Source organism: Copadichromis virginalis, linkage group LG18, assembly GCF_057382275.1.
Source record: "Copadichromis virginalis isolate Kocher_CV1m ecotype Utaka linkage group LG18, C_Virginalis_male_GT1.1, whole genome shotgun sequence".
Classification (NCBI taxonomy): domain Eukaryota; kingdom Metazoa; phylum Chordata; class Actinopteri; order Cichliformes; family Cichlidae; genus Copadichromis; species Copadichromis virginalis.
In genome coordinates this window covers 2195524-2267612 of record NC_140635.1, presented here as the reverse complement: position 1 = coordinate 2267612, position 72089 = coordinate 2195524, and the positions used below count along the sequence as shown (strand labels likewise).

The window sequence follows — 72089 nt, the reverse complement described above, 5'->3', positions numbered from 1 at the left end:
GAGCTGCTGAATTTGAATCCACCAATCAGAGAGGCTGTTTACGTTTTCCCGCCAAAACAGGTGCATCTTTTTACACACGCAGCACAGAGACATAGACCTGCTTCTTTCAGTTTATTTCACATAGTGAGGATTCCCCTCAAACAAATGACCATAATTTCCTAACCATAGGGGCTAGAGCGGTCATTCTTACACCGTTTTGTTCAGAAGAGATGGGGGAATCTTCAAGTGTTGACAATTTATCATTAAAATATGAATTTTTAGAGATATATGACATGGATGACTTGTTGACTTAGAAGCCACGAATTCCCCAATATGCAAATTTGAATACCTGGAGCCCACATACATGATTGGCTGGCTGGGAAGCTGTGCAGGCCCTGATTTGTGGATTTGAATTCCTCAGCCCTCAGATATGATTGGCTGGCTTAGAAGCCATGAAGGCCCCAATATGCAAATTTGAATGCCTCAGGACACATATATGATTGGCTGGGAAGCCGTGCAGGCCCTGATTTGAAAATTTGAATTTCTCAGTCCTCACAGAGGATTGGCTGCCTGGGGACCTGGCAGATATATATATAGAAATAGTATGATTAAGCATAAATACTACATTTAGTAGAAATACTATGTTTTAGCACAAATACTATAAAAAGCAGAAATACTATAATTTAGCAGAAATACTATATTAAGCACAAATCCTATAAAAAGCAGAAATAGGATGATTAAGCATAAACACTACATGTAGTAGAAATACTATGTTTGAGCAAAAATCCTATAAAAAGCAGAAATACTATATTAGGCACAAATCCCATAAAAAGCAGAAATAGTATGATTAAGCATAAATACTACATTTAGTAGAAATACTATGTTTTAGCACAAATAGTATAAAAAGCAGAAATATTGTAATTTAGCAGAAATACTATATTAGGCACAAATCTTATAAAATAGCAGAAACAGTATTATTTAGCACAATAGTAATAAGTTAAACAGAAAAATTGGAAAAGCAAAATGGACAGCTGAAAAAATGCTGAACATGCTGAGGGTCCCTCAAATATACTTGTTAAATGAAAAAATCAGCAAAAAAATGCACAGGGAGAGAGAAGTAAGTTTCTAGGTCAGCCTGGGAGCTGCTGAATTTGAATCCACCAATCAGAGAGCCTGTGTACTTTTTCCCGCCAAAACATGTGCCTCTTTTTACACACGCAGCACAGAGAGGCACAGGATTATTGCAGCCTATTTCTCATAGTGAGGACTCCCCTCAAACAAATGACCATAATTTCCAAACCGTAGGGGCTAGAGCGGTCATTCTTACACCGTTTTGTTCAGAAGAGATGGGGGAATCTTCCAGTGTTTACAATTTATCATTAAAATATGAATTATTAAAGATATTTGACTTCTAATGCACCATAACTGAGTAGAGCGAAGCAAAAACTGCCTTGACTTGCCCTCAAACAACGCTTTGTGACTTGAAATCTATTTGGAGTATCGATATCATTCTTTCACCGTAAGAGACAGCAGGCTTTGGTGAACAATCATGGAAATTTTCAGGTCTCTGTGGAAATCCAACAAAAAGTTATGACGAGAGAAAAAAGTGGTTCATTTCCACAGTTTGAAATCTGAAGAAATCTGAGCGAAGGACGAATTTCCTACCCTCAAACAAGTCCAACTCATTTCAGAACGGTAATAGGTGAGAAAGAAATTCTTGAATTGTGAGCGTCAGGGGTGTCTGAAGATATTCGGGGACAAGCCTCATGTCTTAACTTTGCTTCGTTAAGGAGATATGACGATTCGAATATGCCTCTCATTACAGAAATCCAGCGGTGATTTTGAACAAGCTCTCCATTCACTTTATATGGAGAGTTTTCTGACATTGTGTTGGTCTGAGGAGATTTGCGAAAATTCTATAAATCCCACAACAATGATAGTGACATTTCCTGAAAGCCAGCAAAAATACCTACGTTTTGATGTATAATTTGTGGAAGTTGAGTGAAAATTGAGCAAGTAGCAAACAGTTGTTCGGACATGAAGAGAAGACTGCAAAAGCTTCAGTGTCACACTGGAAGCCAAGAGCATAGCAACCATAACAACGCATGTATTTTGTGAAAAATCACAATTTTGCAACTCAAAACTTTAAGAGGCATAAAAGTAAAACAGTAAAAGATTTGAAAAAGCTGAATCATACCTGAATAGCCCAATAATTTGTGAACATTTTAAAGTTTGAATGGTTGTTCTAGGTGAAAATATGAGGAAGTAGTTAAGTTTCAAAAACAAGCAAATTTTAGCAGAATTGCTGAAGTTTCCCATTCATTTCAATGGGACAAATTAAAGGAAAAAAGTGGAATATTTTAAAAAGTATAATAGTTAAAAATAGCAAAAGTCATAGCCGGCATTAGCAAAAATAGCTGAATAGTTTAAAGTTTGAACGGTGAAAATAGCACAAAAATTGTGGAAGTAGTTCCACGGCGAAAAGTGTACGGAAGTCCTAAGAATAATAAAGAATAAAGAGAAACAGGAACTCAATAGTGTGGATGCTTAAAGCATCCACACAACTAGAAAAATTTGCATTTCCTGCGAAAATGCAGTGTGGATGCTTAAAGCTGAAGCTGTATGCAAAAAGTAGCTGAAAAAGCTGAAAAGTTGCAGAAATTGTAAAAACTTTGCAGAAGCAAAAGAAGTTTGCTAAAATGGAATAACTTAGCAGAACTGCAATATCTTAGAGGAAACATAATACTTGGCAGAAATACAATAGCATAGCAGAATTTAGCAGAAATATTGTAACTTACCAGAAACATGATAACTTCTCAAAAATACAAGAATTTAGGAGAAATAGTATAAGATAACAGAAAGAATATATTTAGCCAAAAATACTTAAACATTACAGAAACACTATGATTTAGAAAAATAGTACAACAGAGCAGAAATATTGTGATTTACCAGAGACACTGTGATGAACTATGAATATTGTAATTTTAAATTGAGACTATGTTTTAGCACAAATATTATAATTTGGCAGAAATACTATAATTTAGCAGAAATACTATATTAAGCACAAATCCTATAAAAAGCAGAAATGGTATGATTAAGCACAAATACTACATTTAGTAGAAATACTTTGTTTTAGCACAAATCCCATAAAAAGCAGAAATACTGTACTATGATTTAGTAGAAAAACTATAATTAATCAGAAATACTAAATTTAGCAGAAATACTATATTAAGCACAAATACTATGAAAAGCAGAAATAGTATGATTAAGCATAAATACTACATTTAGCAGAAATACTATATTAAGCACAAATCCTATAAAAGCAGAAATAGTATATTAAGCACAAATCTTATAAAATAGCAGAAATAGTATGATTTAGCACAATAGTAATAAGTTAAACAGAAAAATTGGAAAAGCAAAATGGACAGCTGAAAAAATGCTGAACATGCTGAGGGTCCCTCAAATATACTTGTTAAATGACAAAAATCTGCAAAAAAATTTATTACAGCCACACAATCACAAATATGTACACATGAGGAAACACACATGCACAGAGAGACCCACACACAAGATCCAATTCAGTCAACCAGTCTAAATATATTGAATTTAAATCTTAGAATGAGATCATCCCATTAAAAGCCTTTCTCTCTCTCTCTCTCTCTCTCTCTCTCTCTCTGTCACACACACACACACACACACACACACAGGGAGAGAGAAGTAAGTTTCTAGGTCAGCCTGGGAGCTGGTGAATTTGAATCCACCAATCAGAGAGGCTGTGCACTTTTCCCCACCAAAACAGGTGCATCTTTTTACACACGCAGCAGAGAGAGGCACAGGATTATTGCAGCCTATTTCTCATAGTTAGGACTCCCCTCAAACAAATGACCGTAATTTCCTAACCGTAGGGGCTAGAAGGGTCATTCTTACACCGTTTTGTTCAGAAGAGATGGGGGAATCTTCAAGTGTTGACAATTTAATATTAAAATATGAATTTTTAGAGATATATGACATGGATGACTTGTTGACTTAGAAGCCACGAATTCCCCAATATGCAAATTTGAATGCCTGAGACCACATATGTGATTGGCTGGCTGGGAAGCCGTGCAGGCCCTGATTTGTGGATTTGAATTCCTCAGCCCTCAGATATGATTGGCTGGCTTAGAAGCCACGAAGGCCCCAATATGCAAATTTGAATGCCTCAGGACACTTATTTGATTGGCTGGGAAACTGTGCAGGCCCTGATTTGAAAATTTGAATGTCTCAGTCCTCACAGAGGATTGGCTGCCTGGGGACCTGGCAGAAATATATAGAAATACTATTATTAAGCATAAATACTACATTTAGTAGAAATACTATGTTTTAGCACAAATATTATAAAAAGAAGAAAAACTATAATTTAGCAGAAATACTATATTAAGCACAAATCCTATAAAAAGCAGAAATACTATAATTTAGAACAAATAGTATAAAAAGCAGAAATACTATAATTTAGCAGAAATACTATGTTAGGCACAAATCCTATAAAAAGCAGAAATACTATAATTTAGCAGAAATACTATGTTAGGCACAAATCCTATAAAAAGCAGAAATACTATAATTTAGCAGAAATACTATATTAGGCATAAATCCTATGAAAAGCAGAAATAGTATGATTTAGCAGAATAGTAATAACTTATTGAAACACAAATGCACAGAGGGACACACAAACACAGGCTCTAATCCAGTCAACCAGTCTAACTATGTTCAATTTAAATCCTACAATGACATGCTGCCAAATAAGGGCAGGGTCCTCTCTCTCCCACTAAACACACACACACACACACACACACACACACACACAGGGAGAGAGGACTAAGTTTCTAGGTCAGCCTGGGAGCTGCTGAATTTGAATCCACCAATCAGAGAGGCTGTTTACGTTTTCCCGCCAAAACAGGTGCATCTTTTTACACACGCAGCACAGAGACATAGACCTGCTTCTTTCAGTTTATTTCACATAGTGAGGATTCCCCTCAAACAAATGACCATAATTTCCTAACCATAGGGGCTAGAGCGGTCATTCTTACACCGTTTTGTTCAGAAGAGATGGGGGAATCTTCAAGTGTTGACAATTTATCATTAAAATATGAATTTTTAGAGATATATGACATGGATGACTTGTTGACTTAGAAGCCACGAATTCCCCAATATGCAAATTTGAATACCTGGAGCCCACATACATGATTGGCTGGCTGGGAAGCTGTGCAGGCCCTGATTTGTGGATTTGAATTCCTCAGCCCTCAGATATGATTGGCTGGCTTAGAAGCCATGAAGGCCCCAATATGCAAATTTGAATGCCTCAGGACACATATATGATTGGCTGGGAAGCTGTGCAGGCCCTGATTTGAAAATTTTAATTTCTCAGTCCTCACAGAGGATTGGCTGCCTGGGGACCTGGCAGAAATATATAGAAATACTATGATTAAGCATAAATACTACATTTAGTAGAAATACTATGTTTTAGCACAAATACTATAAAAAGCAGAAATACTATAATTTAGCAGAAATACTATATTAAGCACAAATCCTATAAAAAGCAGAAATACTATATTAGGTACAAATCCTATAAAAAGCAGAAATACTATATTAGGCACAAATCCTATAAAAAGCAGAAATACTATATTAGGCACAAATCCTATAAAAAGCAGAAATACTATAATTTAGCAGAAATACTATATTAGGCACAAATCTTATGAAAAGCAGAAATAGTATGATTTAGCAGAAATACTGTATTTAGCACAAGTACCGAAAAGTACCAGAAATACTATGATTTAGCAGAATAGTAATAACTTACAAAATTACAAATATGGAGGCATATTGAAACACAAATGCACAGAGGGACACACAAACACAGGCTCTAATCCAGTCAACCAGTCTAACTATATTCAATTTAAATCCTACAATGACATGCTGCCAAATAAGGGCAGGGTCCTCTCTCTCCCACTAAACACACACACACACACACACACACACACACACACACACACACACACACACAGAGGGAGAGAGCTGCCGAATTTAAATCCACCAATCAGAGTGGCTGTTTACGTTTTCCCGCCAAAACAGGTGCATCTTTTTACACACGCAGCAGCACAGAGAGGCACAGGATTATTGCAGCCTATTTCTCATAGTGAGGACTCCCCTCAAACAAATGACCATAATTTCCTAACCGTAGGGGCTAGAGCGGTCATTCTTACACTGTTTTGTTCAGAAGAGATGGGGGAATCTTCCAGTGTTAACAATTTATCATTAAAATGTGAATTTTTAGAGATATATGACATGGATGACTTGTTGACTTAGAAGCCACGAATTCCCCAATATGCAAATATGAATGCCTGAGACCACATATATGATTGGCTGGCTGGGAAGCCGTGCAGGCCCTGATTTGTGGATTTGAATTCCTCAGCCCTCAGATATGATTGGCTGGCTTAGAAGCCATGAAGGCCCCAATATGCAAATTTGAATGCCTCAGGACACATATATGATTGGCTGGGAAGCCGTGCAGGCCCTGATTTGAAAATTTGAATTTCTCAGTCCTCACAGAGGATTGGCTGCCTGGGGACCTGGCAGAAATATATAGAAATACTATGATTAAGCATAAATACTACATTTAGTAGAAATACTATGTTTTAGCACAAATACTATAAAAAGCAGAAATACTATAATTTAGCAGAAATACTATATTAAGCACAAATCCTATAAAAAGCAGAAATAGGATGATTAAGCATAAACACTACATTTAGTAGAAATACTATGTTTGAGCAAAAATCCTATAAAAAGCAGAAATACTATATTAGGCACAAATCCCATAAAAAGCAGAAATAGTATGATTAAGCATAAATACTACATTTAGTAGAAATACTATGTTTTAGCACAAATAGTATAAAAAGCAGAAATATTGTAATTTAGCAGAAATACTATATTAGGCACAAATCTTATAAAATAGCAGAAATAGTATTATTTAGCACAATAGTAATAAGTTAAACAGAAAAATTGGAAAAGCAAAATGGACAGCTGAAAAAATGCTGAACATGCTGAGGGTCCCTCAAATATACTTGTTAAATGATAAAATCAGCAAAAAAATGCACAGGGAGAGAGAAGTAAGTTTCTAGGTCAGCCTGGGAGCTGCTGAATTTGAATCCACCAATCAGAGAGCCTGTGTACTTTTTCCCGCCAAAACATGTGCCTCTTTTTACACACGCAGCACAGAGAGGCACAGGATTATTGCAGCCTATTTCTCATAGTGAGGACTCCCCTCAAACAAATGACCATAATTTCCAAACCGTAGGGGCTAGAGCGGTCATTCTTACACCGTTTTGTTCAGAAGACATGGGGGAATCTTCCAGTGTTTACAATTTATCATTAAAATATGAATTATTAAAGATATTTGACTTGTAATGCACCATAACTGAGTAGAGTGAAGCAAAAACTGCCTTGACTTGCCCTCAAACAACGCTTTCTAACTCGAAATCTATTTGGAGTATCGATATCATTCTTTCACCGTAAGAGACAGCAGGCTTTGGTGAACAATCATGGAAATTTTCAGGTCTCTGCGGAAATCCAACAAAAAGTTATGACGAGAGAAAAAAGTGGTTCATTTCCACAGTTTGAAATCTGAAGAAATCTGAGCGAAGGACGAATTTCCTACCCTCAAACAAGTCCAACTCATTTCAGAACGGTAATAGGTGAGAAAGAAATTCTTGAATTGTGAGCGTCAGGGGTGTCTGAAGATATTCGGGGACAAGCCTCATGTCTTAACTTTGCTTCGTTAAGGAGATATGACGATTCGAATATGCCTCTCATTACAGAAATCAAGCGGTGATTTTGAACAAACTCTCCATTGACTTTCTATGGAGAGTTTTCTGACATTGTGTTGGTCTGAGGAGATTTGCGAAAGTTCTATGAATACCACAACAATGATAGTGACATTTTCTGAAAGCCAGCAAAAATACCTACGTTTTGATGTATAATTTGTGGAAGTTGAGTGAAAATTGAGCAAGTAGCAAACAGTTGTTCGGACATGAAGAGAAGACTGCAAAAGCTTCAGTGTCACACTGGAAGCCAAGAGCATAGCAACCATAACAACGCATGTATTTTGTGAAAAATCACAATTTTGCAACTCAAAACTTTAAGAGGCATAAAAGTAAAACAGTAAAAGATTTGAAAAAGCTGAATCATACCTGAATAGCCCAATAATTTGTGAACATTTTAAAGTTTGAATGGTTGTTCTAGGTGAAAATATGAGGAAGTAGTTAAGTTTCAAAAACAAGCAAATTTTAGCAGAATTGCAGAAGTTTCCCATTCATTTCAATGGGACAAATTAAAGGAAAAAAGTGGAATATTTTAAAAAGTATAATAGTTAAAAATAGCAAAAGTCATAGCCGGCATTAGCAAAAATAGCTGAATAGTTTAAAGTTTGAACGGTGAAAATAGCACAAAAATTGTGGAAGTAGTTCCACGGCGAAAAGTGTACGGAAGTCCTAAGAATAATAAAGAATAAAGAGAAACAGGAACTCAATAGTGTGGATGCTTAAGCATCCACACAACTAGAAAAATTTGCATTTCCTGCGAAAATGCAGTGTGGATGCTTTAAAGCTGAAGCTGTATGCAAAAAGTAGCTGAAAAAGCTGAAAAGTTGCAGAAATTGTAAAAACTTTGCAGAAGCAAAAGAAGTTTGCTAAAATGGAATAACTTAGCAGAACTGCAATATCTTAGAGGAAACATAATACTTGGCAGAGATACAATAGCATAGCAGAATTTAGCAGAAATATTGCAACTTACCAGAAACATGATAACTTCTCAAAAATACAAGAATTTAGGAGAAATAGTATAAGATAACAGAAAGAATATATTTAGCCAAAAATACTTAAACATTACAGAAACACTATGATTTAGAAAAATAGTACAACAGAGCAGAAATATTGTGATTTACCAGAGACACTGTGATGAACTATGAATATTGTAATTTTAAATTAAGACTATGTTTTAGCACAAATATTATAATTTGGCAGAAATACTATAATTTAGCAGAAATACTATATTAAGCACAAATCCTATAAAAAGCAGAAATGGTATGATTAAGCATAAATACTACATTTAGTAGAAATACTTTGTTTTAGCACAAATCCCATAAAAAGCAGAAATACTGTACTATGATTTAGTAGAAAAACTATAATTAATCAGAAATACTAAATTTAGCAGAAATACTATATTAAGCACAAATCCTATGAAAAGCAGAAATAATATGATTAAGCATAAATACTACATTTAGCAGAAATACTATATTAAGCACAAATCTTATAAAAAGCAGAAATACTATATTAAGCACAAATCCTATAAAAGCAGAAATAGTATATTAAGCACAAATCTTATAAAATAGCAGAAATAGTATGATTTAGCACAATAGTAATAAGTTAAACATAAAAATTGGAAAAGCAAAATGGACAGCTGAAAAAATGCTGAACATGCTGAGGGTCCCTCAAATATACTTGTTAAATGACAAAAATCTGAAAAAAAATTTATGACAGCCACACAATTACAAATATGTACACATGAGGAAACACACATGCACAGAGAGACACACACACAAGATCCAATTCAGTCAACCAGTCTAACTATATTCAATTTAAATCCTACAATGACATGCTGCCAAATAAGGGCAGGGTCCTCTCTCTCCCACTAAACACACACACACACACACACACACACACACACACACACAGAGGGAGAGAGCTGCCGAATTTAAATCCACCAATCAGAGTGGCTGTTTACGTTTTCCCGCCAAAACAGGTGCATCTTTTTACACACGCAGCACAGAGAGGCACAGGATTATTGCAGTCTATTTCTCATAGTGAGGACTCCCCTCAAACAAATGACCATAATTTCCTAACTGTAGGGGCTAGAGCGGTCATTCTTACACCGTTTTGTTCAGAAGAGGTGGGGGAATCTTCAAGTGTTGACAATTTATCATTAAATAATGAATTATTAGAGATATATGACATGGATGACTTGTTGTCTTAGAAGCCACGAATTCCCCAATATGCAAATTTGAATACCTGGAGCCCACATACATGATTGGCTGGCTGGGAAGCTGTGCAGGCCCTGATTTGTGGATTTGAATTCCTCAGCCCTCAGATATGATTGGCTGGCCTTAGAAGCCATGAAGGCCCCAATATGCAAATTTGAATGCCTCAGGACACATATATGATTGGCTGGGAAACCGTGCAGGCCCTGATTTGAAAATTTGAATGTCTCAGTCCTCACAGAGGATTGGCTGCCTGTGGACCTGGCAGAAATATATAGAAATACTATGATTAAGCATAAATACTACATTTAGTAGAAATACTATGTTTAACACAAATCCTATAAAAAGCAGAAATACTATAATTTAGCAGAAATACTATATTAGGCACAAATCCTATAAAAAGCAGAAATACTATATTAGGCACAAATATTATAAAAAGCAGAAATACTATATTAGGCACAAATCCTGTAAAAAGCAGAAATACTATATTAGGCACAAATACTATAAAAAGCAGAAATACTATAATTTAGCAGAAATACTATATTAAGCACAAATCCTATAAAAAGCAGAAATACTATATTAGGCACAAATCCTATAAAAAGCAGAAATACTATATTAGGCACAAATCCTATAAAAATAATAAATACTATATTAGGCACAAATCCTATAAAAATAATAAATACTATAATTTAGCAGAAATACTGTATTTAGCACAAGTACCGAAAAGTACCAGAAATACTATGATTTAGCAGAACAGTAATAACTTACAAAATTACAAATATGGAGGCATATTGAAACAGAAATGCACAGAGGGACACACAAACACAGGCTCTAATCCAGTCAACCAGTCTAACTATATTCAATTTAAATCCTACAATGACATGCTGCCAAATAAGGGCAGGGTCCTCTCTCTCCCACTAAACACACACACACACACACACACACACACACACACACACACACACACACAGGGAGAGAGGACTAAGTTTCTAGGTCAGCCTGGGAGCTGCTGAATTTGAATCCACCAATCAGAGAGGCTGTTTACGTTTTCCCGCCAAAACAGGTGCATCTTTTTACACACGCAGCACAGAGACATAGACCTTCTTCTTTCAGTCTATTTCTCATAGTGAGGACTCCCCACAAACAAATGACCATAATTTCCTAACCGTAGGGGCTAGAACGGTCATTCTTAAACCGTTTTGTTCAGAAGAGATGGGGGGATCTTCCAGTGTTGACAATTTATCATTAAAATGTGAATTTTTAGAGATATACGACATGGATGACTTGTTGACTTAGAAGCCACGAATTCCCCAATATGCAAATTTGAATGCCTGAGGCCACATATATGATTGGCTGCCTGGGAAGCCGTGCAGGCCCTGATTTGTGGATTTGAATTCCTCAGCCCTCAGATATGATTGGCTGGCTTAGAAGCCATGAAGGCCCCAATATGCAAATTTGAATGCCTCAGGACACATATATGATTGGCTGGGAAACCGTGCAGGCCCTGATTTGAAAATTTGAATGTCTCAGTCCTCACAGAGGATTGGCTGCCTGGGGACCTGGCAGAAATATATAGAAATACTATGATTAAGCATAAATACTACATTTAGTAGAAATACTATGTTTTAGCACAAATACTATAAAAAGCAGAAATACTATAATTTAGCAGAAATACTATATTAAGCACAAATCCTATAAAAAGCAGAAATAGGATGATTAAGCATAAACACTACATTTAGTAGAAATATTATGTTTGAGCAAAAATCCTATAAAAAGCAGAAATACTATATTAGGCACAAATCCCATAAAAAGCAGAAATAGTATGATTAAGCATAAATACTACATTTAGTAGAAATACTGTTTTAGCACAAATAGTATAAAAAGCAGAAATACTGTAATTTAGCAGAAATACTATATTAGGCACAAATCTTATAAAATAGCAGAAATAGTATGATTTAGCACAATAGTAATCAGTTAAACAGAAAAATTGGAAAAGCAAAATGGACAGCTGAAAAAATGCTGAACATGCTGAGGGTCCCTCAAATATACTTGTTAAATGAAAAAAATCAGCAAAAAAATGCACAGGGAGAGAGAAGTAAGTTTCTAGGTCAGCCTGGGAGCTGCTGAATTTGAATCCACCAATCAGAGAGCCTGTGTACTTTTTCCCGCCAAAACATGTGCCTCTTTTTACACACGCAGCACAGAGAGGCACAGGATTATTGCAGCCTATTTCTCATAGTGATGACTCCCCTCAAACAAATGACCATAATTTCCTAACCGTAGGGGCTAGAGCCGTCATTCTTACACCGTTTTGTTCAGAAGAGATGGGGGAATCTTCCAGTGTTTACAATTTATCATTAAAATATGAATTATTAAAGATATTTGACTTGTAATGCACCATAACTGAGTAGAGCGAAGCAAAAACTGCCTTGACTTGCCCTCAAACAACGCTTTCTAACTCGAAATCTATTTGGAGTATCGATATCATTCTTTCACCGTAAGAGACAGCAGGCTTTGGTGAACAATCATGGAAATTTTCAGGTCTCTGTGGAAATCCAAAAAAAAGTTATGACGAGAGAAAAAAGTGGTTCATTTCCACAGTTTGAAATCTGAAGAAATCTGAGCGAAGGACGAATTTCCTACCCTCAAACAAGTCCAACTCATTTCAGAACGGTAATAGGTGAGAAAGAAATTCTTGAATTGTGAGCGTCAGGAGTGTCTGAAGATATACCGGGACAAGCCTCATGTCTTAACTTTGCTTCGTTAAGGAGATATGACGATTCGAATATGCCTCTCATTACAGAAATCCAGCGATGATTTTGAACAAGCTCTCCATTGACTTTCTATGCAGAGTTTTGAGACCTTGTGTTGGTCTGAGGAGATTTGCCAAAATTCTATAAATCCCACAACAATGATAGTGACATTTTCTGAAAGCCAGCAAAAATACCTACGTTTTGATGTATAATTTGTGGAAGTTGAGTGAAAATTGAGGAAGTAGCAAACAGTTGTTCGGACATGAAGAGAAGGCTGCAAAAGCTTCAGTGTCACACTGGAAGCCAAGAGCATAGCAACCATAACAACGCATGTATTTTGTGAAAAATCACAATTTTGCAACTCAAAACTTTAAGAGGCATAAAAGTAAAACGGTAAAATATTTGAAAAAGCTGAAACATACATGAATAGCCCAATAATTTGTGAACATTTTAAAGTTTGAATGGTTGTTCTAGGTGAAAATTTGAGGAAGTAGTTAAGTTTCAAAAACAAGCAAAATTTAGCAGAATTGCTGAAGTTTCCCATTAATTTCAATGGGACAAATTAAAGGAAAAAAGTGGAATATTTTAAAAAGTATAATAGTTAAAAATACCAAAAGATATAGCCGGAAAGAGCAAAAATAGCAGAATAGTTTAAAATTTGAATGGTGAAAATCGGCTGAAAATTGTGGAAGTAGTTCTACGGCGAAAAGTGTACGGAAACACCCGGAATAATAATAATAAAGAATAAAGAGAAACAGGAACTCAATAGTGTGGATGCTTAAAGCATCCACACAATAATAATAATAATAAAGAACTAGAAAAATTTGCATTTCCTGCGAAAATGCAGTGTGGATGCTTAAAGCTGAAGCTGTATGCAAAAAGTAGCTGAAAAAGCTGAAAAGTTGCAGAAATTGTAAAAACTTTGCAGAAGCAAAAGAACTTTGCTAAAATGGAATAACTTAGCAGAACTGCAATATCTTAGAGGAAACATAATACTTGGCAGAAATACAATAGCATAGCAGAATTTAGCAGAAATATTGTAACTTACCAGAAACATGATAACTTCTCAAAAATACAAGAATTTAGGAGAAATAGTATAAGATAACAGAAAGAATATATTTAGCCAAAAATACTTAAACATTACAGAAACACTATGATTTAGAAAAATAGTACAACAGAGCAGAAATATTGTGATTTACCAGAGACACTGTGATGAACTATGAATATTGTAATTTTAAATTAAGACTATGTTTTAGCACAAATATTATAATTTGGCAGAAATACTATAATTTAGCAGAAATACTATATTAAGCACAAATCCTATAAAAAGCAGAAATGGCATGATTAAGCACAAATACTACATTTAGTAGAAATACTTTGTTTTAGCACAAATCCCATAAAAAGCAGAAATACTGTACTATGATTTAGTAGAAAAACTATAATTAATCAGAAATACTAAATTTAGCAGAAATACTATATTAAGCACAAATACTATGAAAAGCAGAAATAGTATATTAAGCACAAATCTTATAAAATAGCAGAAATGCTATGATTTAGCACAATAGTAATAAGTTAAACAGAAAAATTGGAAAAGCAAAATGGACAGCTGAAAAAATGCTGAACATGCTGAGGGTCCCTCAAATATACTTGTTAAATGACAAAAATCTGCAAAAAAATTTATTACAGCCACACAATCACAAATATGTACACATGAGGAAACACACATGCACATAGAGACCCACACACAAGATCCAATTCAGTCAACCAGTCTAAATATATTGAATTTAAATCTTAGAATGAGATCATCCCATTAAAAGCCTCTCTCTCTCTCTCTCTCTCTCTCTCTCTCTCTCTCTCTGTCACAGACACACACACACACACACACACACACACACACACACACACACACACACAGGGAGAGAGGACTAAGTTTCTAGGTCAGCCTGGGAACTGCTGAATTTGAATCCACCAATCAGAGAGCCTGTGCACTTTTCCCCACCAAAACAGGTGCATCTGTTTACACACGCAGCAGCACAGAGAGACACAGGATTTTTGCAGTCTATTTCTCATAGTGACGACTCCCTCAAACAAATGACCGTAATTTCCTAACCGTAGGGGCTAGAACGGTCATTCTTACACCGTTTTGTTCAGAAGAGGTGGGGGAATCTTCAAGTGTTGACAATTTAATATTAAAATATGAATTTTTAGAGATATATGACATGGATGACTTGTTGACTTAGAAGCCATGAATTCCCCAATATGCAAATTTGAATGCCTGAGACCACATATGTGATTGGCTGGCTGGGAAGCCGTGCAGGCCCTGATTTGTGGATTTGAATTCCTCAGCCCTCAGATATGATTGGCTGGCTTAGAAGCCATGAAGTCCCCAATATGCAAATTTGAATGCCTCAGGACACATATATGATTGGCTGGGAAACCGTGCAGGACCTGATTTGAAAATTTGAATGTCTAAGTCCTCACAGAGGATTGGCTGCCTGGGGACCAGGCAGAAATATATAGAAATACTATGATTAAGCATAAATACTACATTTAGTAGAAATACTATGTTTTAGCACAAATCCTATAAAAAGCAGAAATACTATAATTTAGCAGAAATACTATATTAAGCACAAATCATATAAAAAGCAGAAATACTATATTAAGCACAAATCCTATAAAAAGCAGAAATACTATATTAAGCACAAATTCTATAAAAAGCAGAAATACTATATTAAGCACAAATTCTATAAAAAGCAGAAATACTATATTAAGCACAAATCCTATTAAAAGCAGAAATACTATATTAAGCACAAATCTTATAAAATAGCAGAAACAGTATGATTTAGCACAATAGTAATAAGTTAAACAGAAAAATTGGAAAAGCAAAATGGACAGCTGAAAAAATGCTGAACATGCTGAGGGTCCCTCAAATATACTTGTTAAATGAAAAAATCAGCAAAAAAATGCACAGGGAGAGAGAAGTGAGTTTCTAGGTCAGCCTGGGAGCTGCCGAATTTGAATCCACCAATCAGAGAGCCTGTGTACTTTTTCCCGCCAAAACATGTGCCTCTTTTTACACATGCAGCACAGAGAGGCACAGGATTATTGCAGCCTATTTCTCATAGTGAGGACTCCCCTCAAACAAATGACCATAATTTCCTAACCATAGGGGCTAGAGCGGTCATTCTTACACCGTTTTGTTCAGAAGAGATGGGGGAATCTTCAAGTGTTGACAATTTATCATTAAAATATGAATTTTTAGAGATATATGACATGGATGACTTGTTGACTTAGAAGCCACGAATTCCCCAATATGCAAATTTGAATACCTGGAGCCCACATACATGATTGGCTGGCTGGGAAGCTGTGCAGGCCCTGATTTGTGGATTTGAATTCCTCAGCCCTCAGATATGATTGGCTGGCTTAGAAGCCATGAAGGCCCCAATATGCAAATTTGAATGCCTCAGGACACATATATGATTGGCTGGGAAACCGTGCAGGCCCTGATTTGAAAATTTGAATGTCTAAGTCCTCACAGAGGATTGGCTGCCTGGGGACCTGGCAGAAATATATAGAAATACTATGATTAAGCATAAATACTACATCTAGTAGAAATACTATGTTTTAGCACAAATACTATAAAAAGCAGAAATACTATAATTTAGCAGAAATACTATATTAAGCACAAATCCTATAAAAAGCAGAAATACTATATTAGGTACAAATCCTATAAAAAGCAGAAATACTATATTAGGCACAAATAGTATAAAAAGCAGAAATACTATAATTTAACAGAAATACTATGTTTGGCACAAATCCTATAAAAATAATAAATACTATAATTTAGCAGAAATACTATATTAGGCACAAATCTTATGAAAAGCAGAAATAGTATCATTTAGCAGAATAGTAATAACTTACAAAATTACAAATATGAAGGCATATTGAAACACAAATGCACAGAGGGACACACAGACACAGGCTCTAATCCAGTCAACCAGTCTAACTATATTCAATTTAAATCCTACAATGACATGCTGCCAAATAAGGGCAGGGTCCTCTCTCTCCCACTAAACACACACACACACACACACACACACACACACACACACACACACACACACACACAGACAGACACAGAGGGAGAGAGCTGCCGAATTTAAATCCACCAATCAGAGTGGCTGTTTACGTTTTCCCGCCAAAACAGGTGCATCTTTTTACACACGCAGGACAGAGAGGCACAGGATTATTGCAGCCTATTTCTCATAGTGAGGACTTCCCTCAAACAAATGACCATAATTTCCTAACCGTAGGGGCTAGAGCGGTCATTCTTACACCGTTTTGTTCAGAAGAGATGGGGGAATCTTCCAGTGTTAACAATCTATCATTAAAATATGAATTATTAAAGATATTAGACTTCTAATGCACCATAACTGAGCAGAGCGAAGCAAAAACTGCCTTGACTTGCCCTCAAACAACGCTTTCTAACTCTAAATCTATTTGGAGTATCGATATCATTCTTTCACCGTAAGAGACAGCAGGCTTTGGTGAACAGTCAGAGAAATTTTCAGGTCTCTGTGGAAATCCAACAAAAAGTTATGACGAGAGAAAAAAGTGGTTCATTTCCAGAGTTTGAAATCTGAAGAAATCTGAGCGAAGGACAAATTTCCTACCCTCAAACAAGTCCAACTCATTTCAGAACGGTAATAGGTGAGAAAGAAATTCTTGAATTGTGAGCGTCAGGAGTGTCTGAAGATATACCGGGACAAGCCTCATGTCTTAACTTTGCTTCGTTAAGGAGATATGACGATTCGAATATGCCTCTCATTACAGAAATGCAGCGATGATTTTGAACAAGCTCTCCATTCACTTTATATGGAGAGTTTTCTGACATTGTGTTAGTCTGAGGAGATTTGCAAAAATTCTATAAATCCCACAACAATGATAGTGACATTTTCTGAAAGCCAGCAAAAATACCTACGTTTTGATGTATAATTTGTGGAAGTTGAGTGAAAATTGAGCAAGTAGCAAGAAGTTGTTCGGACATGAAGTGAAAATTGCAAAACCTTCAGTGACACACTGGAAGCCAAGAGCATAGCAACCATAACAACGCATGTATTTTGTGAAAAATCACAATTTTGCAACTCAAAACTTTAAGAGGCATAAAAGTAAAACGGTAAAAGATTTGAAAAAGCTGAATCATACATGAATAGCCCAATAATTTGTGAACATTTTAAAGTTTGAATGGTTTTTCTAGGCGAAAGTATGAGGAAGTAGTTAAGTTTCAAAAACAAGCAAAATTTAGCAGAATTGCAGAAGTTTTCCATTCATTTCAATGGGACAAATTAAAGGAAAAAAGCTTAATATTTTAAAAAGTATAATAGCAAAAAATAGCAAAAATCATAGCGCAAATTAGCAGAAATAGCAGAATAGTTTAAAGTTTGAACGGTGAAAATAGCACAAAAATTGTGGAAGTAGTTAAAGGACGAAAAATGAGCAACTTGAAGAATAATAATAACTAGAAAAATTTGCATTTCCTGCGAAAATGCAGTGTGGATGCTTAAAGCTGAAGCTGTATGCAAAAAGTAGCTGAAAAAGCTGAAAAGTTGCAGAAATTGTAAAAACTTTGCAGAAGCAAAAGAAGTTTGCTAAAATGGAATAACTTAGCAGAACTGCAATATCTTAGAGGAAACATAATACTTGGCAGAAATACAATAGCATAGCAGAATTTAGCAGAAATATTGTAACTTACCAGAAACATGATAACTTCTCAAAAATACAAGAATTTAGGAGAAATAGTATAAGATAACAGAAAGAATATATTTAGCCAAAAATACTTAAACATTACAGAAACACTATGATTTAGAAAAATAGTACAACAGAGCAGAAATATTGTGATTTACCAGAGACACTGTGATGAACTATGAATATTGTAATTTTAAATTGAGACTATGTTTTAGCACAAATATTATAATTTGGCAGAAATACTATAATTTAGCAGAAATACTATATTAAGCACAAATCCTATAAAAAGCAGAAATGGTATGATTAAGCACAAATACTACATTTAGTAGAAATACTTTGTTTTAGCAAAAATCCCATAAAAAGCAGAAATACTGTACTATGATTTAGTAGAAAAACTATAATTAATCAGAAATACTAAATTTAGCAGAAATACTATATTAAGCACAAATACTATGAAAAGCAGAAATAGTATGATTAAGCATAAATACTACATTTAGCAGAAATACTATATTAAGCACAAATCCTATAAAAAGCAGAAATACTGTAATTTAGCAGAAATACTATATTAGGCACAAATCTTATAAAATAGCAGAAATAGTATGATTTAGCACAATAGTAATAAGTTAAACAGAAAAATTGGAAAAGCAAAATGGACAGCTGAAAAAATGCTGAACATGCTGAGGGTCCCTCAAATATACTTGTTAAATGACAAAAATCTGCAAAAAAATTTATTACAGCCACACAATCACAAATATGTACACATGAGGAAACACACATGCACAGAGAGACCCACACACAAGATCCAATTCAGTCAACCAGTCTAAATATATTGAATTTAAATCTTAGAATGAGATCATCCCATTAAAAGCCTTTCTCTCTCTCTCTCTCTCTCTCTCTCTCTCTCTCTGTCTCACACACACACACACACACACACACACACACACACAGGGAGAGAGAAGTAAGTTTCTAGGTCAGCCTGGGAGCTGGTGAATTTGAATCCACCAATCAGAGAGGCTGTGCACTTTTCCCCACCAAAACAGGTGCATCTGTTTACACACGCAGCAGCACAGAGAGACACAGGATTTTTGCAGTCTATTTCTCATAGTGACGACTCCCCTCAAACAAATGACCGTAATTTCCTAACCGTAGGGGCTAGAACGGTCATTCTTACACCGTTTTGTTCAGAAGAGATGGGGGAATCTTCAAGTGTTGACAATTTAATATTAAAATATGAATTTTTAGAGATATATGACATGGATGACTTGTTGACTTAGAAGCCACGAATTCCCCAATATGCAAATTTGAATGCCTGAGACCACATATGTGATTGGCTGGCTGGGAAGCCGTGCAGGCCCTGATTTGTGGATTTGAATTCCTCAGCCCTCAGATATGATTGGCTGGCTTAGAAGCCACGAAGGCCCCAATATGCAAATTTGAATGCCTCAGGACACTTATTTGATTGGCTGGGAAACTGTGCAGGCCCTGATTTGAAAATTTGAATGTCTCAGTCCTCACAGAGGATTGGCTGCCTGGGGACCTGGCAGAAATATATAGAAATACTATTATTAAGCATAAATACTACATTTAGTAGAAATACTATGTTTTAGCACAAATACTATAAAAAGAAGAAAAACTATAATTTAGCAGAAATACTATATTAAGCACAAATCCTATAAAAAGCAGAAATACTATAATTTAGAACAAATAGTATAAAAAGCAGAAATACTATAATTTAGCAGAAATACTATGTTAGGCACAAATCCTATAAAAAGCAGAAATACTATAATTTAGCAGAAATACTATGTTAGGCACAAATCCTATAAAAAGCAGAAATACTATAATTTAGCAGAAATACTATATTAGGCATAAATCCTATGAAAAGCAGAAATAGTATGATTTAGCAGAAATACTGTATTTAGCACAAGTACCGAAAAGTACCAGAAATACTATGATTTAGCAGAATAGTAATAACTTATTGAAACACAAATGCACAGAGGGACACACAAACACAGGCTCTAATCCAGTCAACCAGTCTAACTATGTTCAATTTAAATCCTACAATGACATGCTGCCAAATAAAGGCAGGGGCCTCTCTCTCCCACTAAACACACACACACACACACACACACACACACACACACACACACACACACACAGGGAGAGAGGACTAAGTTTCTAGGTCAGCCTGGGAGCTGCTGAATTTGAATCCACCAATCAGAGAGGCTGTTTACGTTTTCCCGCCAAAACAGGTGCATCTTTTTACACACGCAGCACAGAGACATAGACCTGCTTCTTTCAGTTTATTTCACATAGTGAGGATTCCCCTCAAACAAATGACCATAATTTCCTAACCATAGGGGCTAGAGCGGTCATTCTTACACCGTTTTGTTCAGAAGAGATGGGGGAATCTTCAAGTGTTAACAATTTATCATTAAAATATGAATTTTTAGAGATATATGACATGGATGACTTGTTGACTTAGAAGCCACGAATTCCCCAATATGCAAATTTGAATACCTGGAGCCCACATACATGATTGGCTGGCTGGGAAGCTGTGCAGGCCCTGATTTGTGGATTTGAATTCCTCAGCCCTCAGATATGATTGGCTGGCTTAGAAGCCATGAAGGCCCCAATATGCAAATTTGAATGCCTCAGGACACATATATGATTGGCTGGGAAACCGTGCAGGCCCTGATTTGAAAATTTGAATGTCTAAGTCCTCACAGAGGATTGGCTGCCTGGGGACCTGGCAGAAATATATAGAAATATATAGAAATACTATGATTAAGCATAAATACTACATTTAGTAGAAATACTATGTTTTAGCACAAATAGTATAAAAAGCAGAAATACTATAATTTAGCAGAAATACTATATTAAGCACAAATCCTATAAAAAGCAGAAATAGGATGATTAAGCATAAACACTACATTTAGTAGAAATATTATGTTTGAGCAAAAATCCTATAAAAAGCAGAAATACTATATTAGGCACAAATCCCATAAAAAGCAGAAATAGTATGATTAAGCATAAATACTACATTTAGTAGAAATACTATGTTTTAGCACAAATAGTATAAAAAGCAGAAATACTGTAATTTAGCAGAAATACTATATTAAGCACAAATCCTATAAAAAGCAGAAATACCATATTAAGCACAAATTCTATAAAAAGCAGAAATACTATATTAAGCACAAATCCTATTAAAAGCAGAAATACTATATTAAGCACAAATCTTATAAAATAGCAGAAACAGTATGATTTAGCACAATAGTAATAAGTTAAACAGAAAAATTGGAAAAGCAAAATGGACAGCTGAAAAAATGCTGAACATGCTGAGGGTCCCTCAAATATACTTGTTAAATGAAAAAATCAGCAAAAAAATGCACAGGGAGAGAGAAGTAAGTTTCTAGGTCAGCCTGGGAGCTGCTGAATTTGAATCCACCAATCAGAGAGCCTGTGTACTTTTTCCCGCCAAAACATGTGCCTCTTTTTACACACGCAGCACAGAGAGGCACAGGATTATTGCAGCCTATTTCTCATAGTGAGGACTCCCCTCAAACAAATGACCATAATTTCCAAACCGTAGGGGCTAGAGCGGTCATTCTTACACCGTTTTGTTCAGAAGAGATGGGGGAATCTTCCAGTGTTTACAATTTATCATTAAAATATGAATTATTAAAGATATTTGACTTCTAATGCACCATAACTGAGTAGAGCGAAGCAAAAACTGCCTTGACTTGCCCTCAAACAACGCTTTGTGACTCGAAATCTATTTGGAGTATCGATATCATTCTTTCACCGTAAGAGACAGCAGGCTTTGGTGAACAGTCATGGAAATTTTCAGGTCTCTGTGGAAATCCAACAAAAAGTTATGACGAGAGAAAAAAGTGGTTCATTTCCACAGTTTTAAATCTGAAGAAATCTGAGCGAAGGACGAATTTCCTACCCTCAAACAAGTCCAACTCATTTCAGAACGGTAATAGGTGAGAAAGAAATTCTTGAATTGTGAGCGTCAGGGGTGTCTGAAGATATTCGGGGACAAGCCTCATGTCTTAACTTTGCTTCGTTAAGGAGATATGACGATTCGAATATGCCTCTCATTACAGAAATCCAGCGATGATTTTGAACAAGCTCTCCATTGACTTTATATGGAGAGTTTTGAGACCTTGTGTTGGTCTGAGGAGATTTGCAAAAATTCTATAAATCCCACAACAATGATAGTGACATTTTCTGAAAGCCAGCAAAAATACCTACGTTTTGATGTATAATTTGTGGAAGTTGAGTGAAAATTGAGCAAGTAGCAAGAAGTTGTTCGGACATGAAGTGAAAATTGCAAAACCTTCAGTGGCACACTGGAAGCCAAGAGCATAGCAACCATAACAACGCATGTATTTTGTGAAAAATCACAATTTTGCAACTCAAAACTTTAAGAGGCATAAAAGTAAAACAGTAAAACATTTGAAAAAGCTGAATCTTACCTGAATAGCCCAATAATTTGTGAACATTTTAAAATTTGAATGGTTGTTCTAGGTGAAAATATGAGGAAGTAGTTAAGTTTCAAAAACAAGCAAATTTTAGCAGAATTGCAGAAGTTTCCCATTCATTTCAATGGGACAAATTAAAGGAAAAAAGCTTAATATTTTAAAAAGTATAATAGTTAAAAATAGCAAAAATCGTAGCGTAAATTAGCAGAAATAGCAGAATAGTTTAAAATTTGAACGGTGAAAATCGGCTGAAAATTGTGGAAGTAGTTAAGTGCCAAAAAGTGTACGGAAGCAACTAGAACTAGAAAAATTTGCATTTCCTGCGAAAATGCAGTGTGGATGCTTAAAGCTGAAGCTGTATGCAAAAAGTAGCTGAAAAAGCTGAAAAGTTGCAGAAATTGTAAAAACTTTGCAGAAGCAAAAGAAGTTTGCTAAAATGGAATAACTTAGCAGAACTGCAATATCTTAGAGGAAACATAATACTTGGCAGAAATACAATAGCATAGCAGAATTTAGCAGAAATATTGTAACTTACCAGAAACATGATAACTTCTCAAAAATACAAGAATTTAGGAGAAATAGTATAAGATAACAGAAAGATTATATTTAGCCAAAAATACTTAAACATTACAGAAACACTATGATTTAGAAAAATAGTACAACAGAGCAGAAATATTGTGATTTACCAGAGACACTGTGATGAACTATGAATATTGTAATTTTAAATTGAGACTATGTTTTAGCACAAATATTATAATTTGGCAGAAATACTATAATTTAGCAGAAATACTATATTAAGCACAAATCCTATAAAAAGCAGAAATGGTATGATTAAGCACAAATACTACATTTAGTAGAAATACTTTGTTTTAGCACAAATCCCATAAAAAGCAGAAATACTGTACTATGATTTAGTAGAAAAACTATAATTAATCAGAAATACTAAATTTAGCAGAAATACTATATTAAGCACAAATACTATAAAAAGCAGAAATAGTATGATTAAGCATAAATACTACATTTAGCAGAAATACTATATTAAGCACAAATCCTATAAAAGCAGAAATAGTATATTAAGCACAAATCTTATAAAATAGCAGAAATAGTATGATTTAGCACAATAGTAATAAGTTAAACAGAAAAATTGGAAAAGCAAAATGGACAGCTGAAAAAATGCTGAACATGCTGAGGGTCCCTCAAATATACTTGTTAAATGACAAAAATCTGCAAAGAAATTTATTACAGCCACACAATCACAAATATGTACACATGAGGAAACACACATGCACAGAGAGACCCACACACAAGATCCAATTCAGTCAACCAGTCTAAATATATTGAATTTAAATCTTAGAATGAGATCATCCCATTAAAAGCCTTTCTCTCTCTCTCTCTCTCTCTCTGTCACACACACACACACACACACACACACACACACACACACACACACACACACACAGGGAGAGAGAAGTAAGTTTCTAGGTCAGCCTGGGAGCTGGTGAATTTGAATCCACCAATCAGAGAGGCTGTGCACTTTTCCCCACCAAAACAGGTGCATCTGTTTACACACGCAGCAGCACAGAGAGACACAGGATTTTTGCAGTCTATTTCTCATAGTGACGACTCCCCTCAAACAAATGACCGTAATTTCCTAACCGTAGGGGCTAGAAGGGTCATTCTTACACCGTTTTGTTCAGAAGAGATGGGGGAATCTTCAAGTGTTGACAATTTAATATTAAAATATGAATTTTTAGAGATATATGACATGGATGACTTGTTGACTTAGAAGCCACGAATTCCCCAATATGCAAATTTGAATGCCTGAGACCACATATGTGATTGGCTGGCTGGGAAGCCGTGCAGGCCCTGATTTGTGGATTTGAATTCCTCAGCCCTCAGATATGATTGGCTGGCTTAGAAGCCACGAAGGCCCCAATATGCAAATTTGAATGCCTCAGGACACTTATTTAATTGGCTGGGAAACTGTGCAGGCCCTGATTTGAAAATTTGAATGTCTCAGTCCTCACAGAGGATTGGCTGCCTGGGGACCTGGCAGAAATATATAGAAATACTATTATTAAGCATAAATACTACATTTAGTAGAAATACTATGTTTTAGCACAAATATTATAAAAAGAAGAAAAACTATAATTTAGCAGAAATACTATATTAAGCACAAATCCTATAAAAAGCAGAAATACTATAATTTAGAACAAATAGTATAAAAAGCAGAAATACTATAATTTAGCAGAAATACTATGTTAAGCACAAATCCTATAAAAAGCAGAAATACTATAATTTAGCAGAAATACTATGTTAGGCACAAATCCTATAAAAAGCAGAAATACTATAATTTAGCAGAAATACTATATTAGGCATAAATCCTATGAAAAGCAGAAATAGTATGATTTAGCAGAAATACTGTATTTAGCACAAGTACCGAAAAGTACCAGAAATACTATGATTTAGCAGAATAGTAATAACTTATTGAAACACAAATGCACAGAGGGACACACAAACACAGGCTCTAATCCAGTCAACCAGTCTAACTATGTTCAATTTAAATCCTACAATGACATGCTGCCAAATAAGGGCAGGGTCCTCTCTCTCCCACTAAACACACACACACACACACACACACACACACACACACACACACACACACACACAGGGAGAGAGGACTAAGTTTCTAGGTCAGCCTGGGAGCTGCTGAATTTGAATCCACCAATCAGAGAGGCTGTTTACGTTTTCCCGCCAAAACAGGTGCATCTTTTTACACACGCAGCACAGAGACATAGACCTGCTTCTTTCAGTTTATTTCACATAGTGAGGATTCCCCTCAAACAAATGACCATAATTTCCTAACCATAGGGGCTAGAGCGGTCATTCTTACACCGTTTTGTTCAGAAGAGATGGGGGAATCTTCAAGTGTTGACAATTTATCATTAAAATATGAATTTTTAGAGATATATGACATGGATGACTTGTTGACTTAGAAGCCACGAATTCCCCAATATGCAAATTTGAATACCTGGAGCCCACATACATGATTGGCTGGCTGGGAAGCTGTGCAGGCCCTGATTTGTGGATTTGAATTCCTCAGCCCTCAGATATGATTGGCTGGCTTAGAAGCCATGAAGTCCCCAATATGCAAATTTGAATGCCTCAGGACACATATATGATTGGCTGGGAAACCGTGCAGGCCCTGATTTGAAAATTTGAATGTCTAAGTCCTCACAGAGGATTGGCTGCCTGGGGACCTGGCAGAAATATATAGAAATACTATGATTAAGCATAAATACTACATTTAGTAGAAATACTATGTTTTAGCACAAATACTATAAAAAGCAGAAATACTATAATTTAGCAGAAATACTATATTAAGCACAAATCCTATAAAAAGCAGAAATACTATATTAGGCACAAATCCTATAAAAAGCAGAAATAGTATGATTAAGCATAAATACTACATTTAGTAGAAATATTATGTTTTAGCACAAATCCTATAAAAAGCAGAAATACTGTACTGTGATTTAGTAGAAAAACTATAATTAATCAGAAATACTATATTTTGCACAAATCTTATAAAATAGCAGAAATACTATGATTTAGCAGAATAGTAATAACTTACAAAATTACAAATATGGAGGCATATTGAAACAAATGCACAGAGGGACACACAAACACAGGCTCTAATTCAGTCAACCAGTCTAACTATATTCAATTTAAATCCTACAATGACATGCTGCCAAATAAGGGCAGGGTCCTCTCTCTCCCACTAAACACACACACACACACACACACACACACACACACACACACACACACACACAGAGGGAGAGAGCTGCCGAATTTAAATCCACCAATCAGAGTGGCTGTTTACGTTTTCCCGCCAAAACAGGTGCATCCTTTTTACACACGCAGCACAGAGAGGCACAGGATTATTGCAGCCTATTTCTCATAGTGACGACTCCCCTCAAACAAATGACCATAATTTCCTAACCGTAGGGGCTAGAGCGGTCATTCTTACACCGTTTTGTTCAGAAGAGATGGGGGAATCTTCCAGTGTTAACAATTTATCATTAAAATATGAATTATTAAAGATATTTGACTTGTAATGCACCATAACTGAGTAGAGCGAAGCAAAAACTGCCTTGACTTGCCCTCAAACAACGCATTCTAACTCGAAATCTATTTGGAGTATCGATATCATTCTTTCACCGTAAGAGACAGCAGGCTTTGGTGAACAATCATGGAAATTTTCAGGTCTCTGTGGAAATCCAACAAAAAGTTATGACGAGAGAAAAAAGTGGTTCATTTCCACAGTTTGAAATCTGAAGAAATCTGAGCGAGGGACAAATTTCCTACCCTCAAACAAACGTAATTCATGGCCAAATGGTAATAGGTGAGAAAACAATTCTTGAATTGTGAGCGTCAGGAGTGTCTGAAGATATACCAGGACAAGCCTCATGTCTTAACTTTGCTTCGTTAAGGAGATATGACGATTCGAATATGCCTCTCATTACAGAAATCCAGCGGTGATTTCTAACAAACTCTCCATTGACTTTGTATGGAGAGGTTTGAGACCTTGTGTTGGTCTGAGGAGATTTGCCAAAATTCTATAAATCCCACAACAATGACAGTGACATTTTCTGAAAGCCAGCAAAAATACCTACGTTTTGATGTATAATTTGTGGAAGTTGAGTGAAAATTGAGCAAGTAGCAAGAAGTTGTTCGGACATGAAGTGAAAATTGCAAAACCTTCAGTGACACACTGGAAGCCAAGAGCATAGCAACCATAACAACGCATGTATTTTGTGAAAAATCACAATTGTGCAACTGAAAACTTTAAGAGGCATAAAAGTAAAATGGTAAAAGATTTGAAAAAGCTGAATCATACATGAATAGCCCAATAATTTGTGAACATTTTAAAGTTTGAATGGTTGTTCTAGGTGAAAGTATGAGGAAGTAGTTAAGTTTCAAAAACAAGCAAAATTTAGCAGAATTTTGGAAGTTTCCCATTCATTTCAATGGGACAAATTAAAGGAAAAAAGTGGAATATTTTAAAAAGTATAATAGCAAAAAATAGCAAAAGTCATAGCAATCATTAGCAGAAATAGCAGAATAGTTTAAAATTTGAACGGTGAAAATCGGCTGAAAATTGTGGAAGTAGTTAAGTGCCAAAAAGTGTACGGAAGCAACTGGAATAATAAAGTAGAACTAGAAAAATTTGCATTTCCTGCGAAAATGCAGTGTGGATGCTTAAAGCTGAAGCTGTCTGCAAAAAGTAGCTGAAAAAGCTGAAAAGTTGCAGAAATTGTAAAAACTTTGCAGAAGCAAAAGAAGTTTGCTAAAATGTAATAACTTAGCAGAACTGCAATCACTTAGAGGAAACTGTAAAGCTGAAGCTGTCTGCTGAAAATAGTTGAAAATAGCTGAAGAAGCTGAAGAAATCAAAGTCAGTGTTTAAAAAGTTGCTGAAATTTTAATAACTTTGCAGAACAATATCAAGTTAAGAAAAATGTAATAACTTAGCAGAAATGCAATAATTTAGAATAACATAACTTAACATAACATAACAAACAAAAGTAGTGTAACCTAGCAGGAATAATATAATTTAGTAGAAAATTAAAAACTTGGCAGAAATATTACAACTTATCAGAACTGCTAGAAATTTGCAGAAATGTAATAATTAGGCAAAACTGTCAACAGATAACAGCTGAAAATGCTGAAGTAACCTCAAAGTTACTTGTTTAACTGTGAAAAATTACCAAAAACATTAGAAAAGGAAGAAAACGTGCCGGCAGATAAACTAATGTGGAACAAAACCAAGGTAAAATTGCGAGTTTGCACAGCTGGTGAAATCTAAAAATGGCAAAAAAACATAACAAAGGCAAGACCCACACAAACAACATTTAGGTAATAAATGCACAAGATGCTGCGGTCAGAGATTAAAACACCCAAAAATAATGTTATTGAAATGCCAAAAAGTGGCAGAAAGTTTAGAAAGTAGAAAACCAGTAGTAGAAAAGTAGAACATTCAAATATTTTTAGAAACATATGATACAAAATATTTACTCAGTTGTTTCCAATGATTACAATAATGGCATAAAGAAATAAAAATACCATTTGGGACAAACAGAAAAATATTAATAGAAAATGCAAATCAAATTGATCTAAAATCTATACAAACAATTGAAGCATCTGTTGGAATTGTGAACATATCCTTGTTTGCCATGTTTATGTTTATGGCCCTAAGATGCGCAGACACATGATAGGCTATTAACTGCAAAAATATACACATATATAGCAAGTGAGAGACAAAAATATATCCTCTGATTTGCTGGAGTTTTGTGTAAATACCATTTGGCAAGGATAAACAACATGTTCCTATGCCACATTAAAATTTTCATAAGCTTAATTTTTTCAATTAGTTTACAGTTTCCTGATTTGATGATAAATATGGTACCAATCTACAAAATACTGTCAAAATGAAGTCCACATTGTGATATATTTGAGGTGTGGAGAGTCACACAGCTGAACAATCGATTTGCATATTTAAAGAAACAAGGATCAAATAAAGAACATCGTTGTGGAATAAATTACAGTGAAAAATAATCACTGCTTTGCGTTAGAGAGTGACTTATGATGAGGTATTAATTGGCTTAACTTTACCTCTAACAGCTTTTCACATAGTGCTGTGACCAGGGTGAAATCCATCATAAAGTAACTGTAAACAGTAGAACCATTAGCATGAATGTTATGGTTCTACTCTGATCAAAACTCAAGTCAGCTGTTTGACCTGATATAAAATGATAAAGAGGAACACATATAAATGACCTTTATGAACTTTTCAAAATGACTTTATATGTCTGACCCATTATCTATATATATTACAGCAGCGGTCCCCAACCCCCGGGCCTCGGACCGGTACCGGTCCGTGAGTCGTTTGGTACCGGGCCGCGAGAGATGAGGCTCAGGTGTGAAATGTATCGTTTTCAGGGTTTTTATCGGTTTTCAGCGTTATTTTGTTATCGTTTTTATCGTTAACTCGGTTTTCCTGGGTCTTTTGACGTGTGTTATGAATAAATTTTCTTTTTTTCGGTACCGGTACTAGTTTTATTTTGTTATATTTATCCGCGACACTTTAAAGGCCGGTCCATGAAAAATATTGTCGGGCATAAACCGGTCCATGGCGCAAAAAAGTTTGGGGACCGCTGTATTAGAGCAGATGTGGAAAACCACTGTTAGACCTACTCTATACTAATGTAGTTACTGACACCCCATACTAAGGCAGGATTCATACAAACACACATTATTTATTCTCTTAAACACTTTCTTTTTTCACATTTTGAGATTGTGTAATTTCTAAAAAGAATACATGTAATGGTTCAATAGATATAGTTATTTAAATGTCCATAATAATCACATGATCATTTTTGTACATCCTACAATCCAGGATTTAGAGCTGTGTGTCTGTATGAATTCAGCTTGCTATACTTATAGACTTAGATATATTAATCCACTATTTACCCAAACAAGTTACATTGTTTGGGTAAATAGATTGGGTTTGTTCTACAAAATAATTATTCAACAATAAAAAAAACACAAAAAAAATCTGCACATTAATCCAGAGTTCAGTTTCATGTCTGATATTGTTTGTTAAATCTGGTGACACAAACACAGTCAATAATTCATTGCTAGCGTGACATGTGGTCCTTTTTGCCTTTGACCAATGATATGCTGGTTACTTGGACCAGTTTAGTATTTGCTGTCACAGAGGAATGTTAACCATAAATCCAAAAGACAAAACTGAAAAAAAATATGTTAATTGCAAACATGTTTTTGCTTAGTAAAAGGATTGAAATTACATGGAAACTGTCACCTTAAAGCCTCATTGTAAATATCATCACAAACAGATGTTTTCCACACAGTTAACAAAGCTCCACCACATCCGATCACTGCACATAAATCTAAAAGAAAACAAAAACAAATAAAAAAAATAAAATTAACACAAGGGAAGACTTTTGACTTAATAACTACGCTTAAAATAAGTGTTACCTTTGAATATTTGTGGGAAAAATCTGATGCTACCCCAAGAATACAAAGCCACACTGGAAACGATGACAGGCTTGCAGCCCTCTGTCTTCCTGGAGTCAGGTGCCTGATCAGTAGCAGTGAGTTGACAGAAGTCGGTGTCTGTAAGAGTGGCCAAACACTGATACTCTGTCCACTTGAGTAGAGTCTAAGAAGCTGGAATGCAGGCACACTGGATGAGCTTGTTCTAAAAAATACAGAAAAAGGAACATTTTATTTGTGTTAAGGCCTAAAAACTACAAATAAGTTATGCAATGAACAATGTTGAAATACCTTATAGGTGCTGCAGGCCACATAACCAGAATCCAGAGCAATCTCACACTCACATGATGGTGAGGAAAGACATGAGCTCTGCAATGAGGTTTGAATGTCTCAGTTGGGACACTGAAGAACTCAGAAGACAGCAATACCTGCACAGAGAGACAGTAGAAAAAGCATAGATTTGTAATCCATAATGTGAATTAAAACTCAAAAAGTGTCAACAAGTATAATCATTTGAGTGTGGAATTATTTATGCACTAAACAGGATTTTAATTAATTAATTGAATTAAAAACACTGACATTTTTTATCAAAGATAAAGAATCATACCTCTCTCTGCTCTGAGGATCACTGAGCATCTCTGACAGGAAATACAGTTTCCTCAGTAGGAGTCATCATTCATGGTCTCAGAGGTGTGTAGTGTGGCAGCATCATGATGGTCTCCAGATCAGGCAGGAGGTCAGGTGATGGGTGTGTCATCTTCTCCATTGAAGACATACTGGTATGGCAGTTCATAAAACAGCAGTCTCTGTGTGGCATGTAGTTATCTGTGCAGTCCAGCACTGATGGATCAGGTTTGGCTCAGCAGTTCATGAAGATGGTGTTAAGATGTTGTTGTTTCAGCTGAGGATGGTGAAGTTTGAAGGTTTTCCCACAAAGGAAACAGGACTGTGTGTGCCCTGTCTGAAAAAAATACATCTACAAAACATAAAGTGCTTTTAACACCACCCACCCCCCCTCCCCACCCACCCATCTCAGCCCCCAAGTGTCTATATAATGCTGGTATGGGGTGTCAGTTACTAAATCTAATTAGTGCGTCAGAAAGCGGGGGCTACACCTAAAGCCCCCGCTTTCTGATGTCTTTGTTTATTAGCAGCTTTTTCCAGCTGCTCAGAGAATTCTGACTTGGCCTTTATCCACCCAAACCCAAACCCACCCGGATAAAGTTCAAGTCAGAAAATTGATGCAGAAACTTTCCATGTACTTCTAAATCAGTTTTTATACAAATTCTGTAAGCTGTGAAAATGTTTTTCTCTACATAATGTATAATTATAGACATCTCTGGTAGCCTAAAGATAGTTTAAAACTTTTAACATTTTTTACCTGTAAAACATGATAAGCAAAACCTCATTCATCCAAAAAACATTTGATTCTACAAAATTTACTATAATCAAGAAAATATAATTGTCTGTATTTATTCATGTGACCCATAATAAATACCTGCATTTATCTGTGATTTATTTATTTACTATTTCATATTTGAAAGCATCTTGGAGGGGAAGATCTCGTTTGTTGAGATACATACGTCAGAGTAAAAAAAGTATCAAAAAAGGAGATGACAATTAACATCCCTGAAAAAATGTATAAGTAGATTTAGTCATTTAAAACATGAGAATAAAAAATAAATTATGTCCGTTTAATGCAGTATATTTCAGATCTGAGGTGCATGATAACAGAAAGCAGATCTCCCGGCTCTGCATGAAGTACAGCCATGATTTGGTGACATGATTAATAACATTGCAATAAGAAAGGGTCTTCTTACAGACAGAGTAGGGAAGACAATTTTTTCCAATGAAAAATCTTTTTCATACTCTACAATCAGTAAACTCTGTAACAAACATGATCTGTAATTGTTTCAAAACTCACCAGACGACTTCATGATTGGCTCGAGGACAGGACACAAAACACAGGGTTGTGGTAACTGTAGTATGATCTCAGAACACCGGAATGGAGACATTGATCTGGCTGAGAAATAAAAATGAGGTCAAGCAGGGTGTTCTTGTCTGTAGTGGCAGAAGTGATCAGCTGTGAATACCCTCTCGACTGAAACTGCTCCAGAATCTGTTTTCTTCCACTCTGCAAGCGGTTCTCATTAAAATCTCCACACACAATGATTGGGTGACAGTCCATTATTTCAAGGGAATCTAAAAGACTTACCAGGTTTTGCATGAATGGTGTCAAACTGTAGTCAGGGGGTCTGTACACAACAGCAATGAGTGCAGGGAATGGAGCCTGAACCTTCAACACTAAAAACTCAAGATCAGTGACATTATGCAGATACTGTTTTACCTGAACCTGAAAATGATTCCTCAAATACACAACAACTCCACCACCACTTCTGCTGGCCATGTGAGGAAAGTTTGTGTAGGACACATGTCTGTTGCGTTTGAACATGGTGTAGCCATCCAAATGAAGACTGTCTGCAACAAAGGAGCCTTGGAGGTGAGACTCTGTGAGACACAAAACATCTGCTAAACACATTTCATGATGACTCTTGATGTCACTGATGTGAGATGGCAAACCCTCCGTATTGTGATGGATCAGTGTAAGAGTGTCAAGTCTGCTGGCTGTTTCTCTGACCTGAAGAAGAGGCATCATTTCCTCAACGCTGGCTTGTCTCATGGTTTGGAGTGCTGCAGTTACCTCGGGATTGGAGTAAATCTTTTTCTCATCCAAGTCCTGCAAATAGAGTCCACTGAGAGACGTCACCCTGCTGAGAGCAACATAAGCCATACCTGGTTCAAAAATGTTCTTCATTGAAACTACAGCTGTCTGTGTTGTAAGACCCTGAGTTTTGTGAATTGTGCAGGCAAATGCTAGCTTTACAGGAAACTGTCTGCGTACCGCTCCTTTAAACTTCAGACTCTCCTCTGCTCTCTCAATGTAAACCAGATCATCAGATGCTGCATTAGCACTGCGGTTGTGTCTCATAGGCTGCCGGTTGTCCATTCTGAGCCCCAGTTTGATTATGTGTCCATCATTTTCAGATCTCACCACCTTTACCAGTATACCAAAAGCACCGTTGACTAAACCGTTTAGTGTGTCCAAGTTTCTGGTCAGCATGACTCGAGCTCCTTCAGCAACATTCAGAGTGTCAGGTAAATCATTTCTCCCACCTGTAAATGGTTTGTCTCTTCGTTCCATTCTGCCTGTACGTTTATCCTTCTGGAAATCGTCTGCAGTGATGATTATGATGTTTGAATGAAGCTTCTTCAGGGTATCTGTGTTATGGGATTCCACATTCTTGTTGGTGGCATAAATGTGTAAGACCTCAGTTGGACATTCTTCTGGTGCAGTCACAGCCTGTGACAACAAATCTCTGTCGCACTGAGAAAGCTCATCCGTCTTTTCTTTCACTCTAATCCTGTTCAGCATCTCTGCAAAGGCCACATCATCTTTCTGACGCATGATCTCGGTTAGAGTGATCATCTGAAAATGTTCCTGCCATAGGTCAATCTGTTCTGGATCGTAAACGCAGAGAGGTTTAGACTGTCGCACTGGTGGCAGCTGGTAAAAATCTCCAACAGCTAAAACTGACATTCCACCAAAAGGTCTCTGAGTGCCTTTGATTTGTTTCAGTCTTGCATCCACATAGGCAAAAAGGGGTTTTGAAACCATTGAAATCTCATCAATAACAATAATTTCTGCATTCATCAGCTCAGATCTGACTTCATCCAGTTGGTTACCAAGTCCTTGAATGGGTGGTTTCAGACTCCTGGGTAGTTTCAGTAGAGAATGTAATGTAGAGCCATTGATAGAAAAAGCTGCTGTACCGGTAAATGAAGTCAGTAAAACAGTTGGATTTGATATGTCAGCTTCTTCTGCATTAGCAGGCAGTCTGCTCAGGATCTTTGATGCTTCAGAGTGAATACATTTAATCAGATGTGACTTTCCAGTTCCTGCACCACCGTTGATATAGAAGAAAAATGGATCTGGGTTCAAACCACAAACTCGCTGAATACACCAGTCTCTTATAGTATAGAACACGCAGGCCTGCTTCTGGTTCAGATTCTGATACATTACACGTACCACGGCTGGATCTACTGCAGGTTGTTCTCTGATGGCTCTGATCTCTGTTACAGCATCAGACTGACGACTGTAGTCGGGAACATTCTCCTGTTCGTTCTCATCATCAGAATGTCTCTCAGGAAGATTCTCATCACATTGCAGCCTCACAACTTCAGATTCAGGAGCAAGATTACACCATTCATCGATCACAACATCCCTATTTTGTTCAAACTCTTCCAGTGCACTCTCAATATCCTCAGAGTTCTTCTCATACTTGTCTTTATTTCTTTTCACAATCCGTTTCACAGACTCACTGTGGTCTGAACATGGAAGTCGCACAAAACCCGAGTTGTAGAAGGACTGATAGGTTTGGAAACATTGTGGTTTCAGTTCCTGCTCTGATCTGTGTGGAAGGTAAAGTCTCAACAGTCGACCATAATATTGCTCAGGATCTTTTTCCTGTGAACAGTGGTAATACCTGATTATAGCTGGTTTATCATTCTTTCGCCTTTGTACAAATCCAAGCTGGTTTAGAAGAGGAAGCACATCTTTTCCTTCATTTGGACCACTCACCAACCGGCACAGGGCAGCAAAATCAGCCAGCGACATTTCCTCATATTCTGGGGTCTCAGGTCTGCATTTGTATTTATCACTCAAACTTGTCATCCAAATATTACAGCTGTCATGTGTTGTGCTTTCCAGGAAGCTCATGGGCCGACTCATTTTTACTGGGTTATCATCTGTTGGTACAAATACAACACTGCGGGAACATTTTTTCATTTTTAGGCCACAGACTCGAGTCACACACTCCTGTGCGCTGATCTCTCTCTTTTTTGAGTAAGCCTGCATCACAGCTCTCATTTCATCACATTCATTGACGGTGTTCTTATCAGAGTTATCGATAACTGTCTTCAGGTATTCAGAGAGGCCAGATTCTTTCTTTGTTATATATTTACAGAGGTATTCTACACATGAATAGGCATTCAAAATGAATGAGACATCTAAATTAGAGTTCCAGGCTTCAAGCAGATCTGGGTTGTAATTGTTGATCCAACAGTCCTTTGGGTCACGATTCAGAATCAGAGCTGTTTTCTTGTTTATGTTCTGGAGGCATTGTTCATACTCATTCATTGTCAAGTTGCATCGTGACAGAATCTGCTCTATGGTGAGGGAAGCAGCTTCAGGTTCCTTCAGCAGGTTCAACAAAGGTCTGAGTTTGGCTTTTGCAGCTTCAGTGTCTGAATCCTCATCCTGTCTCACAATCATTGTTCTTGTGGATGGTGGTTTTGGAAACCCAAATCTACAACCAGAGTTCACACTCTTAAAGCATGTCTTTGTGTGGTTCTTGCTGTGCTTTTGTAGTTCAGAGACTTTTTTGTGCAGTTCAGGTTGTTTTTCTGGATCAGGGAGTTGAGCTGAGATGTATCTGTCCACAAAGTCACAGACAGTTTGGTCATCATCCACATCTGCTTCTACCTTTTCTCGAATCCACAGCAACATGTGTATATGTGGACTACCTCTGTGCTGGAACTCAACTCTGTAAAAGTAATCAATGATCTCACCAAGGGGCTGTGCAGGAGAAAAAAGCAAATCTCTGAACAAAGCCTCAACACGCTTATCAAACATCCGCATGGTGGTTACTGGATTTGATCTTAGAATTTCACACTTTTCTGACCAGTCCAGGGCTTCAAAATCAACCTCTTCACCTTGCTGTCTCTTTATTGCTTGAATCACTTCAGGCCATCTCATCTCAGCAGCAGAGAAAGTGACAAAGAACTGAGGTGTTCCTATTTGACGAATCATACTGAATAAATCTTTGGTAGTTTTCTGCCAGTAAGCTGGAGTTCCTCTGAGTGGCTGCATAAATCTGATTGCATCTTTATTTCTTACCAGCTTCTCTACTTCTGTCTTACTTTGTAACATTCCCGATGTGATTTTGCGTCCATCTTTGGTCATAGTTTTACCTTTCCTTAGCTGTATTGTCATGCTGGAATTAGCCAAATGTATTTCAGTGACAAACTGTGAGAAAAACAGGTAATTTGTGTCTTTAGCAAATCTTGCATCAATGTTGAAAAGCCTTGACTTGAAGTAAGCACTTGGTGTGAGTTTAAGAAGTCTCTTTTCATCCAGTGTATTCTGACCGGTAGGAAACTGCACAGGAAATGCCATGGCTTCCAAATGAGGAGTTCTGAAGAAGCTAACAGGATTGTTTCTTTCTGCAGGAGCCACACAATATGTGTTATCAGTGAAACAGAGAATCTCTTCTGAAATGTCTACAGGCTGCAGACAACTTTCTAGAGCAAAACCTCCATTGTTCAAATCACTTTCTGGTTCATCTGGATTTTGTTCCTCTGGTTGTTCATCACAGGATTGCATATTAATAGCTTGGTCACTTTCAGACTCACTTTCGCACAAAAGGGCATCTTTTTCATAGTTGTCAATTTCCATTAAATCTGCTTCATCATAATCATCACTTCCCATGCTGGCTTCATCACTGCTGTCATCATCAGGTAACGTTGGATCACAAAGCAATGCATCATCTCTGATAATAATATCTGTGTACTGTGGATGAATTTGTTTGAGTTTACGCAGGGCTTGAATGAGTTTAGACCAGGTGACAGTCTGGAACAGCTGATGGCCTTTGTAGCACAGTCGTCTTTTCAGCTTTATCCTCATGATCTGTGATTGGCTTCTGATCCTCGGTAAACTGTCAACTGTTTGTTGGACTTCAGATGGTACACACACCACATTACCACGTATGAGTCTCTGTCTGCCCTTTGGAAGTGGAATAATCTTAGCAAATGGTATGCATTTGGCAATCAGATGTCTCTCCAGAATGTTGAGATCGCACAGTTCAGCTGGAATATCCTGCAGTTCTAAACCGTTGACAGCAGCAAGTCTTGGCATGCGTCCACTTTTGAGGGAACTGTGACACGTGTGACAGATATACTCCTTTTTTCTCTCAACAGGAAAGCTGCAGTGATCATGACATGCTTCGTCACACACATGAACAAATTTACCAGTTAGACACTGCTGAGCTACAATTTGGTGTTTTGAGTAATTTTCTCTTTTGCAGATTTTCACCTGATTAGGAAAAGAAGCTTTTAGACAAACAGTACAAACATAAGATGGTGCTGACTTAATGTTGGATCTGAAACGAGATATGGCCTCATTCATTAAAGTGTTCTCTGGATGACACTGTAAACTGTCAGCTGGTCGATGCATCTGACGATATTTTCTTTTTATTTTCATTGCACATCTGATATTATGCATCTGTCTAAAAGAAATACTGTTCCAATATTTTACTCTCATTCGTTCTCTCATATTGTCCTTGTGTTGCTGCTGAAATTGTCTCTCTTCTCCATAACGTTTAGTGATGTAACATTTTTTTTTCTGTCTAAATTCTACACTTTCTTTATATAGGTTAGAAACATATGACCTCATGTAAGCTTTATGTTTCTCTCTGAATCCAGCACAAGTTCTGTAATTTCTTCTTATACGTTCCTTCTGCTGTTCTTTGAATATAGGAGATTGTCTATAAGATTCTTTATATGTTTTTCTCATACGTTCCTTCTGCTTTTCTCGAAAAATGGGAGATTCTCTATATGTTCTTGTTATACGTTCCTTCTGCTTTTCTCGAAAAATGGGAGATTCTCTATATGTTCTTGTTATACGTTCCTTCTGCTTTTCTCTGAATGAAGAATCTTCTTTATACATCCTTATGACACGTTCTCTTTTTCTCTCTCTAATTTTAGCACTATCTCTATAGATTTTTCTAAAATGTTCTCTCTGTTTCTCTCTATATGTAGCATTGAGTTTACACAGATTATTTTTGTACACACTCTTCTTCTGTCTGTGATCAGGATCATGAGACTTTCTGCTAGAATCTTTTTTCTTTGCCTTAAAGCTTTCATCAAAAGCGTACATCTGTCTTTCTTTCTTTTTCTGATTTTCCCTTCTCTGTGGTAGTTTTTCTTGGACCAACAGTCGTCTCCTAATCTTTCTCCTTTGCTGTTTATTATGCTTCAACAGTTTATGTGAGAGTTCATCTGTTGTCATAGTTAAACAGGAGGCAGTGTTTAAATCATTCAGAGGAACAGAATCTTTTGTTACCTGAGTGTCTCTTACAGAAGATGCAGAGGTTTCTATTTCTAAATAATCAGAATTGTTCAGCTCAGCAGCTGGCTCATTTGAATAATCCACTCTGGATGACATCACTTCAGTAGCTAAAGTGTCGGCCACAGTTTTCTGTGTTTTCTCAGTGGATTTGGGGGTTTCAAATTTAGGTTCATTTAAAGCTGGTGCTGGAACAGTTGTAGCTGTTTGTCTGTTTTCATCAGCATTTCTTTGGTCAGCAACGTTTTCACTGTGGAACTCAACAGGCTGTAGCTCATAGGTACAGGTTGGTGCGATGCTACACATTCGGTACAAACGTTTGATCCTGTCAATCATGTCGTTAAGACGTGTGAATTTTAACATAACTGCAGTTCCACCACTTACACTTAGCGACAATGGCATTCCTGTAGACTTACGTGGGTGAGGATCAAAATATGCGTATTCACCTGAAGTCAGCCTGGAAACTGCAATGGCGGTTCCTCCCATGACTAGCAAAGCATAGCAAATGTCTGAAGCCAAACACTGTAGTCCCTGTTCAAGGCTCGGAAGATGATCTGTACCGTCAAATGTGCCATAAAGAGCAAACTGAGACATGTCGACTTGATACTCGTGTCTGCGGCTGATGATCACAGTGGGAAGTTCATCACAGGCTAGAAACACGCTGTTCACAAACCTCTTTCTGGCATCTGAATACACGGCATGGCCTTTGTCCAACACACGGTTAAGATCTGCTCTGGTAATGAATTCATCCTCGTGTAAGAATGACAGGAAAACCAAACTGTTCGCCATGCATTGCTGATTCCGGTACTTTCCATACTTAGCATTGGCCTGGCTTCGGGATGCACAGATGCTACTCACTTGTGGACGACTTTCACTGTTTGTAACCTGTACATGAGACGGTCCTGGAGCTTCTCCATCATGCTGCGTTTGCACAGTTAGCTGGGGTTCAGTTTGGATTACCTGCTGTACTTTAGCATTTGGCACCAATGATGAGCAAACACCTCTCTTTACCACATCTGCATAAGACACTGCGGCTGTCTGAACGCTGAGCTGCACTTCTGGACTGGGAATACTTGTAACAGACACCTTTACCTGCTCACCGGTCTGAGAAAGATTTACCTGTTCCTTCTGCTTTTGCCATCTAAGCTTCTGGGACTGTGACCTTTGACCTTTCCTTGGCATTTTGTGCAAGTACAAACTGGACCTTATATGTATTTATACACAAATGTATACAAAAATCAACCTGTAAACACTGAAAAACTCCTCAAGTTTCTATTAAATGGATAAATGTAAAACTATACAAATGGTAAAGTGTTCTTATGACCGTTTAATTGATGTAAAAGGCTGACTTAAATACAAACTCAATATAAAAGTTATGGAAAGATCTTTAAAAAGTTTTATTGTAGCTTTTTCAAAAACTGTATATTATACTTTTTTTTTTTTTAACCAGACTGGTTAATGAATAGGTCTATACTTCTGTGAAGTAATATGCAGAATAAATCTCAACAATCAATCAACAGGCTATAATAAAACTCTTAGTTTTAAAGTAGACTTTGTGTAAATCTTTCAGATATCTAAAATCTAAAGCAAATATAAGGAGCTGTGGTGGTGTAGTGATCAGATGACAGGCGATGAGGATTCTTCAGCTGGATGTTCTGCAGCAGTCAGGAAACAGGAAGTCTGGGTTCTCAGGGCAGCCTCTAGATGACAATTGTAACTGAATACTTACACTGAGTGACAAAAAAAGGGTTTGTCCTTAAATAATAATAGTTTAAACTTGTAGTCAAATGTTATAGCCAGTGAAACAGACTTGAAAAATGTATTTGAATCTAATTTAATATTTATCTAAATAGAGCAGTCTGAATGTATATATTACAAAATAACCAGATTGTCTTATTACAAATAAACCTTTAAGAGGTGTATATTTTATATAATTTCTCAAAGTAATTGCACCTGTAAGCCAAACAGCCAATCAATGTTTATTCCAAAGTGTAATGCAAAATTAAAATGACAAATTTAGGGCTGTGTAAATAGTTTCTACAGTGACTTCTACTGTACTGTATATTCAACTTCTTACTTGTAATTTCCAGTAAAATGAGTGGATATGAGAGAGTTTAACGACAGGAAAGAAGGAGCAGTGAGAGCAGAGATCTCTCAGATTTCTGAAAACAGATCGTCGAAGTTGCGGTAACTTCAATTTCCAAAAACTTGGTTTGTTGTCAACCTTGGTTTGTTGTCAAACTTGGTTTCTTGTCAAACTAGGGCTTATGCTTGTCAAAATTAGATAGAGTACATGGCGGAGAAATGATAGAAGATAGAATGGCTTGTCAAAAAAGATGGAGCAGGGAGAGGGAGAGTGATAGGACAGACTGAATTTGCTTGTTAATGGCTTGTTAATGATAGAGGGAGAGGGTTTTCTGCAGCAGGTCACCTGTAAGACAGAAAGAAAGTGGAATTAGACACACTTCCAATAAACCTGGCTTTACCCTATTTTTCAGACTATAAGGCACATTTAAAAGCCTTTAATTTTCTCAAAAATAGACAGTGCACCTTATGTATGGTTGTGCTTACTGATTTCAAACCAATTCTATGTGGTACACGGCACTCTGTCAAATGTTTTAGTATGACTTTGGTAAGCTACAAAGCAGCACCACTTGATGTATCGTCGGAGCATGGCTACCATAGTCAGCACCCTCGTAGAGTAATTCGTACTGTGCTTCAACATAATATGGTGTGTGTGTATAAGGGCCTGGCACCTGTTGAGAGCCATGCTTATGTAGCAGATTTCAAACTGATCAATCCACATTCATCAGTCCATAAATCCTGAAAAGTAAGCGTATTGTTCTGTATTTTATGTCTTACAACTGAACAATTTTGAGAGTTATTGTAAATGAGTTGAATAAAGTTTGACTTATCTGTTTTGTTTGGCTTAATGTGCCTTAGAATTTAGTGCGCCTTACAGTCCGAAAAATACAGAACATATATATCATTACACACTGAAGAGTTGTACAGTACATTATTAGATTCAACTGAATAAAAATGTTTATCATATGGTGGTGGAACATTTCTAAGGACATTTTCGCATTCTATTAACACAATAAAAACAAACAGAGTCTGTAAACCAAGATATGGTGCTATAGTAACTTACTATAAACATTATATGGTCAAGCTAAACCCACACAATGAAGTCAGAGCAGACAGTTTCAGACCACCTGCTTTAAACACTTCACATGCACTCAACTCACATGATCCTAAATGCCCAAAGGTCTCAAATTCCCGTTTCTGTGTGTACTTACCTGGTACAACAGTATATCATAATGTCTGGGGAGCAGTTAACATAAAAGTAAAAAATAATTTACTCAGTATGACTTTTGGCAAAATGAAAAATTTGGAGACAGATGACTCCTAAACAGCAGTTTCTACATTTTTCAGTCAAATTTGGGGCATGTTTAATACACACTCCACTAAATCTACAATAAACTTAGCATGGCCGATATTAGGGCCTAATTAAAAATGTACTATGATGATAAGAGAGATCTGTAAGTCTGGAAATGTTTACATAGACTTTTCTATGATCTGATTATTCCCAAGAGCTGTGCTGACTCACTGCACTAAACTGAATCTCCTATAATGAGAAACATTTCCCAGAACTGCACCTCAGACAAACCTTTACTTACCAGACTGAGACGATCAGATCAGCAGTCTAGAGAAAGGAAACAATTCATCAGATCACTGTTTGATGATTCAGACTGTTGAGCCTCTTCACACACAATCCAATTTACTGTGACATAAATTAACTAGTAAATTTATTTAAGGCTTTATGAGCTTACTGTAGTCTAAAGAGGAGATAAATGAACTGCAGCGTCTCACATGGCTATAGCAAGTGTAATAAAAGCATTCTTTACTACAGAAATACAAAGAATAGCCACCAATATTTGTTGGCACAAGTGCAGGATATACCAAATATTTTCTACACAGAAGCTTTGTGGCTCCAACATTTTCTACAACAGGTCAGTACTAGTAAAGTGTGAAAACCAAAACTTTTAAAAATGTTAGATACAAAGTAATTATATAAATCAGAAGCAACAGAAAACCTCATCATGTCTGATATGAATATGTAAATCTTAAAATAAATATTGACATGTTACAATAGCAGAGGTGCACCATGTTTTGTAATTAAAATTAAATGTCTTAAATTTTTACACTAAAAAGTCCTCTCATTGTACCCGTTGCTAGGAATATTTATGTATTTTGCAGTGTACCTTTTTGGCAACTTTTCTATTTAATTTTAAAACACATTATATTCACCAAATAAGTGATAAACTAATTAGACACACTGGCTGTAATGTACCTAACAATGTCCACTCACACCTCTGGTTCTCTTAGTTTTTCATTATGACTTTGTGTTTTTGCCAATCAGTAAATGGAAACATATCACAAAAAGTCAGACTACTGTATGTAAGTTGCCAAATGTGCTACGCAATGCCAGGTTCATACTGCTTCAGTTACAATCACTGTTTACTTACCAGCAAAGGCAAAACCAAAGATCTCTTTCACTCTGTGTAACAAAAGACAAAGCACAAAAACACAGAATAAGACAACTCAAATCAGCATCACAGTCAATACTGCATCACTCTGTGTAGTACAAAAGATTCAGTACACTTCTTTGTTTACCACAGCAACAAACAACTCACCTCTTTTTTCTACACCTTATTAAAGATTACATCTTCATTAAGGTAAAATGTGCTTTCATCCATTTGTAATAAGCCACACACGTTTCTCAGTTATGTGATAGCTCTATTAGTTTGGTGCTATTAGATAACACAGTAGATTTAATAAGCAATGATTTACTACACCTAGCTCTGCACACTTTATCAAATTCTGACATCACAATTTCAAAGCATGAACAATCATAAATGAAAGCTTGGATGATATTTTTGTAGGCTTCAACATCTGAGTTCGTCTGCATTCAAATTCTGCTTCCTAAAAATATTATCACCTGCACACAGTATCATTTAATATGCTGTTGTTTTAAATATCTACATATCATATTTATAATATTAATGGTGCACTGCTGCATTTTATTTATTTGAAGGTGGACGTTTTTTATATTTCGTTAGTTTTTCACAAAGTGAGAAGTTAAACAGAACTGCAGGTGAAGGTTTTATTTAAAAAAAAAAAACAACCTGCACAAACAAGTGTTTGTTAAACAGTTCTTAAAATTTAACTAAAAAACTAAAATTACCTAATTAAAAAAAACTTCTTGTTAAGAGATGTTATTATTCTTATATTATGTGTTTCATCCTCACTCTCTCTCTCCCTTCTGTTAATTAACCCACAGCACAAAAACACACCGGTACAGGCACGTGACTCTTCTTCTCCCGGCTTTCAGTCAGAAGCTGTGTCCCAAAATGTCGGCTGCAAACTCCGGAGGCCGCATTTGAAGGCCGATTATGTCACAGCCAGTCGACGAAGGCTGTCTCAAATGCGGCCGACAAATGAGTCCTTCATTTCATAAACTTTTAACATATTTTTAGGCGAGAAAGTAGCGGTGTAAATTGCAAATATCTGCTTGGTTTATCAAGACATCGCATATTTGCAAAAGTGTGCCGACGTTTTCAGAGACGTCTGTCACCCACCGGCTCGATGGCAAGCCGGGAGGGGGGTTCAGACCCCCGCTCTTTCGCTACTCAGGTTAAACATGATATACAAGTCACTCTGATAACTTAAAAATGTAATTGTTTGCCTTTTTCTGTGTTTTATTTGTTCTGGAGTAAATCGGTTTGGCTGAGATCAAAGTTATTAGATTATTAGATTAAATAAAGCTTTATTAATCCATCTGGTGGGTTCCTCCGGGATTTTCACATAGCTCAATAAACGTTAAACGGTCGAGAATTTACGCCAGTGTCCTGTTATATTTTAAATAGCAAGGAGCAGACGGCCGAGTTTATTAAACTCCAGCGAGACAGCGGTGACGCAAATCTGAAGGCTAGACCGTCCAGTTTCACAGCCTTCTCGGTCCACGTAGACCGCGAAGGCCGGGTCCTCCGAAAGATGCAGCCGACGTTTTGGGACACAGCTAATGGCGGTAAAATGGCTCCTTTGAAGTTGCCGACCCTGCTGCTTCAGCAGCTAATCAGTGGTTCTAAAATGACGGCTCATTACCTTACAACCGAAAGAATGAGGCCGTTTTAACTGACTGATTTGTGAAGAGAACTAACTTCAGCTTCCCTAACAGACTCAGAAACACTAACACACCGAATGAACCAAATACAACACAATAACTGTAATAAACAATCAAATGAACCATATTAATTTCACACTGGGCCTATAGCAGCTAGGCTAGGCGTTAGCACTTAGGGCTAGCATACCAAACACTCCTTTTAAATAGTAAAATTACAACGTTTCACTAAAAAAGCAGCCATTGTGTTACTTTAACATGACTTATACTTCGACTGGCTTCATAAGTCACTAACAACAACTGGGTAAATCCCTCATACAGCTTATAGACATTTCATTTCAGAAAAGAGAGACAGAGAAGCAGCGCTTACCGGTGGGGATCGAGCTGAGAGTGGACGGAGATTCAGGAGTCAGGCAGAGACGTTAAAAAAAGAGGCATTCACGGGTAGTGGGAAACTCCGCAATCACACAAAATTGGCATGGAAAACGTGAAAAATATATGTAAATTTAAATATTATTATACTAGATTTTTTTGCAACAAAAAGCAACTAGCAGAAATTTAATTCTATAAGTTTAATAAATGTTTAAAACAGGATTCTTTGAATTTGAAATAATGGTTAAAAGACATAAATAAACACAAGGTCATTATGTTAAAATGTACTTTATTATGATAGATTTATTTAACTGACTGCAGTAATAAGAACAGTCTTCTGCTGAACACCAACACCAAGGAGCTGGTGTTGGTGATCGCCTAAGCATCCTCACAGTAGGAGCTGCAGAGGTTCATCTCACTCCACTGCAGGACTCAAGAGGTTCAGGAGGTCCCTTAACCCCACTGCTATGAGACTTTTTAACAGGGACTCCTGATATGTTCATTGCACATTTGTTTCTTTTATTCTACTACATATTGGTTGTAATCATGAATTCTGAATTGCTTTAAAGCTGAAGCTGTCTGCTAAAACTAGCTGAAAAAGCTGAAAAGTTGCAGAAATTGTAAAAACTTTGCAGAAGCAAAGGAACTTTGCTAAAATGTAATAACTTCGCAGAACTGCAATATCTTAGAGGAAACATAATACTTGGCAGAAATACAATAGCAGAACTTAGCAGAAATATTGTAACTTACCAGAAACATGATAACTTCTCAAAAATACAAGAATTTAGGAGAAATAGTATAAGATAACAGAAGCTGGTAAAATCATAAAAGTTTGCAGAATTGTAATAAATGATGAATATGAATTACTGGTCTGTGACAGTGTATTAATTTGTAGGGAAAAAAAAAATGTTGACCAAGGTGGAATCGAACCCACGACCTTTGGTTTGCAGACCCGTGTCATTACCAACTGCGCCACTTGGAAAGAGAGGAGCCACTTTGAAAAACAGGGTGATGAGGAGTCAGATTTAGATCGCGGTGAGAGGCGGAAAACCCCATTTTTTGCAGTTACAAAACGTTGTGTAACTCAAACACTAGGTGGACTAGAAGCATAATTCTTCTACTGGCTGAATCAGTGGACTTTGGTGTACTTTGACTGCGATTTTCATTGCTCTTTGTACAACCGTCACTGAGATATGACGAGAGAGGAAACGGAAGACCTCAGATATGATTGGCTGACTGGGAAGCCGTGCAGGCCCTGATATGTGATTTGTGTCTGAGTCCGCACAGAGGATTGGCTGCCTGGCAGAAATATATAGAAATGAGGTCATCCCATTGAAAGCCTTTCTCTCTCTCTCTCTCTCTGTCACACACACACACACACACACACACACACACACACACACACACACACACACACACACACACACACACACACACAGGGAGAGAGAAGTAAGTTTCTAGGTCAGCCTGGGAGCTGCTGAATTTGAATCCACCAATCAGAGAGCCTGTGCACTTTTTCCCGCCAAAACAGGTGCTTCTGTTTACACACGCAGCACAGAGACACACAGGATTTTTGCAGTCTATTTCTCATAGTGACGACTCCCCTCAAACAAATGACCATAATTTCCTAACCGTAGGGGCTAGAAGGGTCATTCTTACACCGTTTTGTTCAGAAGAGATGGGGGAATCTTCAAGTGTTGACAATTTATCATTAAAATATGATTTTTTAGAGATATATGACATGGATGACTTGTTGACTTAGAAGCCACGAATTCCCCAATATGCAAATTTGAATGCCTGGAGCCCACATACATGATTGGCTGGCTGGGAAGCTGTGCAGGCCCTGATTTGTGGATTTGAATTCCTCAGCCCTCAGATATGATTGGCTGGCTTAGAAGCCACGAAGGCCCCAATATGCAAATTTGAATGCCTCAGGACACATATATGATTGGCTGGGAAACCGTGCAGGCCCTGATTTGAAAATTTGAATGTCTAAGTCCTCACAGAGGATTGGCTGCCTGGGGACCTGGCAGAAATATATAGAAATACTATGATTAAGCATAAATACTACATTTAGTAGAAATACTATGTTTTAGCACAAATACTATAAAAAGCAGAAATACTATATTAGGCACAAATCCTATAATTTAGCAGAAATACTATATTAAGCACAAATTCTATAAAAAGCAGAAATACTATATTAAGCACAAATTCTATAAAAAGCAGAAATACTATATTAAGCACAAATCCTATTAAAAGCAGAAATACTATATTAAGCACAAATCTTATGAAATAGCAGAAACAGTATGATTTAGCACAATAGTAATAAGTTAAACAAAAAAATTGGAAAAGCAAAATGGACAGCTGAAAAAATGCTGAACATGCTGAGGGTCCCTCAAATATACTTGTTAAATGAAAAAATCAGCAAAAAAAATGCACAGGGAGAGAAAAGTAAGTTTCTAGGTCAGCCTGGGAGCTGCTAAATTTGAATCCACCAATCAGAGAGCCTGTGTACTTTTTCCCGCCAAAACAGGTGCATCTTTTTACACACGCAGCAGAGAGAGGCACAGGATTATTGCAGCCTATTTCTCATAGTGAGGACTCCCCTCAAACAAATGACCATAATTTCCAAACCGTAGGGGCTAGAGCGGTCATTCTTACACCATTTTGTTCAGAAGAGATGGGGGAATCTTCCAGTGTTAACAATTTATCATTAAAATGTGAATTTTTAGAGATATACGACATGGATGACTTGTTGACTTAGAAGCCACGAATTCCCCCAATATGCAAATTTGAATGCCTGAGGCCACATATATGATTGGCTGCCTGGGAAGCTGTGCAGGCCCTGATTTGTGGATTTGAATTCCTCAGCCCTCAGATATAATTGGCTGGCTTAGAAGCCATGAAGGCCCCAATATGCAAATTTGAATGCCTCAGGACACATATATGATTGGCTGGGAAACCATGCAGGCCCTGATTTGAAAATTTGAATGTCTAAGTCCTCACAGAGGATTGGCTGCCTGGGGACCTGGCAGAAATATATAGAAATACTATGATTAAGCATAAATACTACATTTAGTAGAAATACTATGTTTTAGCACAAATACTATAAAAAGCAGAAATACTATAATTTAGCAGAAATACTATATTAAGCACAAATCCTATAATAAGCAGAAATACTATATTAGGCACAAATCCTATAAAAAGCAGAAATAGTATGATTAAGCATAAATACTACATTTAGTAGAAATACTATGTTTTAGCACAAATAGTATAAAAAGCAGAAATATTATAATTTAGCACAAATAGTATAAAAAGCAGAAATATTATAATTTAGCACAAATAGTATAAAAAGCAGAAATACTACATTTAGTAGAAATACTATGTTTTAGCACAAATACTATAAAAAGCAGAAATACTATAATTTAGTAGAAATACTATATTAAGCACAAATCCTATAAAAAGCAGAAATACTATATTAGGCACAAATCCTATAAAAAGCAGAAATACTATATTAGGCACAAATCCTATAAAAAGCAGAAATACTATGTTAGGCACAAATCCTATAAAAAGCAGAAATACTATATTAGGCACAAATCCTATGAAAAGCAGAAATAGTATGATTTAGCAGAATAGTAATAACTTACAAAATTACAAATATGGAGGCATATTGGAACACAAATGCACAGAGGGACACACAAACACAGGCTCTAATCCAGTCAACCAGTCTAACTATATTCAATTTAAATCCTACAATGACATGCTGCCAAATAAGGGCAGGGTCCTCTCTCTCCCACTAAACACACACACACACACACACACACACACACACACACACACACACACACACACACACACACACACACAGAGGGAGAGAGCTGCCGAATTTAAATCCACCAATCAGAGTGGCTGTTTACGTTTTCCCGCCAAAACAGGTGCATCTTTTTACACACGCAGGACAGAGAGGCACAGGATTATTGCAGCCTATTTCTCATAGTGAGGACTCCCCTCAAACAAATGACCATAATTTCCTAACCGTAGGGGCTAGAGCGGTCATTCTTACACCGTTTTGTTCAGAAGAGATGGGGGAATCTTCCAGTGTTAACAATTTATCATTAAAATATGAATTATTAAAGATATTAGACTTCTAATGCACCATAACTGAGCAGAGCGAAGCAAAAACTGCCTTGACTTGCCCTCAAACAACGCTTTCTAACTCTAAATCTATTTGGAGTATCGATATCATTCTTTCACCGTAAGAGACAGCAGGCTTTGGTGAACAGTCATAGAAATTTTCAGGTCTCTGTGGAAATCCAACAAAAAGTTATGACGAGAGAAAAAAGTGGTTCATTTCCACAGTTTGAAATCTGAAGAAATCTGAGCGAAGGACAAATTTCCTACCCTCAAACAAGTCCAACTCATTTCAGAACGGTAATAGGTGAGAAAGAAATTCTTGAATTGTGAGCGTCAGGGGTGTCTCAAGATATTCGGGGACAAGCCTCATGTCTTAACTTTGCTTCGTTAAGGAGATATGACGATTCGAATATGCCTCTCATTACAGAAATCCAGCGGTGATTTTGAACAAGCTCTCCATTGACTTTATATGGAGAGTTTTCTGACATTGTGTTGGTCTGAGGAGATTTGCGAAAATTCTATAAATCCCACAACAATGATAGTGACATTTCCTGAAAGCCAGCACAAATACCTACGTTTTGATGTATAATTTGTGGAAGTTGAGTGAAAATTGAGCAAGTAGCAAACAGTTGTTCGGACATGAAGAGAAGACTGCAAAACCTTCAGTGACACACTGGAAGCCAAGAGCATAGCAACCATAACAACGCATGTATTTTGTGAAAAATCACAATTTTGCAACTCAAAACTTTAAGAGGCATAAAAGTAAAACAGTAAAAGATTTAAAAAAGCTGAATCATACCTGAATAGCCCAATAATTTATGAACATTTTAAAGTTTGAATGGTTGTTCTAGGTGAAAATATGAGGAAGTAGTTAAGTTTCAAAAACAAGCAAATTTTAGCAGAATTGCAGAAGTTTCCCATTCATTTCAATGGGACAAATTAAAGGAAAAAAGCTTAATATTTTAAAAAGTATAATAGTTAAAAATAGCAAAAATCATAGCAAGAAAGAGCAAAAATAGCAGAATAGTTTAAAATTTGAACGGTGAAAATCGGCTAAAAATTGTGGAAGTAGTTAAGTGCCAAAAAGTGTACGGAAGCAACTGGAATAATAATAAAGTATAAAGAATAAAGAGAAACAGGAACTCAATAGTGTGGATGCTTAAAGCATCCACACAATAAAGAATAAAGAGAAACAGGAACTCAATAGTGTGGATGCTTAAAGCATCCACACAACTAGAAAAATTTGCATTTCCTGCGAAAATGCAGTGTGGATGCTTAAAGCTGAAGCTGTATGCAAAAAGTAGCTGAAAAAGCTGAAAAGTTGCAGAAATTGTAAAAACTTTGCAGAAGCAAAAGAAGTTTGCTAAAATGGAATAACTTAGCAGAACTGCAATATCTTAGAGGAAACATAATACTTGGCAGAGATACAATAGCATAGCAGAATTTAGCAGAAATATTGTAACTTACCAGAAACATGATAACTTCTCAAAAATACAAGAATTTAGGAGAAATAGTATAAGATAACAGAAAGAATATATTTAGCCAAAATTACTTAAACATTACAGAAACACTATGATTTAGAAAAATAGTACAACAGAGCAGAAATATTGTGATTTACCAGAGACACTGTGATGAACTATGAATATTGTAATTTTAAATTAAGACTATGTTTTAGCACAAATATTATAATTTGGCAGAAATACTATAATTTAGCAGAAATACTATATTAAGCACAAATCCTATAAAAAGCAGAAATGGTATGATTAAGCATAAATACTACATTTAGTAGAAATACTTTGTTTTAGCACAAATCCCATAAAAAGCAGAAATACTGTACTATGATTTAGTAGAAAAACTATAATTAATCAGAAATACTAAATTTAGCAGAAATACTATATTAAGCACAAATCCTATGAAAAGCAGAAATAATATGATTAAGCATAAATACTACATTTAGCAGAAATACTATATTAAGCACAAATCTTATAAAAAGCAGAAATACTATATTAAGCACAAATCCTATAAAAGCAGAAATAGTATATTAAGCACAAATCTTATAAAATAGCAGAAATAGTATGATTTAGCACAATAGTAATAAGTTAAACAGAAAAATTGGAAAAGCAAAATGGACAGCTGAAAAAATGCTGAACATGCTGAGGGTCCCTCAAATATACTTGTTAAATGACAAAAATCTGAAAAAAAATTTATGACAGCCACACAATTACAAATATGTACACATGAGGAAACACACATGCACAGAGAGACACACACACAAGATCCAATTCAGTCAACCAGTCTAACTATATTCAATTTAAATCCTTCAATGACATGCTGCCAAATAAGGACAGGGTCCTCTCTCTCCCACTAAATACACACACACACACACACACACACACACACACACACACAGAGGGAGAGAGCTGCCGAATTTAAATCCACCAATCAGAGTGGCTGTTTACGTTTTCCCGCCAAAACAGGTGCATCTTTTTACACACGCAGCACAGAGAGGCACAGGATTATTGCAGCCTATTTCTCATAGTGAGGACTCCCCTCAAACAAATGACCATAATTTCCTAACTGTAGGGGCTAGAGCGGTCATTCTTACACCGTTTTGTTCAGAAGTGATTGGGGAATCTTCAAGTGTTGACAATTTATCATTCAAATATGAATTTTTAGAGATATATGACATGGATGACTTGTTGACTTAGAAGCCACGAATTCCCCAATATGCAAATTTGAATGCCTGAGACCACATATGTGATTGGCTGGCTGGGAAGCCGTGCAGGCCCTGATTTGTGGATTTGAATTCCTCAGCCCTCAGATATGATTGGCTGGCTTAGAAGCCACGAAGGCCCCAATATGCAAATTTGAATGCCTCAGGACACTTATTTGATTGGCTGGGAAACTGTGCAGGCCCTGATTTGAAAATTTGAATGTCTCAGTCCTCACAGAGGATTGGCTGCCTGGGGACCTGGCAGAAATATATAGAAATACTATTATTAAGCATAAATACTACATTTAGTAGAAATACTATGTTTTAGCACAAATACTATAAAAAGAAGAAAAACTATAATTTAGCAGAAATACTATATTAAGCACAAATCCTATAAAAAGCAGAAATACTATAATTTAGAACAAATAGTATAAAAAGCAGAAATACTATAATTTAGCAGAAATACTATGTTAGGCACAAATCCTATAAAATAGCAGAAATACTATAATTTAGCAGAAATACTATATTAGGCATAAATCCTATGAAAAGCAGAAATAGTATGATTTAGCAGAAATACTGTATTTAGCACAAGTACCGAAAAGTACCAGAAATACTATGATTTAGCAGAATAGTAATAACTTATTGAAACACAAATGCACAGAGGGACACACAAACACAGGCTCTAATCCAGTCAACCAGTCTAACTATGTTCAATTTAAATCCTACAATGACATGCTGTCAAATAAGGGCAGGGTCCTCTCTCTCCCACTAAACACACACACACACACACACACACACACACACACACACACAGACAGACACAGAGGGAGAGAGCTGCCGAATTTAAATCCACCAATCAGAGTGGCTGTTTACGTTTTCCCGCCAAAACAGGTGCATCTTTTTACACACGCAGGACAGAGAGGCACAGGATTATTGCAGCCTATTTCTCATAGTGAGGACTCCCCTCAAACAAATGACCATAATTTCCTAACCGTACGGGCTAGAGCGGTCATTCTTACACCGTTTTGTTCAGAAGAGATGGGGGAATCTTCCAGTGTTAACAATTTATCATTAAAATATGAATTATTAAAGATATTAGACTTCTAATGCACCATAACTGAGCAGAGCGAAGCAAAAACTGCCTTGACTTGCCCTCAAACAACGCTTTCTAACTCTAAATCTATTTGGAGTATCGATATCATTCTTTCACCGTAAGAGACAGCAGGCTTTGGTGAACAGTCATAGAAATTTTCAGGTCTCTGTGGAAATCCAACAAAAAGTTATGACGAGAGAAAAAAGTGGTTCATTTCCACAGTTTGAAATCTGAAGAAATCTGAGCGAAGGACAAATTTCCTACCCTCAAACAAGTCCAACTCATTTCAGAACGGTAATAGGTGAGAAAGAAATTCTTGAATTGTGAGCGTCAGGGGTGTCTCAAGATATTCGGGGACAAGCCTCATGTCTTAACTTTGCTTCGTTAAGGAGATATGACGATTCGAATATGCCTCTCATTACAGAAATCCAGCGGTGATTTTGAACAAGCTCTCCATTGACTTTATATGGAGAGTTTTCTGACATTGTGTTGGTCTGAGGAGATTTGCGAAAATTCTATAAATCCCACAACAATGATAGTGACATTTCCTGAAAGCCAGCAAAAATACCTACGTTTTGATGTATAATTTGTGGAAGTTGAGTGAAAATTGAGCAAGTAGCAAACAGTTGTTCGGACATGAAGAGAAGACTGCAAAACCTTCAGTGACACACTGGAAGCCAAGAGCATAGCAACCATAACAACGCATGTATTTTGTGAAAAATCACAATTTTGCAACTCAAAACTTTAAGAGGCATAAAAGTAAAACAGTAAAAGATTTAAAAAAGCTGAATCATACCTGAATAGCCGAATAATTTATGAACATTTTAAAGTTTGAATGGTTGTTCTAGGTGAAAATATGAGGAAGTAGTTAAGTTTCAAAAACAAGCAAATTTTAGCAGAATTGCAGAAGTTTCCCATTCATTTCAATGGGACAAATTAAAGGAAAAAAGTGGAATATTTTAAAAAGTATAATAGTTAAAAATAGCAAAAATCATAGCAAGAAAGAGCAAAAATAGCAGAATAGTTTAAAATTTGAACGGTGAAAATCGGCTGAAAATTGTGGAAGTAGTTAAGTGCCAAAAAGCGTACGGAAGCAACTGGAATAATAATAAAGTATAAAGAATAAAGAGAAACAGGAACTCAATAGTGTGGATGCTTAAAGCATCCACACAACTAGAACTAGAAAAATTTGCATTTCCTGCGAAAATGCAGTGTGGATGCTTAAAGCTGAAGCTGTATGCAAAAAGTAGCTGAAAAAGCTGAAAAGTTGCAGAAATTGTAAAAACTTTGCAGAAGCAAAAGAAGTTTGCTAAAATGGAATAACTTAGCAGAACTGCAATATCTTAGAGGAAACATAATACTTGGCAGAAATACAATAGCATAGCAGAATTTAGCAGAAATATTGTAACTTACCAGAAACATGATAACTTCTCAAAAATACAAGAATTTAGGAGAAATAGTATAAGATAACAGAAAGAATATATTTAGCCAAAAATACTTAAACATTACAGAAACACTATGATTTAGAAAAATAGTACAACAGAGCAGAAATATTGTGATTTACCAGAGACACTGTGATGAACTATGAATATTGTAATTTTAAATTAAGACTATGTTTTAGCACAAATATTATAATTTGGCAGAAATACTATAATTTAGCACAAATACTATAAAAAGCAGAAATACTATAATTTAGCAGAAATACTATATTAAGCACAAACCCTATAAAAAGCAGAAATACTGTACTATGATTTGGTAGAAAAAACTATAATTAATCAGAAATACTATATTTGGCAGAAATACGGTATTTGGCACAAATCTTATAAAATAGCAGAAATAGTATGATTTAGCACAATAGTAATAACTTAAACAGAAAAATTGGAAAAGCAAAAATGGACAGCTGAAAAAATGATGAACATGCTGAACGTCCCTCAACTATACTTGTTAAATGAAAAAAATCAGCAAAAAACTCTATAACAGCCACACAATCACAAATATGTACACATAAGAAAACACACATGCACAGAGAGACACACACACAAGATCCAATTCAGTCAACCAGTCTAAATATATTGAATTTGAATCTTAGAATGAGATCATCCCATTAAAAGCCTTTCTCTCTCTCTCTCTCTCTCTCTCTCTGTCACACACACACACACACACACACACACACACACACACACACACACACACACAGGGAGAGAAAAGTGAGTTTCTAGGTCAGCCTGGGAGCTGCTGAATTTGAATCCACCAATCAGAGAGCCTGTGCACTCTTTCCCTCCAAAACAGGTGCATCCTTTTTACACACGCAACACAGAGAGACACAGGATCATTGCAGTCTATTTCTCATAATGACGACTCCCCTCAAACAAATGACCATAATTTCCTAACCGTAGGGGCTAGAAGGGTCATTCTTACACCGTTTTGTTCAGAAGAGATGGGGGAATCTTCAAGTGTTGACAATTTATCATTAAAATATGAATTTTTAGAGATATATGACACGGATGACTTGTTGACTTAGAAGCCACGAATTCCCCAATATGCAAATTTGAATACCTGGAGCCCACATACATGATTGGCTGGCTGGGAAGCTGTGCAGGCCCTGATTTGTGGATTTGAATTCCTCAGCCCTCAGATATGATTGGCTGGCTTAGAAGCCATGAAGTCCCCAATATGCAAATTTGAATTCCTCAGGACACATATATGATTGGCTGGGAAACCGTGCAGGACCTGATTTGAAAATTTGAATGTCTAAGTCCTCACAGAGGATTGGCTGCCTGGGGACCAGGCAGAAATATATAGAAATACTATGATTAAGCATAAATACTACATTTAGTAGAAATACTGTTTTAGCACAAATCCTATAAAAAGCAGAAATACTATAATTTAGCAGAAATACTATATTAAGCACAAATCCTATAAAAAGCAGAAATAGTATGATTAAGCATAAATACTACATTTAGTAGAAATACTATGTTTTAGCACAAATCCTATAAAAAGCAGAAATACTATAATTTAGCAGAAATACCATATTAAGCACAAATCATATAAAAAGCAGAAATACTATATTAAGCACAAATTCTATAAAAAGCAGAAATACTATATTAAGCACAAATCCTATTAAAAGCAGAAATACTATATTAAGCACAAATCTTATGAAATAGCAGAAACAGTATGATTTAGCACAATAGTAATAAGTTAAACAGAAAAATTGGAAAAGCAAAATGGACAGCTGAAAAAATGCTGAACATGCTGAGGGTCCCTCAAATATACTTGTTAAATGAAAAAATCAGCATAAAAATGCACAGGGAGAGAGAAGTAAGTTTCTAGGTCAGCCTGGGAGCTGCTGAATTTGAATCCACCAATCAGAGAGCCTGTGTACTTTTTCCCGCCAAAACAGGTGCATCTTTTTACACACGCAGCACAGAGAGGCACAGGATTATTGCAGCCTATTTCTCATAGTGAGGACTCCCCTCAAACAAATGACCATAATTTCCAAACCGTAGGGGCTAGAGCGGTCATTCTTACACCGTTTTGTTCAGAAGAGATGGGGGAATCTTCCAGTGTTAACAATTTATCATTAAAATGTGAATTTTTAGAGATATACGACATGGATGACTTGTTGACTTAGAAGCCACGAATTCCCCCAATATGCAAATTTGAATGCCTGAGGCCACATATATGATTGGCTGCCTGGGAAGCCGTGCAGGCCCTGATTTGTGGATTTGAATTCCTCAGCCCTCAGATATGATTGGCTGGCTTAGAAGCCATGAAGGCCCCAATATGCAAATTTGAATGCCTCAGGACACATATATGATTGGCTGGGAAACCGTGCAGGCCCTGATTTGAAAATTTGAATGTCTAAGTCCTCACAGAGGATTGGCTGCCTGGGGACCTGGCAGAAATATATAGAAATACTATGATTAAGCATAAATACTACATTTAGTAGAAATACTATGTTTTAGCACAAATACTATAAAAAGCAGAAATACTATATTAAGCACAAATTCTATAAAAAGCAGAAATACTATATTAAGCACAAATTCTATAAAAAGCAGAAATACTATATTAAGCACAAATCTTATAAAATAGCAGAAACAGTATGATTTAGCACAATAGTAATAAGTTAAACAGAAAAATTGGAAAAGCAAAATGGACAGCTGAAAAAATGCTGAACATGCTGAGGGTCCCTCAAATATACTTGTTAAATGAAAAAATCAGCAAAAAAATGCACAGGGAGAGAGAAGTAAGTTTCTAGGTCAGCCTGGGAGCTGCTGAATTTGAATCCACCAATCAGAGAGCCTGTGTACTTTTTCCCGCCAAAACATGTGCCTCTTTTTACACACGCAGCACAGAGAGGCACAGGATTATTGCAGCCTATTTCTCATAGTGAGGACTCCCCTCAAACAAATGACCATAATTTCCAAACCGTAGGGGCTAGAGCGGTCATTCTTACACCGTTTTGTTCAGAAGAGATGGGGGAATCTTCCAGTGTTTACAATTTATCATTAAAATATGAATTATTAAAGATATTTGACTTCTAATGCACCATAACTGAGTAGAGCGAAGCAAAAACTGCCTTGACTTGCCCTCAAACAACGCTTTCTAACTCGAAATCTATTTGGAGTATCGATATCATTCTTTCACCGTAAGAGACAGCAGGCTTTGGTGAACAATCATGGAAATTTTCAGGTCTCTGTGGAAATCCAACAAAAAGTTATGACGAGAGAAAAAAGTGGTTCATTTCCACAGTTTGAAATCTGAAGAAATCTGAGCGAAGGACAAATTTCCTACCCTCAAACAAGTCCAACTCATTTCAGAACGGTAATAGGTGAGAAAGAAATTCTTGAATTGTGAGCGTCACGAGTGTCTGAAGATATACCGGGACAAGCCTCATGTCTTAACTTTGCTTCGTTAAGGAGATATGACGATTCGAATATGCCTCTCATTACAGAAATGCAGCGGTGATTTTGAACAAACTCTCCATTGACTTTATATGGAGAGTTTTCTGACCTTGTGTTAGTCTGAGGAGATTTGCCAAAATTCTATAAATCCCACAACAATGATGGTGACATTTTCTGAAAGCCAGCAAAAATACCTACGTTTTGATGTATAATTTGTGGAAGTTGAGTGAAAATTGAGCAAGTAGCAAGAAGTTGTTCGGACATGAAGTGAAAATTGCAAAACCTTCAGTGGCACACTGGAAGCCAAGAGCATAGCAACCATAACAACGCATGTATTTTGTGAAAAATCACAATTGTGCAACTCAAAACTTTAAGAGGCATAAAAGTAAAATGGTAAAAGATTTGAAAAAGCTGAATCATACATGAATAGCCCAATAATTTGTGAACATTTTAAAGTTTGAATGGTTGTTCTAGGTGAAAGTATGAGGAAGTAGTTAAGTTTCAAAAACAAGCAAAATTTAGCAGAATTTTGGAAGTTTCCCATTCATTTCAATGGGACAAATTAAAGGAAAAAAGTGGAATATTTTAAAAAGTATAATAGCAAAAAATAGCAAAAGTCATAGCGATCATTAGCAGAAATAGCAGAATAGTTTAAAATTTGAACGGTGAAAATCGGCTGAAAATTGTGGAAGTAGTTAAGTGCCAAAAAGTGTACGGAAGCAACTGGAATAATAAAGTAGAACTAGAAAAATTTGCATTTCCTGCGAAAATGCAGTGTGGATGCTTAAAGCTGAAGCTGTATGCAAAAAGTAGCTGAAAAAGCTGAAAAGTTGCAGAAATTGTAAAAACTTTGCAGAAGCAAAAGAAGTTTGCTAAAATGGAATAACTTAGCAGAACTGCAATATCTTAGAGGAAACATAATACTTGGCAGAAATACAATAGCATAGCAGAATTTAGCAGAAATATTGTAACTTACCAGAAACATGATAACTTCTCAAAAATACAAGAATTTAGGAGAAATAGTATAAGATAACAGAAAGATTATATTTAGCCAAAAATACTTAAACATTACAGAAACACTATGATTTAGAAAAATAGTACAACAGAGCAGAAATATTGTGATTTACCAGAGACACTGTGATGAACTATGAATATTGTAATTTTAAATTGAGACTATGTTTTAGCACAAATATTATAATTTGGCAGAAATACTATAATTTAGCAGAAATACTATATTAAGCACAAATCCTATAAAAAGCAGAAATGGTATGATTAAGCACAAATACTACATTTAGTAGAAATACTTTGTTTTAGCACAAATCCCATAAAAAGCAGAAATACTGTACTATGATTTAGTAGAAAAACTATAATTAATCAGAAATACTAAATTTAGCAGAAATACTATATTAAGCACAAATACTATAAAAAGCAGAAATAGTATGATTAAGCATAAATACTACATTTAGCAGAAATACTATATTAAGCACAAATCCTATAAAAGCAGAAATAGTATATTAAGCACAAATCTTATAAAATAGCAGAAATAGTATGATTTAGCACAATAGTAATAAGTTAAACAGAAAAATTGGAAAAGCAAAATGGACAGCTGAAAAAATGCTGAACATGCTGAGGGTCCCTCAAATATACTTGTTAAATGACAAAAATCTGCAAAGAAATTTATTACAGCCACACAATCACAAATATGTACACATGAGGAAACACACATGCACAGAGAGACCCACACACAAGATCCAATTCAGTCAACCAGTCTAAATATATTGAATTTAAATCTTAGAATGAGATCATCCCATTAAAAGCCTTTCTCTCTCTCTCTCTCTCTCTCTGTCACACACACACACACACACACACACACACACACACACACACACACACACACACACACAGGGAGAGAGAAGTAAGTTTCTAGGTCAGCCTGGGAGCTGGTGAATTTGAATCCACCAATCAGAGAGGCTGTGCACTTTTCCCCACCAAAACAGGTGCATCTGTTTACACACGCAGCAGCACAGAGAGACACAGGATTTTTGCAGTCTATTTCTCATAGTGACGACTCCCCTCAAACAAATGACCGTAATTTCCTAACCGTAGGGGCTAGAAGGGTCATTCTTACACCGTTTTGTTCAGAAGAGATGGGGGAATCTTCAAGTGTTGACAATTTAATATTAAAATATGAATTTTTAGAGATATATGACATGGATGACTTGTTGACTTAGAAGCCACGAATTCCCCAATATGCAAATTTGAATGCCTGAGACCACATATGTGATTGGCTGGCTGGGAAGCCGTGCAGGCCCTGATTTGTGGATTTGAATTCCTCAGCCCTCAGATATGATTGGCTGGCTTAGAAGCCACGAAGGCCCCAATATGCAAATTTGAATGCCTCAGGACACTTATTTAATTGGCTGGGAAACTGTGCAGGCCCTGATTTGAAAATTTGAATGTCTCAGTCCTCACAGAGGATTGGCTGCCTGGGGACCTGGCAGAAATATATAGAAATACTATTATTAAGCATAAATACTACATTTAGTAGAAATACTATGTTTTAGCACAAATATTATAAAAAGAAGAAAAACTATAATTTAGCAGAAATACTATATTAAGCACAAATCCTATAAAAAGCAGAAATACTATAATTTAGAACAAATAGTATAAAAAGCAGAAATACTATAATTTAGCAGAAATACTATGTTAAGCACAAATCCTATAAAAAGCAGAAATACTATAATTTAGCAGAAATACTATGTTAGGCACAAATCCTATAAAAAGCAGAAATACTATAATTTAGCAGAAATACTATATTAGGCATAAATCCTATGAAAAGCAGAAATAGTATGATTTAGCAGAAATACTGTATTTAGCACAAGTACCGAAAAGTACCAGAAATACTATGATTTAGCAGAATAGTAATAACTTATTGAAACACAAATGCACAGAGGGACACACAAACACAGGCTCTAATCCAGTCAACCAGTCTAACTATGTTCAATTTAAATCCTACAATGACATGCTGCCAAATAAGGGCAGGGTCCTCTCTCTCCCACTAAACACACACACACACACACACACACACACACACACACACACACACACACACAGGGAGAGAGGACTAAGTTTCTAGGTCAGCCTGGGAGCTGCTGAATTTGAATCCACCAATCAGAGAGGCTGTTTACGTTTTCCCGCCAAAACAGGTGCATCTTTTTACACACGCAGCACAGAGACATAGACCTGCTTCTTTCAGTTTATTTCACATAGTGAGGATTCCCCTCAAACAAATGACCATAATTTCCTAACCATAGGGGCTAGAGCGGTCATTCTTACACCGTTTTGTTCAGAAGAGATGGGGGAATCTTCAAGTGTTGACAATTTATCATTAAAATATGAATTTTTAGAGATATATGACATGGATGACTTGTTGACTTAGAAGCCACGAATTCCCCAATATGCAAATTTGAATACCTGGAGCCCACATACATGATTGGCTGGCTGGGAAGCTGTGCAGGCCCTGATTTGTGGATTTGAATTCCTCAGCCCTCAGATATGATTGGCTGGCTTAGAAGCCATGAAGTCCCCAATATGCAAATTTGAATGCCTCAGGACACATATATGATTGGCTGGGAAACCGTGCAGGCCCTGATTTGAAAATTTGAATGTCTAAGTCCTCACAGAGGATTGGCTGCCTGGGGACCTGGCAGAAATATATAGAAATACTATGATTAAGCATAAATACTACATTTAGTAGAAATACTATGTTTTAGCACAAATACTATAAAAAGCAGAAATACTATAATTTAGCAGAAATACTATATTAAGCACAAATCCTATAAAAAGCAGAAATACTATATTAGGCACAAATCCTATAAAAAGCAGAAATAGTATGATTAAGCATAAATACTACATTTAGTAGAAATATTATGTTTTAGCACAAATCCTATAAAAAGCAGAAATACTGTACTGTGATTTAGTAGAAAAACTATAATTAATCAGAAATACTATATTTTGCACAAATCTTATAAAATAGCAGAAATACTATGATTTAGCAGAATAGTAATAACTTACAAAATTACAAATATGGAGGCATATTGAAACAAATGCACAGAGGGACACACAAACACAGGCTCTAATTCAGTCAACCAGTCTAACTATATTCAATTTAAATCCTACAATGACATGCTGCCAAATAAGGGCAGGGTCCTCTCTCTCCCACTAAACACACACACACACACACACACACACACACACACACACACACACACACACAGAGGGAGAGAGCTGCCGAATTTAAATCCACCAATCAGAGTGGCTGTTTACGTTTTCCCGCCAAAACAGGTGCATCCTTTTTACACACGCAGCACAGAGAGGCACAGGATTATTGCAGCCTATTTCTCATAGTGACGACTCCCCTCAAACAAATGACCATAATTTCCTAACCGTAGGGGCTAGAGCGGTCATTCTTACACCGTTTTGTTCAGAAGAGATGGGGGAATCTTCCAGTGTTAACAATTTATCATTAAAATATGAATTATTAAAGATATTTGACTTGTAATGCACCATAACTGAGTAGAGCGAAGCAAAAACTGCCTTGACTTGCCCTCAAACAACGCATTCTAACTCGAAATCTATTTGGAGTATCGATATCATTCTTTCACCGTAAGAGACAGCAGGCTTTGGTGAACAATCATGGAAATTTTCAGGTCTCTGTGGAAATCCAACAAAAAGTTATGACGAGAGAAAAAAGTGGTTCATTTCCACAGTTTGAAATCTGAAGAAATCTGAGCGAGGGACAAATTTCCTACCCTCAAACAAACGTAATTCATGGCCAAATGGTAATAGGTGAGAAAACAATTCTTGAATTGTGAGCGTCAGGAGTGTCTGAAGATATACCAGGACAAGCCTCATGTCTTAACTTTGCTTCGTTAAGGAGATATGACGATTCGAATATGCCTCTCATTACAGAAATCCAGCGGTGATTTCTAACAAACTCTCCATTGACTTTGTATGGAGAGGTTTGAGACCTTGTGTTGGTCTGAGGAGATTTGCCAAAATTCTATAAATCCCACAACAATGACAGTGACATTTTCTGAAAGCCAGCAAAAATACCTACGTTTTGATGTATAATTTGTGGAAGTTGAGTGAAAATTGAGCAAGTAGCAAGAAGTTGTTCGGACATGAAGTGAAAATTGCAAAACCTTCAGTGACACACTGGAAGCCAAGAGCATAGCAACCATAACAACGCATGTATTTTGTGAAAAATCACAATTGTGCAACTGAAAACTTTAAGAGGCATAAAAGTAAAATGGTAAAAGATTTGAAAAAGCTGAATCATACATGAATAGCCCAATAATTTGTGAACATTTTAAAGTTTGAATGGTTGTTCTAGGTGAAAGTATGAGGAAGTAGTTAAGTTTCAAAAACAAGCAAAATTTAGCAGAATTTTGGAAGTTTCCCATTCATTTCAATGGGACAAATTAAAGGAAAAAAGTGGAATATTTTAAAAAGTATAATAGCAAAAAATAGCAAAAGTCATAGCAATCATTAGCAGAAATAGCAGAATAGTTTAAAATTTGAACGGTGAAAATCGGCTGAAAATTGTGGAAGTAGTTAAGTGCCAAAAAGTGTACGGAAGCAACTGGAATAATAAAGTAGAATAAAGAATAAAGAGAAACAGGAACTCAATAGTGTGGATGCTTAAAGCATCCACACAACTAGAAAAATTTGCATTTCCTGCGAAAATGCAGTGTGGATGCTTTAAAGCTGAAGCTGTATGCAAAAAGTAGCTGAAAAAGCTGAAAAGTTGCAGAAATTGTAAAAACTTTGCAGAAGCAAAAGAAGTTTGCTAAAATGGAATAACTTAGCAGAACTGCAATATCTTAAGGAAACATAATACTTGGCAGAGATACAATAGCATAGCAGAATTTAGCAGAAATATTGTAACTTACCAGAAACATGATAACTTCTCAAAAATACAAGAATTTAGGAGAAATAGTATAAGATAACAGAAAGAATATATTTAGCCAAAAATACTTAAACATTACAGAAACACTATGATTTAGAAAAATAGTACAACAGAGCAGAAATATTGTGATTTACCAGAGACACTGTGATGAACTATGAATATTGTAATTTTAAATTAAGACTATGTTTTAGCACAAATATTATAATTTGGCAGAAATACTATAATTTAGCAGAAATACTATATTAAGCACAAATCCTATAAAAAGCAGAAATGGTATGATTAAGCATAAATACTACATTTAGTAGAAATACTTTGTTTTAGCACAAATCCCATAAAAAGCAGAAATACTGTACTATGATTTAGTAGAAAAACTATAATTAATCAGAAATACTAAATTTAGCAGAAATACTATATTAAGCACAAATCCTATGAAAAGCAGAAATAATATGATTAAGCATAAATACTACATTTAGCAGAAATACTATATTAAGCACAAATCTTATAAAAAGCAGAAATACTATATTAAGCACAAATCCTATAAAAGCAGAAATAGTATATTAAGCACAAATCTTATAAAATAGCAGAAATAGTATGATTTAGCACAATAGTAATAAGTTAAACAGAAAAATTGGAAAAGCAAAATGGACAGCTGAAAAAACTGCTGAACATGCTGAGGGTCCCTCAAATATACTTGTTAAATGACAAAAATCTGAAAAAAAATTTATGACAGCCACACAATTACAAATATGTACACATGAGGAAACACACATGCACAGAGAGACACACACACAAGATCCAATTCAGTCAACCAGTCTAACTATATTCAATTTAAATCCTACAATGACATGCTGCCAAATAAGGGCAGGGTCCTCTCTCTCCCACTAAACACACACACACACACACACACACACACACACACACACACACACACACACACACACAGAGGGAGAGAGCTGCCGAATTTAAATCCACCAATCAGAGTGGCTGTTTACGTTTTCCCGCCAAAACAGGTGCATCTTTTTACACACGCAGCACAGAGAGGCACAGGATTATTGCAGCCTATTTCTCATAGTGAGGACTCCCCACAAACAAATGACCATAATTTCCTAACCGTAGGGGCTAGAGCGGTCATTCTTACACCGTTTTGTTCAGAAGAGATGGGGGAATCTTCCAGTGTTTACAATTTATCATTAAAATATGAATTATTAAAGATATTTGACTTCTAATGCACCATAACTGAGTAGAGCGAAGCAAAAACTGCCTTGACTTGCCCTCAAACAACGCTTTGTAACTCGAAATCTATTTGGAGTATCGATATCATTCTTTCACCGTAAGAGACAGCAGGCTTTGGTGAACAGTCATGGAAATTTTCAGGTCTCTGTGGAAATCCAAAAAAAAGTTATGACGAGAGAAAAAAGTGGTTCATTTCCAGAGATTGAAATCTGAAGAAATCTGAGCGAAGGACGAATTTCCTACCCTCAAACAAGTCCAACTCATTTCAGAACGGTAATAGGTGAGAAAGAAATTCTTGAATTGTGAGCGTCAGGGGTGTCTGAAGATATTCGGGGACAAGCCTCATGTCTTAAAGTCGCTTCGTTAAGGAGATATGACGATTCGAATATGCCTCTCATTACAGAAATCCAGCGATGATTTTGAACAAGCTCTCCATTGACTTTATATGGAGAGTTTTGAGACCTTGTGTTGGTCTGAGGAGATTTGCAAAAATTCTATAAATCCCACAACAATGATAGTGACATTTTCTGAAAGCCAGCAAAAATACCTACGTTTTGATGTATAATTTGTGGAAGTTGAGTGAAAATTGAGCAAGTAGCAAGAAGTTGTTCGGACATGAAGTGAAAATTGCAAAACCTTCAGTGGCACACTGGAAGCCAAGAGCATAGCAACCATAACAACGCATGTATTTTGTGAAAAATCACAATTTTGCAACTCAAAACTTTAAGAGGCATAAAAGTAAAACAGTAAAAGATTTCAAAAAGCTGAATCATACCTGAATAGCCCAATAATTTATGAACATTTTAAAGTTTGAATGGTTGTTCTAGGTGAAAATATGAGGAAGTAGTTAAGTTTCAAAAACAAGCAAATTTTAGCAGAATTGCAGAAGTTTCCCATTCATTTCAATGGGACAAATTAAAGGAAAAAAGTGGAATATTTTAAAAAGTATAATAGTTAAAAATAGCAAAAATCGTAGCAAGAAAGAGCAAAAATAGCAGAATAGTTTAAAATTTGAACGGTGAAAATCGGCTGAAAATTGTGGAAGTAGTTAAGTGCCAAAAAGTGTACGGAAGCAACTAGAATAATAATAATAATAATAATAATAATAAAGAATAAAGAGAAACAGGAACTCAATAGTGTGGATGCTTAAAGCATCCACACAATAAAGAATAAAGAGAAACAGGAACTCAATAGTGTGGATGCTTAAAGCATCCACACAACTAGAAAAATTTGCATTTCCTGCGAAAATGCAGTGTGGATGCTTAAAGCTGAAGCTGTATGCAAAAAGTAGCTGAAAAAGCTGAAAAGTTGCAGAAATTGTAAAAACTTTGCAGAAGCAAAAGAAGTTTGCTAAAATGGAATAACTTAGCAGAACTGCAATATCTTAGAGGAAACATAATACTTGGCAGAAATACAATAGCATAGCAGAATTTAGCAGAAATATTGTAACTTACCAGAAACATGATAACTTCTCAAAAATACAAGAATTTAGGAGAAATAGTATAAGATAACAGAAAGAATATATTTAGCCAAAAATACTTAAACATTACAGAAACACTATGATTTAGAAAAATAGTACAACAGAGCAGAAATATTGTGATTTACCAGAGACACTGTGATGAACTATGAATATTGTAATTTTAAATTGAGACTATGTTTTAGCACAAATATTATAATTTGGCAGAAATACTATAATTTAGCAGAAATACTATATTAAGCACAAATCCTATAAAAAGCAGAAATGGTATGATTAAGCACAAATACTACATTTAGTAGAAATACTTTGTTTTAGCACAAATCCCATAAAAAGCAGAAATACTGTACTATGATTTAGTAGAAAAACTATAATTAATCAGAAATACTAAATTTAGCAGAAATACTATATTAAGCACAAATACTATGAAAAGCAGAAATAGTATGATTAAGCATAAATACTACATTTAGCAGAAATACTATATTAAGCACAAATCCTATAAAAGCAGAAATAGTATATTAAGCACAAATCTTATAAAATAGCAGAAACAGTATGATTTAGCACAATAGTAATAAGTTAAACAGAAAAATTGGAAAAGCAAAATGGACAGCTGAAAAAATGCTGAACATGCTGAGGGTCCCTCAAATATACTTGTTAAATGACAAAAATCTGCAAAAAAATTTATTACAGCCACACAATCACAAATATGTACACATGAGGAAACACACATGCACAGAGAGACCCACACACAAGATCCAATTCAGTCAACCAGTCTAGATATATTGAATTTAAATCTTAGAATGAGATCATCCCATTAAAAGCCTTTCTCTCTCTCTCTCTCTCTCTCTCTCTCTCTCTCTGTCACACACACACACACACACACACACACACACACACACACACACACACACACACAGGGAGAGAGAAGTAAGTTTCTAGGTCAGCCTGGGAGCTGGTGAATTTGAATCCACCAATCAGAGAGGCTGTGCACTTTTCCCCACCAAAACAGGTGCATCTGTTTACACACGCAGCAGCACAGAGAGGCACAGGATTTTTGCAGTCTATTTCTCATAGTGACGACTCCCCTCAAACAAATGACCGTAATTTCCTAACCGTAGGGGCTAGAACGGTCATTCTTACACCGTTTTGTTCAGAAGAGATGGGGGAATCTTCAAGTGTTGACAATTTAATATTAAAATATGAATTTTTAGAGATATATGACATGGATGACTTGTTGACTTAGAAGCCACGAATTCCCCAATATGCAAATTTGAATGCCTGAGACCACATATGTGATTGGCTGGCTGGGAAGCCGTGCAGGCCCTGATTTGTGGATTTGAATTCCTCAGCCCTCAGATATGATTGGCTGGCTTAGAAGCCACGAAGGCCCCAATATGCAAATTTGAATGCCTCAGGACACTTATTTGATTGGCTGGGAAACTGTGCAGGCCCTGATTTGAAAATTTGAATGTCTCAGTCCTCACAGAGGATTGGCTGCCTGGGGACCTGGCAGAAATATATAGAAATACTATTATTAAGCATAAATACTACATTTAGTAGAAATACTATGTTTTAGCACAAATATTATAAAAAGAAGAAAAACTATAATTTAGCAGAAATACTATATTAAGCACAAATACTATAAAAAGCAGAAATACTATAATTTAGAACAAATAGTATAAAAAGCAGAAATACTATAATTTAGCAGAAATACTATGTTAGGCACAAATCCTATAAAAAGCAGAAATACTATAATTTAGCAGAAATACTATGTTAGGCACAAATCCTATAAAAAGCAGAAATACTATAATTTAGCAGAAATACTATATTAGGCATAAATCCTATGAAAAGCAGAAATAGTATGATTTAGCAGAAATACTGTATTTAGCACAAGTACCGAAAAGTACCAGAAATACTATGATTTAGCAGAATAGTAATAACTTATTGAAACACAAATGCACAGAGGGACACACAAACACAGGCTCTAATCCAGTCAACCAGTCTAACTATGTTCAATTTAAATCCTACAATGACATGCTGTCAAATAAGGGCAGGGTCCTCTCTCTCCCACTAAACACACACACACACACACACACACACACACACACACACACACACACAGGGAGAGAGGACTAAGTTTCTAGGTCAGCCTGGGAGCTGCTGAATTTGAATCCACCAATCAGAGAGGCTGTTTACGTTTTCCCGCCAAAACAGGTGCATCTTTTTCCACACGCAGCACAGAGACATAGACCCGCTTCTTTCAGTTTATTTCACATAGTGAGGATTCCCCTCAAACAAATGACCATAATTTCCTAACCATAGGGGCTAGAGCGGTCATTCTTACACCGTTTTGTTCAGAGGAGATGGGGGAATCTTCAAGTGTTGACAATTTATCATTAAAATATGAATTTTTAGAGATATATGACATGGATGACTTGTTGACTTAGAAGCCACGAATTCCCCAATATGCAAATTTGAATACCTGGAGCCCACATACATGATTGGCTGGCTGGGAAGCTGTGCAGGCCCTGATTTGTGGATTTGAATTCCTCAGCCCTCAGATATGATTGGCTGGCTTAGAAGCCATGAAGGCCCCAATATGCAAATTTGAATGCCTCAGGACACATATATGATTGGCTGGGAAACCGTGCAGGCCCTGATTTGAAAATTTGAATGTCTAAGTCCTCACAGAGGATTGGCTGCCTGGGGACCTGGCAGAAATATATAGAAATACTATGATTAAGCATAAACACTACATTTAGTAGAAATACTATGTTTTAGCACAAATACTATAAAAAGCAGAAATACTATAATTTAGCAGAAATACTATATTAAGCACAAATCCTATAAAAAGCAGAAATACTATATTAAGCACAAATTCTATAAAAAGCAGAAATACTATATTAAGCACAAATCTTATGAAATAGCAGAAACAGTATGATTTAGCACAATAGTAATAAGTTAAGCAAAATGGACAGCTGAAAAAATGCTGAACATGCTGAGGGTCCCTCAAATATACTTGTTAAATGAAAAAATCAGCAAAAAAATGCACAGGGAGAGAGAAGTAAGTTTCTAGGTCAGCCTGGGAGCTGCTGAATTTGAATCCACCAATCAGAGAGCCTGTGTACTTTTTCCCGCCAAAACATGTGCCTCTTTTTACACACGCAGCACAGAGAGGCACAGGATTATTGCAGCCTATTTCTCATAGTGAGGACTCCCCTCAAACAAATGACCATAATTTCCAAACCGTAGGGGCTAGAGCGGTCATTCTTACACCGTTTTGTTCAGAAGAGATGGGGGAATCTTCCAGTGTTTACAATTTATCATTAAAATATGAATTATTAAAGATATTAGACTTCTAATGCAGCATAACTGAGCAGAGCGAAGCAAAAACTGCCTTGACTTGCCCTCAAACAACGCTTTGTAACTCGAAATCTATTTGGAGTATCGATATCATTCTTTCACCGTAAGAGACAGCAGGCTTTGGTGAACAGTCATAGAAATTTTCAGGTCTCTGTGGAAATCCAACAAAAAGTTATGACGAGAGAAAAAAGTGGTTCATTTCCACAGTTTGAAATCTGAAGAAATCTGAGCGACGGACGAATTTCCTACCCTCAAACAAGTCCAACTCATTTCAGAACGGTAATAGGTGAGAAAGAAATTCTTGAATTGTGAGCGTCAGGAGTGTCTGAAGATATACCGGGACAAGCCTCATGTCTTAAAGTCGCTTCGTTAAGGAGATATGACGATTCGAATATGCCTCTCATTACAGAAATGCAGCGGTGATTTTGAACAAGCTCTCCATTGACTTTATATGGAGAGTTTTGAGACCTTGTGTTGGTCTGAGTAGATTTGCCAAAATTCTATAAATCCCACAACAATGATAGTGACATGTTCTGAAAGCCAGCAAAAATACCTACGTTTTGATGTATAATTTGTGGAAGTTGAGTGAAAATTGAGCAAGTAGCAAGAAGTTGTTCGGACATGAAGAGAAGACTGCAAAAGCTTCAGTGTCACACTGGAAGCCAAGAGCATAGCAACCATAACAACGCATGTATTTTGTGAAAAATCACAATTTTGCAACTGAAAACTTTAAGAGGCATAAAAGTAAAACGGTAAAAGATTTGAAAAAGCTGAATCATACATGAATAGCCCAATAATTTGTGAACATTTTAAAGTTTGAATGGTTTTTCTAGGCGAAAGTATGAGGAAGTAGTTAAGTTTCAAAAACAAGCAAAATTTAGCAGAATTTTGGAAGTTTTCCATTCATTTCAATGGGACAAATTAAAGGAAAAAAGTGGAATATTTTAAAAAGTATAATAGCAAAAAATAGCAAAAATCATAGCGCAAATTAGCAGAAATAGCAGAATAGTATAAAATTTGAACGGTGAAAATAGCACAAAAATTGTGGAAGTAGTTAAAGGACGAAAAACGAGCAACTTGAAGAATAATAATAACTAGAAAGATTTGCATTTCCTGCGAAAATGCAGTGTGGATGCTTTAAAGCTGAAGCTGTATGCAAAAACTAGCTGAAAAAGCTGAAAAGTTGCAGAAATTGTAAAAACTTTGCAGAAGCAAAGGAACTTTGCTAAAATGGAATAACTTAGCAGAACTGCAATATCTTAGAGGAAACATAATACTTGGCAGAAATACAATAGCATAGCAGAACTTAGCAGAAATATTGTAACTTACCAGAAACATGATAACTTCTCAAAAATACAAGAATTTA

General features: G+C 36.2%; 1 protein-coding gene and 2 long non-coding RNA genes across 3 annotated transcripts; all 3 read right to left on the bottom strand.

Moving 5' to 3' along the window:
* Positions 1-30691: 30691 nt before the first annotated feature.
* LOC146686891 (uncharacterized) lies at positions 30692-32167 on the bottom strand. The gene is made up of 3 exons (XR_014916383.1): positions 31711-32167; positions 31395-31531; positions 30692-31308 (listed from the first exon to the last, which is right to left on the bottom strand). It is a non-coding gene; the product is annotated as an uncharacterized LOC146686891 (long non-coding RNA).
* Positions 32168-33401: 1234 nt separating this feature from the next.
* Positions 33402-36043, bottom strand: LOC146686890 (ATP-dependent DNA helicase PIF1-like). The gene is made up of 2 exons (XM_085439811.1): positions 33742-36043; positions 33402-33581 (listed from the first exon to the last, which is right to left on the bottom strand). The coding sequence occupies exons 1-2, from the start codon at positions 36028-36030 to the stop codon at positions 33471-33473; spliced, it is 2400 nt and encodes a 799-aa protein (XP_085295937.1). The 5' UTR covers positions 36031-36043; the 3' UTR covers positions 33402-33470.
* Positions 36044-41103: 5060 nt separating this feature from the next.
* LOC146686889 (uncharacterized) lies at positions 41104-45915 on the bottom strand. Its single transcript, XR_014916472.1, has 4 exons — positions 45837-45915; positions 43812-43843; positions 42963-42988; positions 41104-41716 (listed from the first exon to the last, which is right to left on the bottom strand). It is a non-coding gene; the product is annotated as an uncharacterized LOC146686889 (long non-coding RNA).
* Positions 45916-72089: the final 26174 nt, after the last annotated feature.

Bases quoted from the DNA above. Each gene is read 5' to 3' on its own strand.
- LOC146686890 (XM_085439811.1), bottom strand. From the start codon at position 36,030: ATGAGAGCTGTGATGCAGGCTTACTCAAAAAAGAGAGAGATCAGCGCA. The intron at 33,582-33,741 runs GTCAGAGAAACA...CCTTTGTTGCAG, and splicing joins AAATGATGCCTCTTCTTCAG to ACAGTCTTCATTTGGATGGC.